The sequence below is a fragment of the Aphelocoma coerulescens genome (genome assembly GCF_041296385.1).
Source record: "Aphelocoma coerulescens isolate FSJ_1873_10779 chromosome W unlocalized genomic scaffold, UR_Acoe_1.0 ChrW_unloc_scaf_3, whole genome shotgun sequence".
Classification (NCBI taxonomy): domain Eukaryota; kingdom Metazoa; phylum Chordata; class Aves; order Passeriformes; family Corvidae; genus Aphelocoma; species Aphelocoma coerulescens.
Genome location: NW_027184082.1, coordinates 3,122,033 through 3,193,817, shown reverse-complemented (window position 1 = coordinate 3,193,817; position 71,785 = coordinate 3,122,033). Strand labels below are relative to the sequence as shown.

Sequence of the window (71,785 nt, the reverse complement as noted above, 5' to 3'; positions counted from 1 at the left end):
AAGCATGCGAGGGAATTTCGCTTCTTTTGGGTCACGTTAGGAGATTAAAACTGGATGCCACTAGCTTGTGCTTTGGGGGATGTGAAGAAAGTTGTCCGGAAAAATCAGCCAGGGCCATTTGAAACATTTCGGACTGCTGCAACAACCACTGCAAATAAACAGAAGTAATAGGTAAACAGATCAAACAAAAATCCATACTGGCAAGTGTGGTTAATCTTTGTTGGGCTTTTACAATAAGCAAAGCAATCATTTCATGTTGAGTGCTTATGGTTTTAGACACATGGTGTGACAAAAAAAATCCATGCTATAATCAGCAAAGGATCTGGTGCATTAGGATCCCACTGATAAATCAAAGCATGGGGTTGCTTAGCTGGGTTAAGAATTATTAAGCAAAAAGGTAACTCAGGGGCCCATCAAGACACTTGGCAGTTTGAAATAGCATCAGCTACTTGTTGCAGTGCTCGGAAAGCTTCGGATGTGTAGTGGTTTGGTCCAAAATACTCATTTACTGTTTACCTACTGTGAGATAAGAATTAGGAGAAATGCAAAGCAGGCACCAAACTTGAAAGAATATAAAGAAGTTTATTAACAGACCTAAAAGAAGAAAAAAAAAAAATCATACCACAGCTTCAGAACACTTCTCCTCCCCCCACCTTTCTCCCTTCTCCCAGTGACAATATAAAAAGACAACCTTTGAGAAGTTCAGTGTGTTTACCACTTCCATAATAACTTTGTTCAGTCCATTCAGGAAAAGGAGTCTCTCTTGTCCATGCTATGAAAGCATTAGCACAACGAGACAGCCACTCGGGTTGGTTCTCTGCTTGCATGGGAGTCCCTTCCCCCTACTTGCAGCTTTTCCCACAACTGCTTTCAAGGGTCAGCTCTTGAAATTACTGGGGTAGAATTTTAAGGTTGAGCCATTCAGAAACAAAAGCTCTCTTCACCCATCTCTGGGAGCATTTCATCTCTAAGAACAGTCGCCCTTCTCCAACCCTGGGAGCAAAGGGTCTTCCTCATCTTCATCTTTAGGACTATCTCTGGGAGCCTCTCTAGGAATTGAGGTTTTCTCCTTTCCCATTTGGAGCAAAAGTCCTCATCGCTTCCACCTCTCCCTGTTCAAACTTCTCATCAAATTACAGCTGCTTCAGCATCTGCTTATCTCAGCACAGGTGCTTTTGCTCACAAGTACAAGTTGAACACTCCACCCCCCCATGCCTTCATGACATTACAACGGGTACTCTGATATATCATAGCTTCACAACAGAATTTCAGCTTTAAGCATCTCATCTTTCTCTTCCCTCAGGTTTTCAGCTCTTCATAGCACTAAAAGTGTTAATCTCACCTAGGCCTTGCAGCTGGAATTTTGCTTATCGCTGTTGGTCACATGATCTTTGCCGGACAGCAGTGGGCAGCTTTCGGCTGAATCTTGGCCGTACTGGAGAGGGGGAGCTGCCCATCTGCACATAGCAGGGCTGGGGGGGGTGTTCCGTGGGTGGAACAGGGCCCATCGGCTCCAGGATGGCTGTGGCCCGGCCCAGCCTGGCCTGAGCAGGGCCTGGGCTGGGCCCGCTGGCCTCTGCACGGGGCCCACAGCCACCTGTACCAGCACCAGAAACAAGAGAGAGAGCTCTGCCCGGGGATTGTGTATTCTTAAGTGTGGATCACAGAGGCGGTCGCAACTTTAAGTGGCTAAAAGAATTGTCCATATTCAAACTGGTCAGCTGATAGGTTCTATCAGGTCATAGAGGAAGCTGTAAGCACCCCTTTGCAAGGACATCACTTCTGGGATTATGCTTTGCTAACCCATGACAGGATGTAAGCTGCCGAGGCTACAAAAGATTTGGTTCCCCTTTTAGCAAAGCAAACAAAGGGCCCAAATCCGCATTGAAAATTCCTAAAGGACGAACTGTGGATGGTATCTTTTCAGCTTTATACCGGCTAGCGCTTGTATTTCAATGCCTTAGAAAGCCTCGAGAAACCCAGAGAGGCAGCACAGGCAATCTAGCACTTTAATAGCTCTAAAATCGGTACCTGTATCAGCTGCAGAGTAAATACCATCAGCAGAAGCAAAGAGGGAGAAATATAGCTCCCTGCCCACTCAATTTCCTGCAGTTAGAAGCCGCAAAAAAGGAGAGACGACTACAGATGTTCACAGGAAAAGCTGAGCTGAGAGAGAGCAGCCTCCCCTCGACTATCCTTTATTCGGAGAAGGGGGAAGGGGAGGACTGGGGCGGACCCGGGGTGAGCGGCCAATCAGACACTGCTGAAGAGTTTGAGTTACATTGGTTTTGCCCGCGCTTCGAACAAAGGAGCTCGGAGCACGTGGCAGGAGCACATGTCTTTGGGAGGGGGAGGGGAAGCTCAGAACAGGCAGCAACAATTCCCTATTTTTTTTTTCTTTAAAGCTGGGTTGTAACTCTTAGTAACTTAAAGTGCATAGAACAGTAGCAGAACAACAGTGCAAAACATAATTGGAATCTATCGTCCCTACAACTCGATAGTACCTAGGATGCCTTTAAACTAGTTCCCCAGCAAAACTCAGGGGTTAGTCAGGACATCTATGGTATGGAGTATCAGGACGAAGATTTACAGAATACAGTGCAAAACCTGAGTGCAAAACAGTGCAACTTAACTCAAGGGATTAACATCAAAATCTGCAGTAGGGGGTTTACATGAGGGTGCAAAATTTGGATCCTTTTTAGGGCGTCTCTTCCAGGAGGCAGTTTTACCTCCTTAATTTTTGAGGAAGTGACATAAGGTTTTACCCATTTCCCTGGGATCCATCTCAGTCCTTGAGGGGTAGATACACTGGCATACCCACATCCCCAAGTTACAAGTTTGTATGGTCCTTGGATTTTTTGAGTCTCTGGGTCCCGGATCAGGACTTCTGGATTCTCCTTCAGTTTCTGTCTCCCGGTGTTCTGGAAATGACGATAGATGGGAGGGTTTGGATCCTCAAAGGTGCCATTCAGGAAGTCTATGGTAAATAGTGCTTTGCTGAGTCTGAGGACAGGTGAGTTGAGTTTGGTGGTCCCTGATTGTTGTAGCAGCATTCGCTTGAGGGTTTGATGGGCACGTTCAACAATGCCTTGTCCAGTTGGGGAGTGAGGAATACCTGTAACATGTCGAAATCCCCACTGCTGATGGAAGTTTTTAAACTCCTGAGAGGTGTAGGCAGGTCCATTATCAGTTTTTATCCCCTCAGGTATGCCGAGCACAGCAAAAGCTTGGACAAGATAATTTTCAACGTCCTTAGCTTTTTCACCTGCATGTGCAGAGGCATACATAGCACCAGAGAAGGTATCAATAGAAACATGAATGTATTTTAATCTCCCAAATTCAGGGAAATGTGTGACGTCCATCTGCCACACTTCACCTCTATTAATGCCTCTGGGATTGACTCCCATGCCCAGTGATGGAAGCTGTAGCTTCTGGCAGTTGGGACATGTTGCCACTATTGCTTTTGCCTGCGTCTGCGACAGATGGAACATGCGGATGAGAGCAGGAATATTTTGATGGTACATGGCATGGCTCAATTTTGCCTGTTCGAAAACTTGGGGGAGCTTTGCTAAGTCGGCTGATAGAACTATGTCAGCTGGCATAGCCAAAGCATCAGCTCTATGATTACCCTCTGCAATAAATCCTGGCAGGTTTGTATGTGACCTCACATGCATGACAAAATAAAGATGCTCTCTGTGGGAAACCAGATAAATTAATTTTGAGAGCAAATCATAAATTTTTTTGTTTGAGATTTCTTTTAGGAGAGCATGCTCAGCTCTAACAGTTACTCCAGCTACATATGCTGAGTCTGTGACCAAATTAAAGGGTTCTTTGAACCTCTCAAATGCTCTAACAACAGCTGCTAGTTCAGCTACTTGTGGTGATCCTTGGATTACCTTGATGTCAGATTCCCACTTTTGCGTCTTTGGATTTTTCCATGTGACCACGGACTTCTTACTTTTCCCTGACGCATCAGTAAAAACGGTAATCGCATCGAGGGGTTTTCTGCTTTGAATCTCTCGAGGGATGAAAGAGAATGCCAGATTAAACATGTCATGTTTTGGGTAATGATTGGAGATTTGGCCTGAGTAACTATCTAATGCAAATTGTAAATTTATATTATTTTGGAGTAGGTGATCTAATGCGTCTGTTGTTACCGGTAAGTAGATGCATGCAAAGTCACATCCTGCCAGGGTGCGGAGCCTTGCTCTACCCTTCATGATAATTTTTGCTATTAATTCTTGTGGCTGTGTGATGGTTTTAGGAGGTTGGAGTGGAAGGAAAACCCATTCAATTATGATGAGGGGTTCCTGCTGCTCTTTGTCCCACTGAAATATGAGGCCGTGAAAGCGTGGTGCCTTCCCTAGAATGACAAGCTTAAAGGGTAGGGAGGGCTGATACCTGTGTGCTTGTCTGGTGGAAATGAGCTCTTGTATCTTTCTGAGAGACTGCCTTGCCTCTTCTGTCAGGGATCTGGGGGATGCTGGACTGCCTTCCCCTCGCAACAGGTTTGCAATAGGAGCTACATCGTCTGTGGTGAGTCCTAACCAGGGTTTTAAATAGGTCAGTATCCCACAGATCTGTTTCACTTCCTCTAATGTTTTCGGGTTATTATTAATGGTGACGGGTGTTGGGGTGATAGAGGTTTCTGTGATTTTGAGTCCGAGGTATTTCCAAGGGCTTGTTCTCTGCATTTTTTCAGGTTGTAATTCAAAGCCCTTGGCCTCTAGGGCCTCAATCACCATGTTAAGTGTCTGCTCGAGATACTGATTATTGGGAGCACATACCAGCACATCATCCATGTAATGTAGGATGATGGCTTTCTCTGCTTTGGCACGGATGGGAGAGAGAATTTTAGCGATATACTCTTGGCAGAGAGTTGGGGAATTTTTCATACCTTGGGGGAGCACAAGCCAATGGTAACATTCCATGGGGGTTTCATGATTAAGAGAGGGTACAGAAAATGCAAATCGAGGGTCATCTGCAGGATGGAGTGGAATATGAAAGAAGCAATCTTTAATGTCAAGAACAGCTAAATGCCAATGTTGTGGGAGCATTGAAGGTAATGGCATACCTGGTTGAAGGGGTCCCATGTCTTCAATAACCTTATTAACTTCTCTAAGATCTTGGAGTAGCCTGTATTTGTTCTTTCCTGGATTTTTTATTACAAACACAGGTGTGTTCCATAGGCTGTTAGTTGGAACTATATTTCCTTTAGCCAATTGTTCAGCTACTAATGTTTTGAGTGCCTCTAAGTTTTCTTTTTTTAGAGACCATTGCTTAACCTGCACGGGTTCATCTGTTTTCCAAGTTAATTTTTGTGGATGGCACTCTGCTTCAGTGGCTTTCAAGAGAAAATTTTGATATCTAGGGGTGATATCAAATTTTGTTCCCCACTGAGACATGGCATCCCTTCCCCACAGGGTGAATTTGGTGTCCAGGACATACGGACGAAGAGTTGCTATTTGTCCTTCAGGACCTTCAATTTGGATGGTGTGTTTGGATTGCTTTGCAATTTGGGTACCTCCAATCCCATGTATGATGCCCTGAGATTGTAGCTCCCATTGCTCAGGCCACTTATCAAATGGAATGACAGTGACATCAGCACCTGTGTCTATCATTCCCATTATACTGATTTTATGTGATTTGTGACGGAGCTTACATTCTATTATAGGTTTGTCATTTCCCAAAACCTCAGTCCAACAGATGGCTGGGATATGACCATCTGTGGGCAGGTATTTGGGCAGTGGAATGGCCTGTGCAATGACTTGACCCTTTTGCATAAAGTACGGCGGATATATACATTGTACAATTAGGTCAGAACACCCGTTCTGATCCAGTTTCATGAGTGTGGGTGTAACCTCTATCCCAGCAGGTGTTACCCGAGTGTCCCCAATAACAAAAAGGTATGTAAAATCTTGCATGTGGTCCACATTTTGGAATGAGATGGGTATTACAGTCTGTTTGCTGTTGTTGAAATGGTGTGTTTCAGCACAGGTTACCTTAAACCTGAGTCCAGAAGTCCAAGTTGCTTTGTCTGCAGCCCTATTTTTGTCTGAACGCGGAGCTGTTAGGACGCCTTGAGTCGCTAGTTTCCCTGCTGTTGACCTGGGGAAACAGTCTTTGGAGAGTTTTTATCAGCAGTTATAATCGCTCTGCCATTGCGAGCTACATGTCCCTTTTTCTGACAACGATAGCATATAAGGTTACCACGCAATTGAGTTTCTCTTGTACCCGTAACATTCTCTACAACTTCCCCAACCATCCCCACTTTTTTCAAAAAGGGAGCAGCTGTGTTCAGCTGCACCTTCTTTGTACAGGCTTCGAGGATGGATTCAACCGTAGGAGGAGGATGAAGAGGGAGAGTGAGGATGACCTGTTTGCAAGCATCATTCGTATTCACTTGGAGAAGTTTGAGTAGGAGCGCTTGTCGAAGGTCAGGATTAGGGACCTGGGAAGAGACAGCTTTGCACAAACGGTTATAAAAGTGAATAATATTTTCATTTGGCAATTGCTTGATGGTGGTATAATGAGAGTTAGGAGTTTGAGATGGTAATAATGTTAAGGCCTTTTCAGCAGCACGTGTGATTTCACTAAGAACTGGACGAGGGATAAGCATTGCTTGTTTTTGAGGATTTGCCATATTATTGTCACCAGATAAAAGGTCTAATGTGATATAATTATTCTCAAAGTCCAGGTAATTATCTGGAGTTTGCCATAAAATTTTCAATAAATCAGAAAAAATTACTTTCCATTGCTTTTTCCACATCATAAAATCACCAGGTGTGAGAAGAGTTTGCATCAATGTCAATAAATCATGAGGTACAAGTAAGTGAGTTGCAAAAGTAGCACTTAAAAGGCTCTTAAAATAATTACTCTGCATTCCAAACTCCTTAATTGCCTTGCACAAATCCTTAATATTAGAATAAGGAAAGGGTTTCCAGTCAGGGCTTGCTACATTGCTAGTAGGAGAGAGTGTGGTAGAAGCAGTTGGAGTTACTTCCTGGTAGCCATGCGTTCCCGGATTTAGAAAGGTATTCACAGGATTGTGGGAACCGGGGGCGGGACAATGGGAAGCAGGGGCGGGGAGTGGAGGCGCAGGGGCGGGGAGTGGAGGGGCAGGGGCGGGGAGTGGAGGCGGGGACACGGCCGGAGGAGGGGAGGGGTTGGGGGCGGGGTTATGTGAGGCAGGGGCGGTACTTGAGCCATGGGCGGGAACAGAGGGAGGGGTGAAACACGACGCTATGGGGCGGGGTTAGGGGCGGGGTCAAGTTGTGACGCGAGAGTGGGAGGGGATGGGGACAAGAAGGGGTTTGTGGGGTGGGGGAGAAAGGGATTGTGGGAGGTGTAGTTTGGAGAGGAAGGAACATCGCGTCCGCCATTATTGGAGACAAACTCGGAGAAAAGGGGTTGCGGGGAGGGGTTTTTCCCCGTGCTGCGAGCACATGGCAATGGCTGTCCCTGGGAACAAAGAGATCAGGGGAGAAGGGGTTTTTACGTGCGCTTGAAACATGAGGGCTAGAAACTGGGGACAAGGGAGTGGAGAAAAGGGGTTGGGAAGGTCCTGGGGCGGGCTCCGGATTCCCGTCCGAGGCAGGGTGCTGAGGAAACACGGGTGAGCCAGGAGGACGATAGCTCTCCTGTGCTAAAAAGCAGTCTGCTCTAGCTGTGTTTTCCAGCATAGGGGAAGAGGGGTCCGGGACAAAGGGGTTGGAAGAGGGTATAAGGGAATTAACAGGGGTTTCTTGCAGAGGCTTTTCATGTACTGCCTTTTTCTCAGGCAAAGTATAACTTAGTAACAGGAGAGGAAAGAATTTTGAAACTGTTTCATCTCCTGCACGCCTAAGAGAGGAAAGTTTTCTCCCCACCTTATCCCAAAATTCAGCAGATCTTATGTATTCGGAGGTAAGATTAGGAAAGTACTGAAAAAGCCATTGTACAAAAGATTGAACTAGATTTTTAGGGTTTTTATGCCCAGTTAAGGAAAGGTAGCTTTGAACTTGGTGGTATATTTCCCTATGGTGTGCAGAAACTTCAGATCCCATTATGAATGCAATACCACAAACCTCAACCCAACTCGCCCAAAAGGAGGAAAAAAGAGAAAGTTTGAACCGGCACCAGCTTAAGACAGGAGCCCCTAAACCAGCAGGGATACTCACCAGAAATCTGGATTTTACCACAGGAAAGCAGGTCCGGAGAAATAAAACATGCGAGAAGGGTCTTCTGCTTTCCAGCCATTCCCTCGCCATGTGGTGTGGGGGAGGTACAGGCTGAGGCTCTGGGCTCACTGTTACGCAAAAAGTAACAGCTCGCTACACAGAGCTGGCACAGCAGGAAGTGCAGAGCTAACTCTAGCAGACATACAGCTGCCGGGACACCCTGAAAGTCTCTCAGAACCGGAGTTCAGAGATAGCACGTTGGGCGCCAAATGTGGATGGTATCTTTTCAGCTTTATACCGGCTAGCGCTTGTATTTCAATGCCTTAGAAAGCCTCGAGAAACCCAGAGAGGCAGCACAGGCAATCTAGCACTTTAATAGCTCTAAAATCGGTACCTGTATCAGCTGCAGAGTAAATACCATCAGCAGAAGCAAAGAGGGAGAAATATAGCTCCCTGCCCGCTCAATTCCCTGCAGTTAGAAGCCTCAAAAAAGGAGAGATGACTACAGATGTTCACAGGAAAAGCTGAGCTGAGAGAGAGCAGCCTCCCCTCGACTATCCTTTATTCGGAGAAGGGGGAAGGGGAGGACTGGGGCGGACCCGGGGTGAGCGGCCAATCAGACACTGCTGAAGAGTTTGAGTTACATTGGTTTTGCCCGCGCTTCGAACAAAGGAGCTCGGAGCACGTGGCAGGAGCACGTCTTTGGGAGGGGGAGGGGAAGCTCAGAACAGGCAGCAACAACGAACCCAATTAATGGTTTCCAAAATTTTTTGGGCATCATGTGAGGTGCGAATGTCTGATTGAATTTGTAAAGTTTGAGGGGAAATAGTCTGGGTCCTGATATGCCAGCCAAGGTATTTCCAAGGGGGTTGGCACTGGATTTTTTCCGGAGCAACACAAAGTCCCACTTGGGTTACAGCAGCAATAGCAAAGGCTAGGGCTTCCTCCATAACGTCTTGTTTCTCTGCTGCTATGAGAATGTCATCCATGTAATGATACAGGAGAGCATCAGGCATTTTCTGACGGATGGGACTGAGGACCCTTGCAACAAACCAGTGACAAATAGTAGAGCTATTCTTCATTCCCTGTCGTAGGACAACCCAATGATATCTTTACAAGGGTGCTTGCATGTTAATGCTTGGGACAGAAAAAGCAAATTTAGGAGCATCATCAGGATGCAAAGGAATGGTAAAAAAGCAATCCTTTAAATCAAAGACCATCAAATTCCAGTCTTGGAGGATCATGGTAGGAGATGGGAGACCAGGTTGAAGGGCTCCTATCCTCCATACCAACACTAATTTTGTGAAGGTCATGGAACAAGCACCACTTGCCTGTTTGTTTTTGAAAAACAAACACAGGCTAGTTCCAAGGACTGGTGGAGGGGACTAGGCACCCCTTTTGATGTTGTTCTTGGATAAGCTCAATGAGTGTGCATAATTTAATTAGCATCAGGGGGCATTGATCCACCCAAATAGAATTCTCAGTTTTCCAGGTTAATTTCAGGCTGTCACACACCACAATGGTCCCCATCAAAAATCAGACTGAATTTTAAGACTCCATTGGGAAAGTAAATTGCGCCCCCATAACACCATGGGTACGGGTAGAACAAATGGTTTAATAGAAGCTGTATGGCCCTCTGGTCCCATCACTTGAATTAGATGGCAACTTTGATAACTTTTGTCAGGGCCTAAGCAGGAGGCCACTTGGCTTAAGAAATGGCAGTCACATCAGCCCCGGTATCTAAAATACCGGTAAGCGTCACTTGGTGTCCTTGTAGAGACAGGGTACGTTTACAAGTAGGGGGTCTGTCCTAAATGGCCTGTACCCATAAAACTTGCAGGGTTCCCGTGGAACCAAATCCTCCCACTCTTTCTTTGTGTTCCTCTACAGGGGGTTGCGATTCGTGTGGGAAAAGAATCAGCTTCGCGATGCAGGTTCCTTTAGGAACTGTACAAGGTGGGAAAGGAGTACAAGCCATGATTTTGATTTCTCCTACAAAGTCTGAGTCAATAACCCTGGGGAGAACAAAAAAGTCGTGAAAGGGTGGTTGAGGATCTCCCTAATATCAAGGCACTTCTTTGGGGCCCTGGGGGCCCAAAAATTCTTGTAGGGAGTAAATGAACAGAAGAGTCTAACAACGTTACTGTGACTGAGGTAGCCAGGTCCAGTCCGGCACTGCCTGCAGTTGCTGGGCGAAGACTTGAGGCGGTCCTCCTTGGGGTGCCTGCGGCGGCTGAGGCATTTGTGTCTGCAGGCGGTGCCGTTCCGCACTCTGGGACCTGTTTCCCTGGATTGGCCGGCCTTCAAAATCATACTTAGAGTGACATTGATTAGCAAAGTGACGGCCTTTATGACAATGGGAACACACGGCAGGGATTTTAGGTTAAGTCTCACTCAGGGCGAAGCAATCTTTTTTCAAGTGACCAGGTGTGCCTCAGCCAAAGCAAACTTCCGGGGCCCTGGAGGGGCCTTTGAGGGCTGCAAACGTGGAGGGCTTGTAATCCTTTCTGCCACTCAGTTTCCCACATAGAGTATTGCGTGGGGGTTAGAAAAACTGAGCAAGCAATTTTAAATCATGTAGGGTCATAACATAAGCATTAAACACAGAAGACAGCAAACTCGTGAAATATGGAGAGCTTAAGCTGTGCTCTGTCACGGTCCGATGGAGCTCTTTAATTACTGAAAAAGACACAGGTTCCCATTGCAGATTCCGCTGGTTTTTGCCCTGATAAAGGACAGATGCCTCAATTTTCTCTGTAATGTCCAGTTCCCCCTCTTTCAATGCCTCCTGTTTCAAACGAGCCCAATTGTCATGGGGATCAGGGGGATAAAGGTCCAGTTCCCTTTCAGGGTCAATAGGTCCAGGGTCAAAGGGGTCTTCTTGCTCCTCCTTGCTATCCTCGAAGCATTACCCCACAGCAAATGCCCTTACAGATCGCAAGGGACCCCCCCCCCCCCTTTGGCTTTCCCACAAGAGGGGGGGTCGAGGGCTGTACAGGAGGAGGTGCAGCGCCCTCAGATTGTATGAAGCTTCTGGGATCCTCCACAGAGGGAGAGCCAGATGTATTCTCTTTAACCTCAGCATGGGATCCCTCTTTAGCCATCATAGTCTCATAAATCACTCTTCAGGAGGGGAGCATATTTGCAACCTCCTTATCCCCTTTTGTCACACAATTCCATAACTTGACTCCCACTTCGTCCCACAGTTCTTTAGTAAAAATTGTAGACAGGTAACCCTGGGCAGCTTGGCCACTGTCCATTTCAGCATGACTTTTAGGTCATGCGAAGACAAAAGTTTGCCATGCTTATCTAGTAATTTAGTAATGATTTCAAATACGTCTCTTTCTTGGGCAGACATTTCGTTACCCATGTTCCCCATATGCCATGATGATTTTTGCCTTTTCTTTTATACCCCTTTTATACCTTATAACTTCTGTATTCTTAGTGTTTTTTAGCCTACATTCTTAGACTTATTTGTCAAGCTAGGAGACTAAACATTTTAGAAGCTTCATAGTTAGGGATCAGAATTCCCCAGACACCAAGGTCCTCTCCAGAAGACATTTTGTAAACTAAGATAGAACCATCCAGGGGAAGGTTCCCTGGGGACGGGGGCTCACTCAAGCCTCTCACTGAGGAATCTTTGATAGATATGCTAATTAGTAAGACCTATAATGTTATACTCGATCTATTGTGGGGGGGCATTGCGGTGTGCGTTGGGGTGCATTTGACCTGGACGTAGTGCACCTACAGATCCTTAAAATAAATACAAAGGTAAAATCCCTTTTTCCCTTCTAACCGTGTTTGATTCTTGATTTTAAGACCAGGATAAGGCATCACCCACAGCTCACCTCCGTATCCTGGAGAGGTTCTTTGCCAGCCGGCTCCTGCTTCCTCATCAGAAGCACTTAAGTCCTGTGGGGCTCGCCACTCAGATTAGGCGGATCTTCGCTTCCTCACACAGGAGCACCATTTGTCGGCAATTGAGAGATGGGACACAGCTTAATGCAAGCAAAAGCAGTTTATTGCTTCTACAGCATGGCTTATATACTCTTTCTACTACCTTAGTGAAAACTGCAATATCCATGTTTCCTAGCAACATTGATTAACCACCGTGTTTCATGATTACCTTTAAACAAGATACAATAATACATAACGTTCCTTCTACTTTCTTCAAGTTCTTGTTTGCTGTTCCCTGGGCTTGTGGCCCACTAAGGTTAAAATGTCCACATCACTTACCAACTCTGCAGAACTTTCTGCTCAACTTCCCATCTGTCTCTCCATAAGTACCCTCAACCAAATGTCAGGAGCCTTCTAAAGAAGTTAAGTTCTTAGGCACTTGGTGGGTAGGAGGCCAAACTGTGATTCCAGATGAAACCAACACAAAATTGGATACTATACCTACCCCCACAACAAAAAGGGAACTACAGCAAATCATGGGTACTCTGAGATACTGAAGAAATCATGTCCCTGAGTTTTCTATAATAGCAAGACCCTTATACACACCAATGAGAAAACATCATAAGTGAGAATAGCTTGATAACCACAAACAGGCTTTGAAAACACTAATAGAGAAATTGAAAACATACCAATCACTCAGGCCAGTCTATCCCAGTGACCCTATAATAGCCAAGTGGGGTTTTGCTGAACACGAAACTTACACTAATTTGTTTCAAAAAAGAGCACACGGACCAAAACGCCCACTAGGATTCAGTTCCACAGCATTGAAAGACACTGAAAAGAAGTACACTGATTGGGAAAAGGGATTATTATTTCTGACCAAAACCCTCAAACAAGTAGAAAAAATCCATCAGCGATAGCCTGTAAAAATTCAAAGACCTTTCAACTTGCTAGTCAGCATTAAGAAAGGCAGTGCTCCCCCTGAGGGCATAACACAACGACACGCAGTTCACAAGTAGTATGCTTACCTTTCAGGGATCACAGACCAAATGGATGTTACTGAGGGGCCAACAAGGCCTACAAAATTGCAGATAATTGTTACTCCAGACATGTTAGCTCTGCAGCAACCATATAAACACAGCCCTATATAGGATGCCCCTGCTTTTACCTCAAATTCCGAAGTAAGTGTCTGGTTTACTGATGCCTCAGCCAAACGCATTGATGGTAGATGGAAATACAGAGCAGTGGCTCTGAATATTGAAACGGGAGTGGAAATAATAGAAGAAGGATTAGGAAGTTGTAGTGGTTTGGTCTAAAATACTCATTACTTTTTATCTTCTGTGAGATAAGAATTAGGAGAAATGCAAAGCAGGCACCAACTTGAATGAATATAAAGAAGTTTATTAACAGACCTAAAAGAAGAAAAGAAAAAAAAATTATACCACCTTCAGAACTCTCCTCCTCCCCCCACCTTCCTCCCTTCGCCCACTGACAATGTAAAGACAACCCTTAAGATGTTCAGTCTGTTTGCCACTTCCATAATAAACTTGTTCAGTCCATTTAGAAAGAGAAGTCTCTTCTTGCTCATGCTATGAAAACATTATCACACCGAGACAGCCACCCACTTCCAAATATTGTTCAGTGCATTTAGGAAGAGGAGTCTCTCTGCTTGCGATGTGAGTCCCTTCCCCCGACTTGCAGCTTTTCCCGCAACTGCTTTTGAGGGTCCACTCTTGAAGTTTTTTGGGGTACAATTTTAAGGTTGAGTTGTTCAGAAACAAAAAAACAGAGGCCCTTCTCCTTCCCTGGGAGCAAGGGTCATCTTCATCTTTAAGACTATCTCTGGAAGCATCTCTAGGAATTGAGGTTTTTCTCCCTTCCTCTTTGGAGCAAAAGTCCTCATCTGGTTCATCTGTTTCATCTCTCTCTGTCCAAACTTCTCATGAAATTACAGCTGCATCAGCATCTGCCTATTGCTTACGAGTTGAACACTCCACCCCCATATCTTCATGAAATTACAACAGGATACTCTGATATATCATAGCTTCACAACAGACTTTCAGCTTTAAGCATCTCCTCTCTCTCTTCCCTCAGGTTTTCAGCTCTTCACAGCAATAAAAGGGTTAATCTCACCTCGGCCTTGCAGCTGGAATGTAGCTTATCGCTGTTGGTCACCTGACCTCTGCCGGACAGAGGTGCCACTTTGCTGAATCTCGGCCGCAGTGGAGGGGGGGATTCCGAGCCGCTCCGGCTGCCCACGGCAAGGCAGTGGGGGGGGGGGGTGTTCCACGGCTGGAACAGGCCCATGGCTCCAGGCTGGCCATGGCCCGGCCCGGCCTGGCCCAAGCAGGGCCTGGCCGGGCCTGCTGGCCCCCGCATGGGGCCTGCAGCCACCTGTCCCAGCGCCGGAAACGAGAGAGAGCTTGGGTGGTGGGAGTTTGTCTATTCTTAAGTGTGTATCACAGAGGCGATCACAACTTTAAGTGGCTTAAAGAATTGTCCATATTCAAACTGGCCAGCTGATAGGTTCTATCAGGTCCCAGAGGAAGCTGTAAGCACCCCTTAGCAAGGATATCCCTTCCGGGACTATGCTTGCTAACCTATGACAGAAGTGCACAGGTAGGAGAATTGAAAGCTGTATTACTGGCAGTAAAGGAAAATGCAAAAACGGTATATGTTGATTCATATGCCGTATGGGCTGGTGCCACACAGTTGTTGTATCAGTGGGAAGCGTAGGATTGGCAGGTGAACAGGAAATCAGTTTGGCAGAAAGAAAATTAGAAATGGCTGTTATTACAGGCTCAGTCCCAAGAAATCCAGATAGGCTGGGTTAAAACCCACGCAAGTGACCAAGCCTTACAAACTTATTAGAACAACAAAGTAGATCAGCTAACAAAGATAAAAAAAAATAGAAATTGATGAATTAGAGGACCCACAACATCGGTACCAATTAAGTGAATAGTTACACTGCTGAAAGGAATGAGATAGATTTGTCTTTACAAACAAACTGTGGGTCTGCTGATAAGTAAAGATAGATACTGAGAGACGAAAGAAGCAAAAAAGGGGGGGTATACATTAGAAGGGGGTCTGTATTAAGTGATTCGGGAAGTCTGTACTTCTCAAGTACCTCAGCCAATGGGGAAAGAGAGAGGGAAATGCGGCCGGGAAATTAGGATAAAAAGGAGGCTGCATCCTCTAACAATTTGAGAGACCCCATGGGAATGCCCCATGGCCTCTCCCTTTATTTGAATAAAGTAACAGGACTCCTCTGTCTCCTTTTTGGACATAAACCTCTGGTGTTTGTGGATTAATTTTCCTGACACTTCAAATTAAGACGTCCTGGGCAGGAGGCTCTATTTTTTGCAGCACAAAGCAGAGGCTGGCCAAAAACCAGGAAGATGTGTAAAGACATTCTCACACAGTGTCCGCAGTGCCAGCTGAGGCTTGAACAAAATCACTGGGACCTGGCACTGCCTTTACACATCAAGAGTAATAAGACACTCTGGTCAACCTAGCAAATAGATTATATTAGACCTCTGAAAATATCTAATAGTTACAGATACATGCTAACAAGTTTAGAAGTTAAATCTGGGCTATTAAAGACCACTAAGAGCAGGCATGCCCATGCAGAAACTATCTCAGAACTTAGCGACTGGTTTTCCAGTCTCCCTATCCCAGACTCTATACAGAGTAACAATCGGTCACACTTCACCAGTGTGGTGGTACAGGATTGGACCAAAAAAGAAATTATCAAATGGATTTTCCATACACCTTATTATCCCCAGGCAAATGAAATTGTGGAGCGTGCCAATGGTATACTAAAACACTACCTTAAGCCACACAAGCCTGGGTGGGATAAAAGGTTACCTTCTGTGCTGTACCAGATAAACAACCAATATGGGCTGATGGGCAGCCTGGTTTCATGAACTTTACTGAGTCCTATGTCTTTTAAAACAACTCTAAATAAAACTGAAACTTTTCAGAATAACTTAACAGTGGGCCAACCAATCATGGTAAAGTTGCCCCAAATTAGAATTATACCTATGTCTCTGACAGACACTCGAGGGCCAATAACCTGGGTGGCTGTGAGGACTGACAGCTGGACTGGAAGTCTCACAGATATTGATTTGGACACAATCACTTTGTACCCGTGAGAATTCAGTTTCTACCCATGATAATTCTAGCATCAACAGAAGCAAGAAACCAAAACAACAGAAGAATGTACAGCTGTTCGCAGGAGGCTGTTTATGGGTTTAGAATGGGTGTTAGTTATAAGTGACCAATAATTTGTAATGAAGTAACCTTAGTAGCCAATGGACACACAGCACGAGTGCCAAGAAAGTGTATAAAAGAGGCTTTGTAGAACAAAAGATGCTTTTAGCCCATAGCAGTTGGTGTGTGTGTGTATATGTCGTGACCGCCTCAACAGCGACAGGTAGCTACTGATTCTAATGGCCACCAATACAGAATTAGCTCCTGATGGGTATGCCTCACATTTTAAACTGTCCTTGTTTCTGTACAAGCCTGGTTTTGCTCTGAACAAAACCAATTTCCCAATAAAGTCTCGCAAACTCTTCCTACACTGCTCCCATGTGGCAGCATTGGGCATAGCAACATGTTTACAACTAGAGGCCAGAAAGGGAACTGCTGCTATACCTCTCTGGAAAAAACATGTCTGTCATTACTTAAGTTCAGCTGTTTTAGTTTCTCTAATAACCTTGAATATTTAAGAATATCCTCACCAGATAGAAGACTAAGTGCGTACCCCGACGTGAAACAGAGAACCGCTCAAACATTGGGGGAAAAAACTGTTTGCTTCATACATGGCTGTGAAAACTACAGAGACTCCTGGACTCCTAAAGGCAAATAACAACTCCAAACACAGAGGAACCTATGGAACTGCACACCGACCAGTAAATTTATTGTAATCAAAAATGTAATTATCATATTGCTTACATTCTTATTCTTACAGGTCATTGCTTTTAATAATGCTGACTGGTTAATTAGCCCCCCCGATAAAACCTTGCAATTAGCCATTATAAAGGAAAAACCGGAGGGCAATATCACTGTTCCTAAGAGACACTCCAACCTAATACAGATAAAACAAATGCTATCAGACCCCTGTGTCACGATCCGCTAATGCAAGTGGGGGTCGTCATGGTTCGTTTATTGATCTCAGAGTGTAAAAGGACACAAGAGATTTCAGTTTTAATCAAAACAGTGCACCTTTATTAAGTGCCCACAACACAGTAATGCAATAGAAGAGAGAGAGAGAGAGAGAAAGAAACACAAAGTAGAGAGGAAGAAAAAGAGGGGGGGCAATAGCTACCAACGGATGAGACAAAGTCCTGGTGGTCTTCTGCCAATAGATTCGTCTTCTTTCCGTGGGGAGATCTCCAACTTGGTTATTTCAGAAAGTCCCTTTATAGTCCTTTTCAGAAGCGAGGGGCAACTGGCCAAGAGGTTGGGAAATCTACAGCCATCTTTATGGGGTCCTTTGCTTTGGGAAACAGGTACAGGACAGACGCACAAGACCGGTGTGCAGGACAGGTGTGCAGGACAGGTCGTTCCTTTCCGCTTCAGCGCAGTCCTTCCCGCCTGGGCAGCAAGAACGGTGCAGTCCATTGTTACCTGCGCTAATTTTCCTCAGGAATGCGTACCAGTTCCCAGCGGGCACACCCATAGGCAACACTTGGCAGACATCCCACCTCAGCCAGGCCAGGAGTCCTGTGTTCAGTCTCTGTCCTCGGTGATGATCGTGAGGCAGATGAGGGATCTTCGGACCGTCTCTTACACCACCCCGTGACTCACGATTGTCATCAGGAGAGCTCTATTAGCACGATTTTGTAGTGTTGTTGCGAAGTCTTCAGGACTCGTCAATGTTGGTAGCATATCCCAGAAAAGGGGTAGAGAACATAAGAAAGGAAGGGAAAGAAAAGAAAAGAAAAAGAAGGAAACAAAAAAGAAGGAAATAAATAATTTTAAATCAGAATACGCATATAATTTTTTTTTTAATCAAAATACCTCTAATTTCTTATCACATTTTAATACTCGTGTAGTTCGTCTCATGTCAATAACCTTGGGTATGTTTACAGTGGATGGGGTGTTGGCCAAATTGTGGACATCTATTATAGATGTCAGCTGTGTTAACCGTTTCATCATTCTCCAATTCATGATGTATAAGACTGCTGATAAAGCAAAACCAATCAAAACCAAAATCAAGAGAACAATGATGGGATGACACAATTTGTTCAGGACACCTGTAGCAGTAGGTGACCACCCAAAAAGAGTATCCCACCACCTGTGTTCAGCATCTTTCTTTACCCTTTCTAGAACACGATGTATTTCTTTCACATTGTGATGAACAGTTACCAAGGTTTTCTGTCCATTTTTCTTGATCTTTTCCAAAATTTCAATTAAATCTTGGTGAAGCAACAATTGCTTTACCAAAGTAAGGTTCATCCCAATGGGGGTAGGCAATAATTGGTGGATCAGTGTGTAATTGGACTGTAAAAGGTGATAAGAAGTAACTGGGGCTAAATATGAAAAATCACATCCTATGGTTTTAGTAAAGTTACAAACACAAAAATTTGAATGATTTTTTGTATCTACTACTAAATTTTCTACAAATACTTTATCACAAGCAGTTCTTAAGCATGCACATCCATTACCTATATAGACAAGCACTGTTTCAGGAATCTCGTTAGGATGAATTTCAAAATGACAGATATTTTGTTCTGTATCTAAACAAATGTCTTGAGCTCTAATTGCATTACTTTCACAGATGAACCCTTGTTGTTCTCGGACAATACAAGTTTCTAAATTAACAGTTTGCCACTTCTCACCAATTTGACGGGCCCATTCTCTATGCTCGAAAGGATAGAGAACAGCTCCATCATGATTCAGCCCTAATGCAATGACAGGGAATATCAAATGCACTGAAGCATTACATATGGTCAGTACAAAGGCTGTGGCTGTGTTTGTGATGGGATCGTAGGCAAAATTTACTAAATTCCACCAGGATTGGAATTCTCTTTCAAAATCAGTGGCACTGTCCCAGATTATTTTCCGAATTTCAGTAGGAAAAGTGCCTTCTTCGCCTTCTCTTATAATTGAGGCAGCAACTGACTGCATCCACAATTGAGCCTGGATGCAGCTGAGAGCTAAAGAAATGTTGCTTTGTGTAGCATCAAGTGCATCAATTATCAATTTGTGGTCATTCACATTTACCTTTTCCCAATTTGGTAATATGTTTGATAACAACCACTGATGGCTTCCCAAGGCTAATAGGGATGACTGCAGTGGTTGTTGTATTTTAGTCAAATCTGTAGTTGTGGCGGCCAATTTATTCATTAGTACTTCTGAGTCAATTCTATTTAAGATTCCCAATCCTGTTCCCATAACACCGGTTATGTCTCTTTGCGTTCGTTTCTTAGAAGGGTTTCGCTTTCGCAGCCAGGTTGTCCACCCCTCGAAGGAAGTTTGCAGAAAAGGTGAACAAGCTGGCTGAACTTCTGAGACATTGCTTTGCATGAGCAATTTGACTTGTTTAAGGGACCATGCCGGATTGAACAATATTCGTTGCTGGCCTGTTTTCCTGATTGTATATGGTCCAATTTCAAAAATTCTTGGGCTTAGCATAACCGGTGGTTGGGTGGTAGGTATTACAACATCGACATCGAGTTCTCCCCAGTGTTTTGTATCATTTTTACCACACATGACTTTATGGGAAAATTGTACAGCAGTTAAGTTAAGCCAACAATTTTGGTTTTGAATTTCACAAAACAAAACACGGCCGTGAGGTCCAATGCTATAACTGTGTATAGGTTTAGTAGAAGATCTATCAATTAATCTACATCGTATTGAAACATCATCACCTTGGGTTACCATAAAGGGAGGAAAAATGTTATTCTTGTCATCTAGTATGAGGGAGGTACTTATACTATGGTACGTAATTACTGCACTTAGTATGGGCTTTGCTACAGCATTTATTTTGAATTTATAAGTTAAACCTTTCAAACCTGGCTGATCTGTCTGGTTATTTTGCCAATTGCATGTTACATAGGCTGATTTAGTTAAAGTTATACCAGCAGTCAGTTGGTTCATTTTTGCAAAGCTTCGTGATTTGCACATTGTTGGTGCTGGGGTCTAAGGTGTAGTTACCGACATTCTTCTGGCGACAACACAGGATGAAGAGAGTTTGTGTATCACACACCCACTCCGTTGTAGGGCAGAGTTCGGCCGTAATGTTGGGGTGCAAATCACTTTTCCCATCTGGTTTTAGAAAATTCCCGGTAATTGTAATGGTGGAAGCTTTCCCGGAGAAAGATCCTTCTACTTTTCTGCATCTTACCTCAATTTTCTCACCAATTGTTCCATTTAGGGTTGTAGTCCAATCCCTCAAGTCCCATCCCCATTCATTTGAACGGTATACCTCAGAGTCGTGCAGTACTACAGTGTCTGGGTTTGGGCGACCATCTCTGGGAGGGGATCCTAGAGCACTGGTGTACCTAATGGTAGCACCAGACCATGGCCACTCAGCTGGTTTTTGGCCATGGTGTTGTGGTAGGATGCAGAAAAGTATCACTAGTTTTATCCTGGTTTATGTGGTCTTCATGTCCCTCGGAGTTCTTCTGTGAAAAGCAAACACAAACAGAGTCTGCCACCAAAGGCAGAAAAATTAGAATGATGGAATTATCCAGCGTGTATGTATCCGATGCTCTCTCCCTAGGGCATCAGAGGCTACCCATGCATATTTATTCAGAGGGCTTTTTAGCACTAGTGGTACTTCTCCTACAGTAGGGAGGTCTACCAAAACAGGTTGTCCAGGGTAGTGTGCAGGATTCTTAGGATCATTAGGTCCCTGTAGTGAAGGAATTATGCTTGGAGCTGTTGAGCAAAAGGCAGTGATTTTAGGACACCCGTTTACCCCCCATCTATCATTCACACCTTTCACAGCTTCCCATAGCTGAACATCCCAATTTCCCTCCTGTGGTTTCAGAAGTCGTTTCAAGAGACCATTGGTCCTTTCTACAATGCTGTTATCTTGAGGGTAGTAAGGGGTGTGGAAAGTCCATTTAATCCCTTCACTTTTTGCCCAGTCCTGTACAACTTTGGCAGTTAAGTGAGACCCATTATCAGATTGAATTTCTTGGGGTTTTGGGAAAGTTCCAAACCATCCCTGCAATGCTTTGACAGTGTTATCTCCTGTAGCTCTTTTAAAGGCATCGGCCTGGACTAACCCAGATATAATCTCTACTCCTACCAGCGCAAAGTGTTTACCTCCTTACTTTTTAAAGGGGCCAATATAATCTACCTGCCACGCATCCCATAAGCCTTTACCCTTTCTTAAATGCAGAGGGTCATCTTCCAAAGGGTGTCTTTCTAGCCGTCTGCGGCATTGTTCACAGGCTGATATGCATGTTTTACACATTTCTCTGGTAACAGGCCAACCACGAGCAAGGGCTTCTTTGTACAAATCTTTTGCACCTGTGTGTTGTCTTTTTACATGCAACCATTCTAATAAGTGCTCCCAGTCTTCTGTAATCTGATCCTTTTTCAAAGGACTTAGTCTTGCTAATTCATCAGCTCTATTGTTCCACTCTCCTGCTGCATTTCCATCTGTCTGGTGAGAGGCTACCCACCCCACGGCAAAATTCCCTTGACTTGCAATATTTAGAATTTCTTGCCACTTTTCCTTTTGCCATACTGGGATTCTGTTAACTTCCCAGTCATTTTGTTGCCAAAAAGGAAGCCACTCAGTACATCCCTTAAACACAGCATAGGAATCGGTGTAGATACAGACAAGAGAAGTATTCTGTGCCTCATGTTGGAAAACACTCCAAACAGCTATCAGCTCGCCAACTTGGGCTCTGCCTTCCCCCTCTGTGATAATCCGTTCACCTGAGGAAGTGTGGAGGGCTACAGCCTTGTACTTCCACACCTTTCCTTCTCGCTTGGCAGAAGCATCTGTAAACCAAGAATTTTCTGACTGTTCGGGGGAAAAAGGAGGGGCTACTTTGATGGCTGAGGCAGGTTTGTCCTGACTGCTACTCAAGTTTTCAGTCTCTTGGATTGCCAGATTTTTTACAGCTCCTTCAGTTACTGAGAAGATGCTACAATAATGTTCAATCTGAGCATACCACTTCCTTACTGAGGCCCTCTGGGCCACCCCGTCAGGTGGGGGGGTCCCAGTAGAGACTGCCTTAATAACTTTGAAAGGGCCTCTCAAAACAATTGGTTGTTGTTGTGCAATCTTCTCCACTTCTATGAGAGCTAAGCTAACCACAAACAATCCTTTCTCCCAGGTAGTGTACCTTTTTTCAGCATCTTTAAAGCCACGAGAGTAAAAACCTACAGGCCTCGTCGGACCCTCAGGACCCCGCTGCCATATGTGTACTGACAGCCCTGAGGAGGCAAATCCCCATTCCACCTGGAAAGGATCTGTAGGGTGAATAGGGCCCAGGGCTTGGTGAGCTGTTGCTTCAAAAATCAACAATTGCAATGCTTCTTCTTGAGAAGCACTGCATTCCCATTTTATCCCTTTTCTTAACAAGTTATAAAGAGGTCTGGCAATTATGGAAAAATCTGGGATGTGTTTTCTCCAGAACACTAATAATCCTAAAGCATGTTGGAGATCTTTTTTGGATTCAGGCATTTTAATCTGATCTAAAGAGGTTAGGGTATCAGGTGGGATACATGTCATACCTCCTTTCCACCAAATTCCCAAAAATTTCACTTCATGTGAAGGATTTTGGATTTTTTCTGAGGGAATTTGCAAATCAAGGCTTTCTAAGTGGGAGATTATTCTCTGTTGGGTATCTCTCACTTCTTCTATTTCATCTCCTCCCACAAGGATATCATCAATGTATTGATAAACAGTCACATTGTCAGCTTTGGGTATTTTTTCTAACTCCTGGGCTAAAGCGTGATGAGCCAGGGTGGGGGAATGTTTGTACCCTTGGGGAAGCCTAGTGAAAGTGTATTGCTGACCTTCCCATGTGAAAGCAAAATGGTCCATGTCTTCTGGCTGTAAAGGTATCATAAAAAACATGTCTTTGACATCTATAGTTGCCATAATTGAATGAGCTTTTTCTTGAATTAGTGTTATCAATTCTGCTAGATTTGGGACAGCTGCTGTGAGAGGGTCTGTGTTGGCATTTAGCCTGCGAAAATCTATTGTCAGCCTCCACTTCCCATTAGGCTTTCGCACTGGCCACACTGGAGAATTGAAAGGAGAATGAGTATTAGCTATTCCTCCTTGTTCTCGCAGTTCCTGTATCACTGGCTTGATGCCCTCTTTGGCACCCAGGGGGAGGGGGTATTGTTTCACATTAGTTACTTTGCTGAATGGTAGGGAGGGTGTGGCTTTGAGCAGTCTGATGTTAAAACGTGGTGTGCCAAAAGACCACAGAAGACCCTCTGAGTCCTCCCACTGCCTCCCAACGAGGGCATTCATCCCTAATAAATTGGTTGGGATATTTCCAATCACCATATTAATAGAGAGTTGATTTTCTTCCCCAGGTAAAATGAGCTTAACTAGGGCTACATTCATAGATTCTGTTGTTCCTAAGGCATTTAAAACACAATATCGGTTCTTTGTTGGGACAATTCCACATCTCTGGGCATCTTTCTTTGTCAGCGCAGAAATTTGTGCCCCAGTGTCAATCAGAAAAGTTACAGGTGCCCGTTTAGGGCCTGTAATAGCTGTGATCATTATATCTCCTTTTTTATTTTTAGTGAGCCTTCTCAGGTATACCCATGCTCCGTCTCTTCGCTCACTGACAAGAGACGGAGGGTCTAGTTTCCCTGGTTTTGAGGGAGAGGTTGTTTTGGCTCACTGCACAGACTTTGAGGGAGTGGTTGGTCTGACTCACTGCCCAGATTCTGAGGGAGGAGGGGTGCACTGGGTTGAACTGATGGATTTGGTAGAACGGGTTTTCGGCAGTGCCAGTTAGACACTACTCAATTTATCAAGGGGTAAGCCATCCATCACATCTCTGGGGACCCCCTTTTTGATGCCTAATAACCACCAATGCTGACGGTTAGAGATCTGTTTTACATTCTCTGGCTTTTCGCTATGAGGAGCCCGAATGTACCTGACACCTTTTGTTTTGTCTAATTTTTCTTCTGGAATTTTTATAGGTCCATATTTTCTACTGTAATTAATCAGATCTTTTGCAACTTCACTCCATGTCCAAACTTTGCGATCACGGGCAGGTGAATTCGATTGTGAACCTGGCGGCTGAGAGGGGGTCGAATAGGGAGTAAACCCAGGATCGGTAGATCCAGTTTGGTCGCTTGGGTTTCCAAGGAATCTATCCAGCCTTTCTACGGGACCTACAGCTGCTATGGTTTTTTGAAGGGCAATTGCTGTAGGTTTGAGTGATTCTGGAAGGCCTCGAATTAAAGGGGTCATCAGTGCAGGCTTAACAGGTAATTGCATGGGGGATTCATATCCAGGAGTTAATTTTCTTTCATGGATCATTTGCAAACAGGCAGCTTTGTGGACACTTTCTAGGAGTTGATCGGGGGTACCAATTATAGCTAAAGGGTCTCCCCTTTCTAAAGGATTGAGTCCCCCAGTCCAGAAGGCTGTGCGCTGAGTCAGGGACCACGTGCCACGTTTGTCTCCTGTTGTCAAGAAAACTCCATGTCCCCAGTATCCACTGGCTTCCTGTTCAGTTAATTGAATTTGGTCTCCTCTGGTGAGAGACACTCGGAAGACATATTCTGTCTCAGATTCGTGGGGAAGCCGCCCATACTCCTTTTTTAATCTAGCCAATTCAACAGCAGTGTATGGTATTTGTTTAGTGGTGATATGCGGTTCAAAATCTTCATCATTGATATAATTATATTCAGTTTTAATCAGAGGTCTCACACGAGGGCAGCAGTTTTCTCCACAATTTTTTACTAGTATTAGTTCTTTTTGGGGGTATATTTGGTCAATGTGAGGAGTTTCCTTTTCCTCTGTCTCTTTTGGTGAGTCGGCATTTTTCGAATTTCTAAAATATTCCTCTTTTAAAGCAGCCTCTAGCAAATGATTTTTATTCTTTTCTTCATCTAATTGTTTCTGTAAAATTTCCACTAGGCTTTGAAGGGAATCTATGATCGCTTTCTCTTCAGTACATTGCTTTAAGCGATGATCTATAGCTGCCGCAAGGCATGCCCCTAAAACAGAGCAGATTATGGTTTTATTTCGGCCAAATTTAAATCTAGTCTCATGTTGTAAAGAACATACTCTATCAGTCACATAATCCAAATTAAACCAGCTATTTTGAGCCCATTCTTCCCCTCCCGGAGAGGGCCGGGCATTATGTTTTGCTAGCAGAGCATAAAACGCAGCTTTAACTTTTGCACTGGGGTTTTCAGTCATTTTATGACAGGATCAAAACCACCACAAGGAGGTAAAGTTAATTACACACTGCGACACACACACAGCTTCGCTGTGTCTCCCTTCACTTCCCTGGGTGGGTGAAGAGACCAAATCTGCTTGGGAGGTACTCCTTAAGTTACTTATGGTTGTCTCTTCACTACACCAAGCAGTCCAAATTCATGCACACACCAAAAAACACAGTTCCCCCTTTTACACTAAGAGATCCTTTGCGAAAAATCTGAAGACAGAGCCCTCAACTGAGTATGGGGTGCTTTTTACCTAGGCGTGTGCAGTTTGCGGGAAATTCGAGTCACCCCCCTTGCTTTCTAGACACCGCTCACCCCTTTTGGGGTGTCGGGCTAGGTGCGACTGGAGCGAAACGTCCTTCCCCTATTACAGACTACACACAACCTTGCAACCCCTTCTGTCTGTCAGATCCTGTCCATGACGCCAGTTTAATGTCACGATCCGCTAATGCAAGCGGGGGTCGTGATGGTTCGTTTATCGATCTCAGAGTGTAAAAAGGACACAAGAAATTTCAGTTTAAATCAAAACAGTGCACCTTTATTAAGTGCCCACAACACAGTAATGCAATAGAAGAGAGAGAGAGAGAGAGAGAGAGAGAAACATAAAGTAGGGAGGAAGAAAAAGAGGGGGGGGGGGGGGGCAATAGCTACGAAAGGATGAGACGAAGTCCTCGTGGTCTTCTGCCAATAGATTTGTCTTCTTTCCGTGGGGGAGATCTCTCTGACTAGGTTATTTCAGAAAGTCCCTTTATAGTCCTTTTCAGAAGTGAGGGGCAACTGGCCAAGAGGTTGGGAAATTTACAGCCATTGTTGTGGAGTCCGTTGCTTTGGGAAACAGGTACAGGACAGACGCAAAAGACGGGTGTGCAGGACAGGTGTGCAGGACAGGTCATTCCTTTCCGCTTCAGCGCAGTCCTTCCCGCCTGGGCAGCAAGAACGGCGCAGTCCATTGTTACCTGCACTAATTTTCCTCAGGAATGCATACCAGTTCCCAGCGGGCACACCCGTAGGCAACACTCGGCAGACATCCCACCTCAGCTAGGCCAGGACTCCTGTGCTCAGTCTCTGTTCTCGGCGATGATCGTGAGGCAGATGAGGGATCTTTGGACTGTCTCTTACATATGGTCTCCACACAAAACCCCCCTGTAACTATTCCTGAAAAGACCTGCCTTGCTAAATTAGTGCCTTTTAAGTCTTGTGTCCCCAGGATAGAACAACAAACTCACAAAGATAGCGGCAGTGGATCTATGGGACTTCCGCACGCCTTCTGGACTGCAGACATCTCTGACCAAAGGCCACAGATGACATGTACCCTGATCCTGCCGAACGCCCATCCGCCCTGGACTCAGCTTCGAGGTTTGATTGATACGGCTGCTGATGTAACTATCATCTCCTTCTCTGCGTGGCCTCCCTCATGACCTTTAGCCCCAGTGGGATCGGTTATGGCAGGATTTGGAGGAACCACACAGAGCTATTTAAGCGAACGGCCTGTGGTGGTGAAGGATTCAGAGGGGCACAGAGCTGCAATTAGGCCTTATGTTACTACCATTTCCCTTAACCTTTGGGGACGGGATGTGTTGGCAGCTTGGGCCGTACAGATTGGAACAAATTTTTAGCAGGGGTCCCTGTGCGCAAGGGCGCACAGTATCCTACACTGCCTTTGCAGTGGCTGACTAGCACACCAATCCGAGTCAGGCTCTGCTTAGTTGAATTAAGGGCTGTCATCATGGCTATTCAATGATTCTCACAGGAACCTTTGAATTTGGTTACTGAAGCCGTCTAGCAAAAGCATTGTATACAATCAATCACCTTACAGTACCACAAAATTCAAATAATCCTGTTATTCTGAATCATTTTCTCTCATTGCAGTCTTCAGGCAAGAAGCAAATGCCCCGGGCAAAAGCCTGGGTATGGAATTTACTCACTAACCAGTGGGAAGGCCCGAATGAGCTTATCATTTGGGGTTGTGGGTATGCCTGTGTTTCCACAGATACTGGGGTACGGTGCCTACCTTCAAAATGCGTTCACCCTGCCCTACGGCACCAGAGGAAGAACAGGCAACCTCCAAATGATGACCAGAACGCCAACCATCCAAATGGCCACCAGAATGTAGATCATCAGCCTAATGACTCTTCTGATGATGACCAGGATGTCAACCATCAGGCAGATGGTCCTTCTACAAGCAGAGACTGGGATGGTCCTTCTACAAGCAGAGACTGAACTTTACATTTCTTGTTATGGAGTCAGATAGTTAAAGCCTTAAGGACATATTTAGAATTAATAACTGATGTAGATTTCTATTTAGGATTAATAGTAGAGTTGTTCTCTTATCAAACAAAAAGGGGGAATTGTAGATTAAAAAATGCTGCAAGCAAGGATTTTCTTGCTATTTTCCAAGTCCATGCGAGACTGTTCTCTCTCACAGAAGAGGTAGCAGAGTATGTAAACAACCAAACCACCTGCAACCTTGAAAAGTCTTGTTTATGGTATAGTAGAAAAATATTTTGACAATGGATGTTTTAGGATTTTAGCCAATCACCCCCAAGGGGTGGCTGATCCTTTGTCCAATTAGACTATGAAGAAAAAAGTCTATAAAAGAGTTTGTAAAATAATTAAATAAATCAATCTTGCTGCACAACTCCTGCCTGCTGGATCTTCTCTCCTCCTCCTCCCTATGGCTTTGGGACATGGTGATATACCCTAGGGCCTAGGCCTGAGGTAATAATTGATCAACCCAGATTGGTGTTTCTGTTAACCATTTTAATTTTAGGCTTGGCTGCGCTTCAATGGCCACTGCTAAAAACCCTCAGTAGTGAGACAGAAACCCGTCTGTCTCAGTGCATCCCGTCCCAACAGCCAGATTGTTGTATTCATCATGTAGGGTTTCACCAGAGCACAAACATGTGCTTCTTCCTCAATCCACACTGTTAAGAGGGTTTTACTAACTCCAGTCATTCGCACACCCCCTACCCCCATAACCGGTGTTTCCAGAATATTCAGAGGCCATGTTGCAGGCCATGCAAATGAGAGAACAATGGTTACATCTGACCCCATGTCCAACAATGCGGCTGTTGTTGACAGGGTTCCTCCATCGGGGTACTGAAAAGTATTGGGTTTAATCGGTTTCTCTCTCGATAATGGCAACATAAACATTACCTCAGGGGTTCCCATCCACCCAAAACCTCCATCCCCCCTTTGCATGACATCTTGTCTAGGGACCTGGGCTTTGAAAGGAACTAAATGAGCCAATCATGTACTTTTTGGAATGTGGATAGGTGGCCTCAATGTTTGTACCATTATCCCAATATTGCCCAAGTAATCTGCATCAATTAGTCCAGGCAAGACAAAAAATGCCTTGCTTTGATGTGGATGATCTCCCTATCAGCAGGGCACTAAGCCCATACCCCAAAGGCCCGTTCACCGTTGATGGAAGGACCTGTACATCAGTGTTTTGCAGGGTTATTTCTATTGCTGTTGCCAAGTCCACTCCGGCGCTTCCTGCTGTTGCTGAGTTGAGGATATCCAGGCAGTCGCCTGGTTGTGGGGGAACATTTGTTGTTGAGCGTCCCCCTTTTGCGCTCAGTCCCACTTTTCCCAACGGCATTCCGTCTCTTTTGTACCTCAATCTGTTTTCACTGGCCCGGTGCCCAAATTTATCACATCTATTGTAGTTTCCTGAGAAACCAGTAGATGTTGCTGTTACCTTACTTTCCTTTGCAGCTTTGTCTCGGCAACACGCCTTGTAATGGCCAGGTTTGCAGCAGTTAAAACATCTCTGGTTAGAATCACCTTTTCCTTGTTGGATCGGGGCTTAAGGGCAACTGCCATTGCTTCTGCTAGGTAAATGGCTTTTTCCTCTGAAGTTCCAACCCTGGAACAAGCTTCAACCATGTCCACCAAAGTGGCAGATCGAGGCAAGGTTTGCAAGATCCTCTTACAGGTAGGGTTAGCATTTTCCACAGCCAATTGCATTTCCAAGGCAGTTTTTACATCTGGGCACATTCCCGGAACTCGATCAAGTGCACTTTTAAAGCAATCTCTGAAACTCATGAATATTGGGGTCCGGGGGGAGGGGACCCTGGGGTAGAGGCATGGCCTACTGGGTTTCCCTACTCCCTGGTCAATCTTGTTCCCCATTGGTGTTTTTGTGTTCCTCTGCCTGGGAAAGACCCTGGTGGTCCCCTGATTGCTCAGTTCTTGGGCAGTCCCCTGGCCATGTGGCTGGAAAATAAAGATCTCTGAAACATCTATCAATAATCTATCAAGAATAATTCTTTCCACGGGCCTCGCTGTCTATACATGTTGCAGAAATCCCTGCTGCAACACATGAAAGTGCCTTTTGCCTCCTGCTTAATGGTTGTATAGGATGGTGACGGAAGTCCCATGTCTGGGACAGCACGGAATGCCTCCCATGCGAGCTGCTGAGACTGTTGCAAAATTGCTGTATGTAAACGTGCTTGAGTTTGTGGATCAGTAAAAGCCCCTTTCCCCAACATCATGTCTAGGGTGACAAACTGCCGAGGGTCCCCTTGAGGAAGCTCAAGATTTTCAACCACGGCAGCATCTATATGCCTTTCCCAGTCCGCTTGCCATAGCAGTCTCTGTGTGGGTTTTAAAAAGATTTCTGCCAGCTTTCTACAGTCAAACGGAGTCATTAAACCACTAGTAAAAATATGGTCCAGCAAGGTTTGCACGTACGGGTTAGTTAATCCATACTGCATCACAGCTTTTTGCCCTTCTCGGACGAGCTTCCAATCCAGTCCCACCCACCGGTGTTGTTTTGGATTACCGGTGGCAGCTATTACCGGGAACGCCTGTGGAATAAACTCACCCTCGATCAAAGTTTCCCGTATAATTCCCTGCCACAGCTGAGCAGGACTGTTGGAAACAGGGCGGCTCAGGGAACCGCGGTCAGGACTTTTTTCTGCTCTGGGCTTTGAGCCGGGGGATCAGTCATTCTTCGCATTCCTTGGCTCCGGTCTAACTTTTGTCCTGGCTGGAATTTCCCTTCTTCCCCTTCTTCCCCTTCTCGCTCCCGCGGTTCTCCCCCCTTCTCTGTTCGCCAAAGTGTTTCCTCGGCAGGAGTCACAGGGTCGACGGACCCCCCATCAGGGCCACCCCCGCCGGGGACCCGGGCCTCCCAATCCCCGTTGCCAACACGGTCCGAAAACTCGGCACCGCGATACACTGATTTAGCAGTTGATTCAGTATTCTTTCTCCCTTCCACCAACAGTAGCGGTTTTTGTTTTTCTCTTTGTCCTGCCACCTATACTCTTCAAAGCATCGAAAACGCTCTGCCTTTGAATACCCTCCATTTGCATTTGAATCCCCGCTCTGACTAAGCCGCGGCGAATCAGACGGCGATGGGGATAGTGGGGGATACACACGCTCCCCCAATGCTACTCTTAACTCTTCAGGAGACACCACGGGACACCTGGTAGGCAGTTCTGGTGGTTGCGGAGAGGATAGCTCATCCACTTCCATTTTCTCTGGTTCTGGCGCGGGCTGTAGAGCCTGTAACTCTGTCTCGGCGGGCACAGAAGGTAGGGAAGGTATAACTGGGTCTACTCCCCCAAAGAATTCTCGTGCGTACGTCTGAAAGGCAGCCGCGGGACCGCCTGGCTCTAGACGGGCTGCTGCCCCTCCCACAGCTGTTTTTTCTGCCTCTATTTGCCTTAGGGCCATTATTATTAATTTCCATAGCGTACTAAGCCCCTTAGTCTCTTTTAATCCATCGCTCACGGCATCCCAGAGAGCGATTCCCAGCCTTTCCCACTCAAGAGTGCGGAGAACACTCCCATGGGTGGCAAAAAATCCTCTCTCCCGAACCCATCTGTTGGGGTTTTAAGTGCTCTCCTGGTATTTTTTTTCTGTTAAAGGAATTTTGCCCATACATGTTGCCAGGGGGACAAATGGCTAGGTACTTAAGAAAAACAAAAGAGCTGGCTGCTCTTTTTGTTTCACCTGGGTGTGTGGGCAGTTCGGTCTCTGGCATTCGGACAGTTCGGACAGAGAGGGAGTCTGCTTTCTTCGGCTGCTTTTACTTTCTGCTGGAGAAGATCCGGGATCCCAAGCCCACCTTCCCTGCCGCGCTCGGAGACGGGCCGTGGCCACCCTGCCCCACCGTTGCTTTGAGCCTTCGCTACGTTGTAGCCGTGCTCGCCCTGCCTGTCTAGACCTCCAGGGGAGTTCCCCGTTTGGATACATCACGTCTGCCACCCGGGATTTGTGTTCGTCCCTGCCGTTCCAGCCTGCTGTTCCAACCTGCTGTTCCTGAGGGTCCGGCCGGACACCGGGATCGGCCGCCCAGGGGTTTGAAAAGCTTCTTTGTTCCATCCCTCCCCAGGATCCCAGGCCACCAGAGCCACGTGCTCTCCGAGCTCCCTCCGGAGCTCCCCCTGCAGCCACGGGGGACCCATCGCACCTGCCCTGCTCACCGGAAGCCGCACGGGCCTCTGCCGGCTGCAAGCAGAACTGCACCCAAGGGGAAAGGGGCTGACAGCTGAGAAGGCTGGAACTGGGTTTGTGATTGTTTGCTGTTACTGCCATAGTTATTGTTGTTTGTTTGACTGGTTATACACATATAAATATATAATAGTAAAGAACTGTTATTCCTATTTCCCACATCTTTGCCTAAAAGCCCTTGATTTTAAAATTATAGTAACTCAGAGGGAAGGGGGTTGCATCTGCCATTCCAAGGGAGGCTTCTGCCTTCCTTAGCAGACACCTGTCTTTCAAACCAAGACAGATCTTGGTTCCCAACCGTGAGGCCTGAGGGCATTAAGAGAGGTGAAAAAGGAATAACAGTTCCTGGATAACTTAATTTTGTGTGCTGGATATAGGAAACTTGTTAGGCAGCACTATGTGGTCTAGTTTACCCTGGTTCGGGTGGCACGTGGTCGTGGCTATATTCTTCCCCTTTGCAGCTCCTTACCTAAACAGGGGTCCTCTGACTAAGGCTACCATGGCTGTTATCCAGTTTGCACTATGGGTCGAGAAGATGAGGAATTCATGGGTTTTTAACTTCCTCCGGAATGTGGGCACGTGGATGAACGGCTATCACACACTAAGTGCATGTTTTTGGGGTTATGTTAAAAATGGTACCTTCTGTGAGGAAATGACACTAGGAGAAGTTTTCTCCCAACCCCTCAACCAGTTCTTTGGGCCCACCCCATCAATTTTCGAAGGGTTTAGATTCCCTCTGAGTACTAACCAACTGGTGCTGGTAGGCCTACTCTATTTAGCACTCAGGGATAAGTTGAGATTGGTTTGTATAATTACCCAGACACTGGCCCCAGAGACTAGAGATCCTACTCCAGAGCCTGATCCAGCCCCAGAACCTGACACGGCCCCAGACACTAGAGATCCTACCCCAGAGCCTGACCCTGCCCCACAGCCTGATACCGCCCAACAGCCCACCTCAGAAATGGACTACCCGAACTGGGTGGGGGTACTGGTGAAGGGGATGCAGGAGATATGCCAGGAGATGGGCCAGGTGCGCCAGGGGATATGCAAAGTGCTAAGGGAATACACCTCCTCAGCTAGTGAAAAACCCTCTCCCTGCCCCAAAGAGGGTGAGTCCGATGGTGCAGCAGTGGAACCCACGGATGTTACGACCATCCAGGTTTCAGCTGAACCACAAGGGCAACCACAGCCAGCAGCAGTCGCCCCTGTGCAAAGGAGGAAGTATAAGACCAAATCAGCACGACCAGTTAATGATGATGGGGAACCAGGGCCCTCACAACCAGCAGAAGAGCCAGAAATCATCACTGAGTCCCTGTCATATGACAGTCTCCGTGGTATGCGAAAAGACATTGTGTGAAGGGGGCGTGAGCCTTATACAACCTGGCTGCTTCGGGTTTGGTACCTTATGGGCACAGGTGTGCAACTGGATAGTGGTGAGGCAAGGTATCTGGGATCGTTGACCCAGGACCCAGGTGTGGACCAGATATTTGTAAAGGGAGCCAGGGCCCCTTTCTCTCTGGGAGTGGCACTTAACGAGTGTGAGAGTGATGCCATGAAGATTTTTGCCTTTTCTTTTATACCCCTGTTATACCTTTTTACAACTTCTGTATTCCTAGTGCTCTTTCCCTACATTCTTGGACTTGTTTGTTATGCTAAGAGACTAAACATTTTGGAAGCTTTGTAGCTAGAGATCAGTGTGCCCCAGACCCCAAGGTTCTCTCCAGAACACATTCTGTAAACTAATATAGAACCATCCAGGGGAAGGTTCCTTGGGGAGGGGGGCTCACTTGAGCCTCTCATTGGGGAATCTTTGATAGATATGCTAATTAGTAAAACCTATAATGATACACCCAACGTTGGGGAGGGGACACATAGAGGGACTAAGCGGAGTGCATCTCGATGTATATGACCTGGACGTGTACACCTAAGGATCCTTAAAATAAACACAAAGGTAAAATCTCTTTTCCCCTTTTAACCGTGCATGACTCTTGATTTTAAGACGAGGAAAAGGCATCAAGAAAAAGGTTCGTTCACAAAGACAGAATGCAAGAGTACCATCATAGAATGCAGTGGAAGACATTTGAGGAAGGGATCCAACAGCTAAGAGAGGTGGCAGTATTAGAGATACTCTTTGGGAGGGATGGACAGCATGATAATGACCCCAATAAGGTCAGGTGCACAGGACAGATGTTGTGGAACCTGGCAAAGCTAGGGCCATCGCAATACACCACCTTCGTTGCAACGATTGATGCTGACAATAACCAAGAAAAAGTGGGCTCTGTTTCCAACAAGCTCAGGAATTATGACAGTATGGTCAATGGTCCGCTGAAAGCTCATGTCTCTGCTGTGGTCCAGGACCTTAAAGAGTAGATGAAGGAGAGGAGGGAGGAGATGAGGAAGATCAGTGTGGCACCAGTGCAAGTCACAGGCCCCCAAGTCAGAGCCCGTCATCCCCCTGTTAGAGAGACAGGGTACACCCCATGAGCTGAGCTGTGGTTTTTCCTGTGTGAGCATGGGGAAGACATGAGAAGGTGGGATGGGAAACCCACCTCTGTCCTGGCAGCACGGGTGCGTGAACTCAAGGAGGGAGGCACTAACCGAGGGGGTTCTGCTAAGGTGAAAGTAGCCTCAGCCTCCCGTGACCGAGCTGCCAGGTATTACAGAAGGGAGGATGATATGTCGGATCCCCTTGAAGGGACCACGAGCATGTACCCCCAGGGAAAGAATGATAGCCAGGGCTAGAGGGGTCCTGCCTCTAGCCAGGAAGAGGCACGGGAGAACAGCGTTTTCTGGACGGTGTGCATCTGATGGCCTGGCACATCAGAGCCACAAAAATATGATGCATTGGTTGATACTGGGGCACAGTGTACTTTAATGCCATCAGGACATGTGGGGGCAGAACCTGTCTCCATCGCTGGGGTGACCGGGGGATCACAGCAGTTGACCCTTTTGGAAGCTGAGGTGAGCCAGACTGGGAAGGAGTGGCAAAAGCATCCGATCCTGACCTGCCCCGAGGCCCCGTGTATTCTGGGCATAGACTTCCTCCAGAACGGCTATTACAAAGACCCAAAGGGACTCAGGTGGGCTTTTGGGACCACTGCTGTGGAGGCAGAGGGCATTAGGCAATTGAACACCCTGCCTGGACTATGAGACAATCCTTCTGCAGTTGGGCTCCTGAAAGTGGAAGAGCAACGAGTGCCAATTGGCACCTCGACAGTGCACCGCCAGAGGTATCAGACAAATCAAGATGCTGTGATCCCCATCCACAAGATGATCCATTAGCTGGAGAGCCAAGGGGTGGTCAGCAAGACCCACTCACCCTTCAATAGTCCCATTTGGCCTGTGTGCAAATCGGAAGGAGAATGGAGATTGACTGTGGACTATCGTGGCTTGAATGAAGTGACTCCACCATTGAGCGCTGCTGTGCCGGACATGTTGGAGCTCCAGTAGGAGCTGGAGTCCAAAGCAGCGAAGTGGTGCACCACTATTGACATTGCCAATGCATTTTTCTCCATTCCTCTGGCAGCAGAGTGCAGGCCTCAGTTTGCCTTCACCTGGAGGGGTGTGCAGTACACTTGGAACCGGCTGCCCCAGGGGTGGAAGCACAGTCCCACCATCTGCCATGGACTGATCCAGACTGCACTGGAAAAGGGTGAGGCCCCAGAACATCTGCAGTACATTGATGACATCATTGTGTGGGGGAACACCGCGACAGAAGTGTTTGAGAAAGGAGAGACAATCATCCAAATTCTCCTGGAAGCTGGATTTGCCATCAAGAAGAGCAAAGTCAAGGGACCTGCCCGACAGATCCAGTTCCTGGGAGTGAAATGGCAAGATGGACAATGTCAGATTCCGACCATGGTCATCAATAAGATCACAGCAGTGTCTCCACCGACCAACAAGAAGGAAACACAAGCTTTCCTAGGTGCCATAGGTTTCTGGAGAATGCACATTCCAGAGAATAGCCTGATCGTGAGCCCTCTCTACCTGTTTACCCAAAAGAAGTACGTGCTCTACTCTCAGCCGGGAACCATGGCCTGTCCTGGAGCCTCTGGCAGAAGGTGACTGCTGAGACTCAGGGCCGACCACTGGGATTCTGGAGCCGAAGCTACAGAGGGTCCAAAGCCAACTACACCCCAACAGAGAAGGAAATCTTGGCAGCCTATGAAGGAGTCCAAGCCGCCTCAGAGGTAATCGGCACAGAGGCACAACTCCTCCTGGCACCCCGACTACTGGTTCTGAAGGTGATGTTCAAGGGAAAGGTTCCTTCCACGCATCACGCCACCGACGCTACTTGGAGCAAATGGATCGTCCTCATCACGCAGTGTGCCTGAATTGGAAACCCAAGTCGCCCTGGGATCTTGGAAATAATTACGAACTGGCCGGAAGGTGAGACTTTTGGGTTATCTTCTGAAGAAGAAAAGGAGCAGGTGACACGTACCGAAGAAGCCCCACCATATAACAAGCTACCTGAGATTGAAAGACAACACCCCCTCTTCACTGATGGTTCCGGCTAGCCAGAAATGGAAAGCCGCTGTATGGAGCCCCACATGACAAGTTGCACAGGCTACTGAAGGAGAAGGTGGATCAAGCCAATTTGCTGATCTCAAAGCCATCCAATTAGAACTAGACATAGCTGAAAGAGAGAAGTGGCCAAAGCTCTACCTCTACACTGATTCATGGATGGCAGCCAATGCTCTATGGGGTCGGCTGGAAAGGTGGAAGAAGGCAAACTGGCAGCGCAGAGGAAAACCAATCTGGGCTGCTGAGGAGTGGAAAGGCATTGCCACTCGGGTAGAGAAGCTATCCATGAAGGCCCGTCATGTAGATGCTCATGTCCCCAAGGGCCGGGCTAACGAAGAACATCATAACAACAAACAGGTTGATCAGGCTGCAAAGATAGAGGTGTCCCAGATAGACTTGGATTGGCAACATAAAGGAGAGTTGTTCCTAGCTCAATGGGCCCATGATGCCTCAGGCCATCAGGGCAGAGATGCCCCCTATAAACGGGCACGAGATCAAGGGGTGGATCTGACCATGGACAGTATCTCCCAGGTGATCCATGATTGTGAGACATGTGCTGCGATCAAGCAGGCCAAGCGGGTGAAGCCCCTGTGGTATGGTGGGCGGTGGTCCAAATACAAGTATGGGGAGGCCTGGCAGATTGATTACATCACACTGCCTCAAATATGCCAAGGCAAGTGCTATGTGCTCACAATGGTTGGAGCCAAAACTGGATGGCTGAAGACCTACCCTGTGCCTCACGCTACAGGCCGAAACACCATCCTGGGCCTTGAAAAGCAAGTCCTTTGGAGGCATGTTACCCCTGAGAGAATCTAGCCTGATAATGGGACTCATTTCAAGAACGGCCTTATAAACACCTGGGCTAGAGAACATGAGATTGAGTGGGTGTACCACATCCCTTACTATTACCGCAGGCCTGTGCCCTAAGGTATATCACCGTGTCCCGCAGCCATAGGGAGGAGGAGGAGAGAAGATCCAGCAGGCAGGAATTGTGCAGCAAGATTGATTCCTTTAATTATTTTACAAACTCTTTTATAGACTTTTTTCTTCATAGTCTAATTGGACAAAGGATCAGCCACCCCTTGGGGTGATTGGCTAAAATCCTAAAACATCCATTGTCAAAATATTTTTCTACTATACCATAAACAAGACTTTTCAAGGTTGCAGGTGGCTTGGGTGTTTACATACTCTGCTACCTCTTCTGTGAGAGAGAACAGTCTCTCACGGACTTGGAAAATAGCAAGAAAATCCTTGCTTGCAGCATTTTTTAATCTACAATTTCCCCTTTTTGTTTGATAAGAGAACAACTCTACTATTAATCCTAAATAGAAATCTACATCAGTTATTAATTCTAAATATGTCCTTAAGGCTTTAACTATCTGACTCCATAACAAGAAATGTAAAGTTCAGTCTCTGCTTGTAGAAGGACCATCCCAGTCTCTGCTTGTAGAAGGACCATCTGCCTGATGGTTGACATCCTGGTCATCATCAGAAGAGTCATTAGGCTGATGATCTACATTCTGGTGGCCATTTGGATGGTTGGCATTCTGGTCATCATTTGGAGGTTGCCTGTTCTTCCTCTGGTGCTGTAGGTCAGGGCGAACACATTTTGAAGGTAGCCACCGTATCCCAGTATCTGTGGAAACGCAAGCATACCCATGACCCCAAACGATAAGCTCATTTGGGCCTTCCCACTGGTTAGTGAGTAAATTCCTTACTCAGACTTTTGCCCGGGGCAGTTGTGTCTTGCCTGCAGACTGCAATGAGAGAAAATGATTCAGAATAACAGGATTATTTGAATTTTGTGGTACTGTAAGGTGATTGATTGTATACAAAGCTTTTGCTAGTCGGCTCTGTGGGGTTTCTCCATGCATTCCCCTTTTCTGTTTGTCCAAAACACGCTTCAAGGTACCATGACAATGGCTTGGCCAGTAGGAGAATGTGGGATACCAAAGGCATGGTCTCCTTTCCATAGGTGTAAAAACTGCCACGTCTTCTCCAAGGCGTAGGCAGGACCATTATCGGTTTTCACAGAAGCTGGCACGCCCAGGACTGAGAATGCCAATTTCCAATGGGCAATGACATCACGGCCCTTCTCTCCAGTGTGAGCAGTAGCCCACATAGCCGAGGAGGAAGTGTCAATAGACACGTGCACATATTTCAGCCAACCAAATTCTGGGATGTGAGTTACATCCGTTTGCCAAATCTGCAAGGCTTTTAGCCCTCTGGGGTTTTCCCCCGCTGGCAAAGGCACAGCGACTCCGTGACAGTCAGCACAAGCGCTGACAATGTCGTGCGCTTCGGTTGGCATTAAATGAAACTGCTTCTGCAGGGTATGTGCACTTTGATGGAAGAAACCGTGCGATGCCTTTGCTTGTGCAGTTTTGTCAGGCTGAGGCCCTACCCATGCAGGGTTTGCCAGCATGTCAGCCCTGGCATTGCCTTCTGTTAGAAAACCTGGTAAATCGGTGTGGCTTTGAATGTGCAGAATGTAATACGGATGCACTCGAACCTGAATTGCAGACCACAAGGTTTGCATGAGTGAAAACAGAGCCGCATTGTTCACCTCCTTCAGAAGTGAACAATCTAAGCGTTGGGTTATATCTGCTACATAATCAGTCAGTAACCATATTTGAAGGTTCCTGTGAGAATCGCTGAAAAGCCATGGTAACAGCCCTTAATTCGACTAACTGAGCAGAGCCTGACTTGTGGCCTTCCAGCACCTGCCATTCCGATCCCTCCTTTCAGGTAACGATGGCTTTCCCTGTTTTCCCAGAACCATCCATAAAGACGGTGGGTCCTTGCACTGGCACTCAGCCATTTCTTGACCGCAAGGAAAGCACGGTCGATTTTGCCAACTACAGTAATTTATGACTGGGCAAATGGTAAGTGATCTTCCATACAGTAATGAGTATTTTAGACCAAACCACTACAGCCCTGAAAAGTTTTGCAGCGCGCTTTGCAAAGGAGCACTATGGATAAGGCTCCACTCAAAGTATTCCTTTGAGATCGGAATGACAATTAATGCAGGATCCGCAGCCATCAGTTGCAAACACCATTGACGGCATTTGATTATCAGAGAAGCGACCAATTCAAACACTGTGGTCACAGTCCTTTTTGGCTGGTGAGGCAAAAAGACCCATTCTAGAATATGCAAAGGATCAGGCCATTGAGCATTCCACTGGCCAATGATACCTGTAGGATGGAGGTCTGGAATAGTAATGAAAACAGTGATAGCAATGCAGGGATCCACTCGATAAACCTGATGAGCGGAAACAGCCCGTTGGACCTCTTGCAGCGCTTGTCGCGCTTCCGGAGTCAACTTGCAAGGTGAATTCGGATCGGGATCCCCTTTTAATGTATTAAAAAGTGGTGAAAGTTACTTTGGGGTTAGACCTAGATAAGGTCGTAACCAATTGATGACACCCAACAGCTTCTGAGCATCACTCAAGGTTTTAATTGAATCTGGGAATTGCACCTCTTGGCGTTGGATAGTTTGGTCCAAGATTTTCACTCCTAAATATTTCCAAGGAGGATGCTGTTGAACTTTCTCCGGAGCTACCTCTAATCCATAGGCATGCAGAGCAGCGAGCAGCTGAGGCTGTATTCTCAGCATCTTGTCCAGAGTGGATGCTGTCACCAGGATATCATCCATGTAGTGGTAGCAGCGTGCATCAGGAAACTGCTTGCGAACTCCGGCTAAAGCTTGGGCAACATACCACTGACAGATAATTGGGCTGTTCCTCATCCCTTGAGGGAGGACCTTCTATTGGTATCTCTTAGCAAGTTCAGCATTGTTAATGGCAGGCACAGTAAAGGCAAATTTTGGTTTGTCATCAGGATGCAAAGGAATTGTGAAAAAGCAATCCTTTAAATCAATGATCAGGATGTCCCACCCCGTAGGAATCATGGTGGGAGAGGGCATGCCAGGCTGCAAAGCCCCCATACCTTCCATTACTGCAATAATTTTCCACAGGTCCTGCAAAAATCTCCATTTCCCTGATTTCTTCTTAATTACGAAAACAGGAGTGTTCCAGGGGCTAGTAGAAGGTTCAAGGTGCCCCTGTTGTAACTGTTCCTGAACCAGCTGATGAAGGGCGTCTAACTTCTCTTTTGGTAGGGGCCACTGCGGCTCAAAGATTGGTGTGTTAGTCAACCACCGCAAAGGCAGTGTAGAATACTGTGCGCCCTTACGCACAGTGACCCCTGCTAAAAATTTGTCCCAATCCGTACGCCCCAAGCTGCCAACACGTCCCGTGCCCAAAGGTAAAGAGAAGTAGTAGTAACATAAGGCCTAATCATAGCTGTGTGCCCCTCTGAGTCCTTCACCACCACAGGCCGTTCGCTTAAATAGCTCCGTGAAGTTCCTCCTACTCCTGCGATGGCCGATCCCGCCGGGGCTAAAGGCCATGAGGGAGGCCACGCAGAGAAGGAGATGATAGTTACATCAGCACCCGTATCAATCAAACCTCAAAGCTGAGTCCAGGGCGGACGGGCGTTCGGCAGGATCAGGGTACATGTCATCTGTGGCCTTTGGTCAGAGATGTCTGCAGTCCAGAAGGCGTGCGGAAGTCCCGTAGATCCACTGCCGCTATCTTTGTGAGTTTGTTGTTCTATCCTGGGGACACAAGACTTAAAAGGCACTAATTTAGCAAGGCAGGTCTTTTCAGGAATAGTTACAGGGGGTTTTTGTGTGGAGACCATAGCGCAAATCTGACCTTTAAAGTCCGAATCAATGACTCCTGAGTGCACTAAGATTCCTTGATGGGCAACATCAGGTTTTCCCACTAGCATCGCACTGGATCCCTGGGCTAAGGGTCCATATGCATCCAAGGGAACCTTATAAATACCGCTAGAGTCTAAGACGACTGCAGCTGCGGTGTGGACATCAAAACAGTCTGACCCCTGGGTGCCGTCTCTAGGGTGGCGGGGTAGGCCTGTGCCTGTACCTGTGCCACTATCTGGGGGAGCGACTGCATCGGAGAGCAATTCCCCCTCCTTGCACCCCGGCAGAAGTTTCTCGACAAAGGCCGAGCATTGGCATGAGTCTGGGATCTACAGTAGTACAAACAATGCCCTGGCATGCCACACCTCTTGCACTGGGGGATCGGTGTGTTCTCTTTTTGTCTCGGCTTAGGTTGCTTCCGTTTTTTCACCTGTTTTGGTTCATGACCAGAAGATGTGTGACCAGGCTGCAGGAACGCACGCAAAGCAGACCTTTTCTGGTTCCCAGATCCCACCTTAGCACAGGCTTTGACCATGTCTGTTACCTCAGGATCCCCTGGTAAGGCATCTATGATCTTTCTGCACTCCTTGTTTGCGTTATCTCTCACTAACTGCCTTAACAACAACTGTCTTAACCCGTCATCCTCAACCTGCTTCTCGAGAGAAGCAGCAACTTTCTCTACAAAAGAGAAGAATGACTCTGATTTCCCTTGAACTATTTCAGTATATCGATTTCTAGGCGCAGACAACTCTATAGTTTTCAACAGGGCAGCCATGCCAACCTGCTGTGCTTGCTGTAGTACACGAGAAGACAAAGTGCCCTGTAGACTGGGATCAGAGAAGGGACCAGTCCCCATCAAAGCATCCATTCCTGCTGTCTGTCTAGGATCAGCAGCCGGGAGCTGCATATTCCCTAATGCAGCCTTGTTGACCAGCTTTCTCCAGGTTTTCTCAAAAACTATAAATTGTACAGGTTGAAATAGAATTTGACCTGTGTCTGATATCAAATGGAGCAAGTAAATCTGTATTTATCACCCTTATTATCTGCATGACCTCAGCAGAACCTAGCCCATATTGTGCCACCTTGGATGGCAGATCCTGGGCGACTTTCCAAGCAATCACCTCATGCTTATCACGCTCGCCTGAATTTGGGACAGCCTTATGCACTGGGAAAGCTTGGATCTCCCCTTTTGGGGAAGCACTACCATCCTGAACTTCTGGCACAGCCTGTGGATGAAGTGTAACAGCTTCTTGGTTACCCCCAGAATCCTCAAATCTATTTGGCATTCCAAGTGTTTCCAATAACCTCCAGTCACCCTCCTCCAATGCTCGCATTTTAACTGACTCTGAGAAGCGATTATAATGGTTCGGATGCACTGTTACCGTGCAGTCCTGAAAGGTCCAGGGGCGAGACTGGCGCAGCCTTTTCCTTCGCCGTGCAGCAACAGCCGCCTGACGACCTTGGGCCAGAACCTCATCTGCCTCACTTCCCGATGATGAGTCATCAGGCAAAGGCAACTCTGAGACGCTGGGAGTGAACAGAGGTGGACGGAGAGGGGCACTTTGGCTAGGTTGGCATGGGGCAGAACAGACAGCACAGACTGCAGTTGCTTCCTCCGTCTCTGGGGCTACAGCCGCGTCTGGCGCCAGGCTCATCTCTTGCTCCACGACAGCGTTTGGGTTTTCCCGTGGCAGCGCTACTTCTGGGTTCACCGCCGGCTGCGCTGCTTCTTGGTTTGGAGACACGGCTCCCACAGGAGGCCCGGGAGGCTCGGGCCCAGTCCACTTCGCACGGCAGGTTGCCTCTGTTATCTGAAACAGCTGTTTTTGCAGGTGAGCAATTCTCCCAGCTGCCGGGATAGGTTCGGTAACTCTGTCAGCAAAGGCAGATGCTGTATTAAAAGGTCGATGGCTGGGTTCTGCAGCGGTGCAGAACAGTCCAGTGCCAAGGAGGTTAGTGGACCACACCCAGGCAGTCTCGGTGCAGTCACACCTGGTGCTACGCCGGCTAAGAAGTTAGATCCAGGTGATTTTGGCTCTCTTGGTGCATATGCAAAAGGGCTAGGAGCCGCTCTGGGGGCTCTGGAGCTCCCCCTGCAGCCGCGGGGGACCCATCGCACCTGTCCTGCTCACCGGGAGCTGCATGGGCCTCTGCCGGCTGCAAGCAGAACTGCACCCAAGGGGAAAGGGGCTGACAGCTGAGAAGGCTGGAACTGGGTTTGTGATTGTTTGCTGTTACTGCCATAGTTATTGTTGTTTGACTGGTTATGCACATATAAATATATAATAGTAAAGAACTGTTATTCCAATTTCCCACATCTTTGCCTAAAAGCCCCTTGATTTCAAAATTATAATAACTCAGAGGGAAGGGGATTTCATCTGCCATTCCAAGGGAGGTTTCTGCCTTCCTTAGCAGACACCTGTCTTTCAAACCAAGGCACCATCTTAACAATCTTTTCAAGACCTCCGGGTCATACTTAATATCTCTCTTGAAGAGAATATGCTGGAGGACCCTGAACTCGGCCTATTCCTCTTTTGACAGACTCTTCTGCATCCTCCAATCCCCAGCCACTCACCTCTTTGGGTGCACCCACTGCAGCGTACGTTTTCCGGAGTTCTTTTCCCAGGAGCTTTCTTCGGCTCCCCGAACTCCAACGGAGCCGTCCTCCCACTCCCCCCGCCGTGGTCCAGCCATGGAAGGCTCCAACAGGGGCCTCCCGCTTTTTCACTCCACAGAACCCCCTTCAGAATCCAAAAGGTCCAGTCTGCTTCATTATCACAGTGTTTATCACGTCGCGAGGTCACCAGCATGCGGGAGCTCAGGACTTCTGAACAATGACTGATTTCGCAGGAGCCATTTATTGTTTATATTACACTCTGCTTATGCATTTTGCAATTACTGTACATGCAATCACGCATTACTTGATTGGTCCCTCTATCTTATCCACACACTCTGCACACACTTTTCAGAAAATATGATTGGTTCTAGTCCAGTGGGCACAGTCCTTCTTTATCTATTTCTTGCTGTCTTGGTGTCCTGCTTCTCAGCTTCTTCTTTCCCAATTTAGTGCAGTTTACATTTCATTAACCTTGATGAATTCCTGAGGGCTCTGATAAGAATAACTGAAGATGGTTTGACTGGGGCACACTAACAGGGTTCAAATACATTACAACACATCCACAAGATGATCCGTGAGCTAGAGAGTCAAGGGGTGGTCAGCAAGACCCACTCACCCTTCAGTAGTCCCATCTGGCCTGTGCACAAGTCTGACAGAGAATGGAGATTGACTGTGGACTATCGTGGCTTGAATGAAGTGACTCCACCATTTAGCGCTGCTGTGCCGGACATGTTGGAGCTCCAGTAGGAGCTGGAGTGCAAAGCAGCGAAGTGGTATGCCACTATTGACATTGCCAATGCATTTTTCTCCATTCCTCTGGCAGCAGAGTGCAGGCCTCAGTTTGCCTTCACCTGCAGGGGCGTGCAGTACACTTGGAATCGGCTGCCCCAGGGGTGGAAGCACAGTCCCACCATCTGCCATGGACTGATCCAGACTGCACTGGAAAAGGGTGAGGCTCCAGAACATCTGCAATACATCGATGACATCATTGAGTGGGGAAACACAGCAAAGGAAGTATTTGAGAAAGGAGAGACAATCATCCAGATTCTCCTGGAAGCTGGCTTTGCCATCAAAAGGAGCAAAGTCAAGGGACCTGCCCGAGAGATCCAGTTCCTGGGAGTAAAGTGGCAAGATGGACGACGTCAGATTCCCACTGAGGTCATAAATAAGATCACAGCAGTGTCTCCACCGACCAACAAGAAGGAAACACAAGCTTTCCAAGGTGCCATAGGTTTTTGGAGGATGCATATTCCTGAGTACAGCCCTATTGTGAGTCCTCTCTACCTGGTTACCTGCAAAAAGAACAATTTGCACTGGAGCTCTGAACAGCAGCAAGCCTTCATCCAGATCAAGCAGGAGATTGCTCATGCTGTAGCCCTGGGCCCAGTCAGGACAGGACCAGAAGTGAAGAACATGCTCGACTCTGCAGCCGGGAACAATGGTCTGTCCGGGAGCCTTAGGGAGAAGGTGCCTGGTGAGACTCGGGGCCGACCACTGGGATTCTGGAGCCGAAGCTACAGAGGGTCTGAAGCCAACTACACCCCAACAGAGAAGGAAATCTTGGCAGCCTATGAAGGAGTCCAAGCCGCCTCAGAGGTAATCGGCACAGAGGCACAACTCCTCCTGGCACCCCGACTACTGGTTCTGAAGGTGATGTTCAAGGGAAAGGTTCCTTCCACGCATCACGCCACCGACACTACTTGGAACAAATGGATTTCCCTCATCTCGCAGCACACCCGAATTGGAAACCCAAGTCGCCCTGGGATCTTGGAAATAATTATGAACTGGCCGGAAGGTGAGACTTTTGGGTTATCTTCTGAAAAAGGAGCAAGTGACACGTACCGAGGAAGCCCCACCAAACAACAATCTACCAGAGACTGAAAGACAACACGCCCTCTTCACTGATGGTTCCTGCCTAATTGTAGGTGCTAGGTGGAAATTGAAAGCTGCTGTATGGAGCCCCACATGACAAGTTGGACAAGCTACCAAGGGAGAGGGTGGATCGAGCCAACTCGCTATACTCAAAGCCATCCAATTAGCCCTGTACATTGCTGAAAGAGAGAAGTGCCCAAAGCTCTACCTCTACACTGACTCATGGATGGTAGACAATGTCAAAAATAGGTTAGAAACTGTTTGTAGGGCCTAAGTATGGTTTTATACTTTTTCCTGGGAACCACTTCAGGCCAGATGGTAGCTGGACACAGGCGTAGCCTCTCCCCCAGGTAATTAATTGGAAAGGCCCAGAGACCTGGTGTGATTCTGGGTCCTTCACCAGCACTGGTGGCTTCTCTGTGAGTTTAGCTTGGGTTGAATTTGAGAAGTGGCAGAGTACTGGGGGGGTCAGGCGCTGATGATGTACCATTTAGGAAGTTAATGGCATAGAGAGCCTTACACAGTCTTTCAACAGGAGACAAGATTTCTGTTTCCGTTGCTGATTGAGGACTCTTTTGAGGGTTTGGTGGGTCCTTTCTACAATGGATTGTCCTGTGGGATTGCTAGGTATGCCTGTCTTGTGTTTTATCCCCCATTGGTTGAAGAAATCTTTTAACTTACGAGAGGTGTAGGCAGGCCCATTATCTGTTTTGATTTCTTCAGGGACTCCCAGGGTGGCAAAGGCAAGGAGAAAATGCTTGATGACGTGGACAGCATTTTCTCCTGCATGGGCTGACGCAGACACTGCCCCAGAAAATGTGTCAACTGACACGTGCACATATTTGGATCTCCCAAAGGATGGGAAGTGGGTTACATCAGTTTGCCACAATTGGCAGCTGTTCAGACCACGGGGGTTGACTCCAGTGCCCATAGAGGGTATTTGGTAGTTCTGGCAGTTCGGGCACGTTGCAATGATCGCTTTTGCTTGATCTTTTGAAAGCTTGAACATTCTGACGAGGGCAGGAATATTTTGGTGAAAAAATGCATGTGACAACTTCGCCTGGGCAAAGATGTCAGGGATGTTTGCAGTCTCTGCTGGCATGGCCAGTGCATCTGCTCTCCTGTTCCCTTCGGCAATGGGACCAGGGAGGTCAGTGTGTGACCTCACATGCATAATGTAGTAAGGCTGTTTTCTGTGCGAGATTAAATGAATCAATGTAGAAACCAATTGGTATAATTTTTGGTTGGAGACCTCCTTTAGAAAAGCATGTTCAGCCCTCATAGCTATGCCAGCGACATAAGCCGAATCTGTGACCAAATTAAAAGGTTTGTCTTTAAACTTCTCAAAGGCTCTGACAACAGCTGCTAATTCAGCAATCTGTGGAGATCCCTCTACTATTTGGATATCAGATTCCCATTTTTGGGTATTGGGTTGCCTCAATGTCATGACAGACCGATGGGATGAGCCACACCCATCGGTAAAGACGGTCAGAGCTTTGAGAGGTTTTCTACTTTGGATTAATTTTGGAATCAATTTAAAAGCTGCATCACGGTAGAAAAATCTATGTTTTGGCATGTGAATGGAAATTTGGCCTGTGTAGCTATCTAGGGTGAACTGGAGGCTCTCATTGGTCTGGAGCAACTGCTTTAGATCTTCAGTGGTCAATGGCAAGTATATGCATGTGAACTCACCCCCTGCAAGAGAGCGGAGACGAGTTCTGGCCTTTTTTATTAAATGTGCCATTACTTCTTGGAAGGTGGTTAATGTCTTTGTAGGTTGATTGCTTATGAAGACCCATTCAAGTATCAGCAGAGGGTCTCTGAGTTTAGGGTCCCATTGGAAGATCAGTCCGTGTAAAAGGGGAGCCTTACCCAAAACTGCAAACTGGAGAGGCAGGCTGGGTTCAATGTGATGGGCTTGGCATGAAGACAGGGCTTCCTGGACTTTGGTGATGGTATCTTGGGCTTCAGGTGTGAGGGCACGTGGAGAGTCCAAGTCTCCGCTGCCCGGAGGAGGTTGAAGAGGGGAGTGAGGTCATGTGTTGTGACTCCCAGTAGGGGGTGTATCCAATTTATGGATCCACACAAGCTGTGTAGGTCCCTTAGGGTTTTGGGATCCTCTTTGATGGCGAGTTGCTAGGGTATGATGGTTCTCTCACGGATCTGGAGGCCAAGGTAAGTCCATGGGCTGGAGTGCTGCACTTTGTCCTCACAAAACTTGAACCCTGCTTCTTCTATGGCTTCAATTGTCTTTTTAAGAGTTCTGTCCAAGTAAGTTTTTTCTGATGCACAGATTAGGATGTCATCCATATAGTGGTAAATGATTGCTTCCGGGAACAGGCTCCTGATGGGGGAAAGAATGTGGGCGACGTACCACTGGCAGATGGTCGGGCTGTTCTTCATGCCTTGTGGGAGGACGAGCCAGTGGTGTCTTCTGAGTGGGGTTTGTTCATTAAGAGAGGGGATGGAGAAGGCGAACCGTGGTGCATCCTGAGGATGGAGCAGGATGTTAAAGAAGCAGTCTTTTATGTCGATGATGGCAAGCATCCAGTCTCGGTGCAGCATCGATGGTGATGGCAGGCCGGGTTGGAGGGGGCCCATGTCTTCAATGACCTCATTGATCTTTCATAGGTCCTGGAGTAGTCTCCATTTGACCTTGCCAGGCTTTTTCAGCACAAAGACGGGAATTCCAAGGGCTTGTGGTTTCGGTGATGTGACCTTTGGCGAGTTGCTCTTCCACCAGGGCTTCCAGAGCGCTGAGTTTTTCTTTTTCAAGGGGCCACTGCCTTGTCCACTTTGGGTTGTCAGTCTTCCAGGTGAGCAGGGGGGTAGATGGCAGAGCACGTTTCTCTGTGGCCCCAGTCAGAAATCCTGGCTGGGAATGGTAAGGGTGGGACCCCACTGGGATAGAATGTCTCTGCCCCATAAGGTGACGGGGGCTCTTGCCACGAATGGTCGGGTGGTCGCTATCTTGCCTTCTGGTCCTTCAATGACGACATTTCATTTGCTTCTCATGGATACTGCGACTCCACCAATCCCGGAGATCATACCTGCCACTGGCTCCAGTTCCCAATTCCCTGGCCACTCGGAGCGGGCAATGATGGTCACGTCTGCTCCGGTGTCCAGCATCCCTGGGCGGTAGATCCTCTCTCCTTTACAGAACAAGCTGCACTCGATGGTCAGTTTGTTTGAGCCCACAATCTCTATCCACATTGCTGTAGGATTGAGAGGAAGCTGTTCTGGGTGGTTCTGTGGAAGTAAAAAAGCTTGTGCAATCGGTGTTCCCTGTGGGAGAAAGAAAGGTGTGTCTGTGCAGCAAAGCTGGACAAGAATCTCTTGTCCAGGGTGCACTGTTTGTATCTCAGGTAATACAAAGAGTCGTTCTGGACCATGGTGGGTATCGCTTAGGATAAGAATGTCCCATGGGCCGTTCTGCGGTCCATACTTTCCTGTGGGGATACGATAGAAACGCTTGTCAACAAAGTTAAATGGCAGTGATGTTACCAGTTGGTGTCTGGTTCCCATCGCTAGCGCTCCGTGTGTTGGATCCTTCTCACGTGTTCTGGGATCGCCTGGGATGATGGTGCCAGGTGAGGTCCAGTTGTCTGCTGTCAGTGGTCCGATGTGCAGTTCGCAGCCGGGGCGGGGTAGTATAGCCTTTGATTTGTTGTCTGAGCGCGGGGCCTTGACACTGCGCTCCGATAGAAGTTTTTTGGACGCTGCTGGTGCTGTTGCTGTCTCTGGTGCCTTTGGTAGGCGGCACGACAGTCCTGGGTGGGTGACCTTTGTGGGCAGTCCTTTATAAAGTGTCCAAGTTTGCCACAATAGAAACAGCGGGCATTCTCCTTAGAGACTGCTGCAGCAAATGCACCGGAAACTCCCTCTGTGATGCCCTTTGCAACTGCTCGGGTCATTGTGTTCTCTGTGGATGTGTGTCTAGTACAGCTCTCTATCATTTGTTCTATTGTTGGTTCTGTGTCCATGGGTAGGGCCCTCAAGATATTCTTACATTGTTCGTTAGCATTTACCATGGCAAGTTTACCCAAAAGTTCCTTTCGTCCATCCGGACTCTCTATCTAAGCTAGCTTTTAAACAATCAACAAACTGAATGAAGCTTTCATTTGCTGACTGTTTGATGTTAGAGAAATATTGTGTAGGAACAGAATCATCAGGAGTAAGGAGCAGCGATGTCTTAGCTGCAATAACTATGTCTTGTAAGGCTACTTCAGGTAAGGTTGTAGCTTGATCTGAGGGTTTTTGGAGGTCACCTTCTCCAGCCAGTTGTTCTATTGTCCAATCTGTCTGATTTGCATCTTTAGCATGTGTCAGACAATGTTTTTAAATGTCTTTTCCAATGCCTTTCCCATAACATATATTCGGCAGGGGAAAGGCTGCAATTAATAATGTTTTTAATATCATGTGGTACTAATGTATAGGCAGAGAAAGTGGCTTCCAATAAGTTTCTAAAGAAATGTGACCCTCTCCCATGTTCTTTTGCTGCCTTGCAAAGCTCTTTGACTTCTTTGTATGGGATAGGTTCCCATGTTTTTGTAGTTGATGTCTCACCCCTCCTCCCTTTCCCTATAATGACTGGAAAGGCTGAGATTTTCTGGGCTAACTCCCGATCTCCCTCCCGGTTTGCCTCCCTGCGTGTCTGTGCCCATTGGTCCTCAGATTGAGAGCCAGAGCTGCTGCTACTGTCATCTGAAAAGGAGGGATAATCTGTGGCAGGGTGGGGCTGGGGTACAGGGGGCGTAGCGCAGAATCTTTGAAATGCCGACTTTCCTTTAGCCAGGGCAGGGATAGCGGGGGGTCGGGGGTGGTTTGAGGGATGGGGAGGGGGTCTGTTGTGGCAGCATGGGGGTGGAGAGGTTTTACAGCAGCAGGTCATTTGGGGGGAGGTCGGGTTGCAGGTAGTGCCGGTTTCGCAATTCCGTGTGGAGTCAACACGGGCTGTAGGAGGGTGTGGGGGGGGGGGGGTGGTGGGCTTTAGGGCAGGAGTGGAGGAGATGGGGATTGCTCAAGAACCCGTGGCAGGGGGAGGGGGGGGTGCAGGGAGAGGGGGAGTATCAGCAGGGATTGTGCAAGATGCAGCTGGGGGGGGAGACAGTGGGTGTGCTGGCGCCTGCCAGGTTGTCAGGGCCATTTGCGGTGGAGGAAGGGAGGAGGGAGATCCCACTCCTGGGGCAATAGCCAAGGGCAGTGCCACGGATAGCTGCTTCCTGACAGCGGCGAGAGGGGCAGACGCTTGTTCTGTGCCCCACAGTGCGTGCGCGGGGCTCTGCGGAACTGGTCCCGTGTTGTACCATGCTTGCTCCGTGGGTGCAGGGAGGGGCAGCAGAGGCGGGGCGGCTTGCTGGGACTGGGCTGCCATGCCGGGGTGGGGGGGGTCAGAAGCACAGCGAGCCAGTGCGAGAGGGGGAAGGCTGGTGTCGTGCTCGAAGGGTTGCAAAATACCAGGGGCACAGGGAGATGGGGCTGGGGGCGGCTCAGAGGCATCCATCCCGGGGATGGGGGATGAGTCTGGGGTGGGTGCCGCTTGCGCTGCCTGGGGGGTGGCAGCGGAACCGAGGGGGCGAGCGGGGGGATGTTGGGTATGGGAGAACTGCTGGAAATAGGGGACCGGGGTAGGGAAGTGGGGTGGCCGGCGCCCCAGCCGGGCCAGGGCTGGGGCGGCAGGCGGGGTCCGCGCTCTGGCTGGCCATTGCCGGAGGCGGAGGGGGGAGTGGGAGGGGGGAAGGGCAGAGAAGCGGTTTGGCTGAGGGGGGGTTGTCGCTGTAATGGTTTGGTCTAAAATACTCATTACTGTTTATCTTCTGTGAGATAAGAATTAGGAGAAATGCAAAGCAGGCACCAATCTTGAAAGAATATAAAGAAGTTTATTAACAGACCTAAAAGAAGAACAGAAAAAAAATTATACCACCTTCAGAACTCTCCTCCTCCCCCCACCTTCCTCCCTTCTCCTGCTGACAATGTAAAAAGACAACCCTTAAGATGTTCAGTCTGTTTACCACTTCCATAATAACCTTGTTCAGTCCATTTAGAAAGAGAAGTCTCTTTTTGCTCGTGCTATGAAAACAGTATCACACCAAGACAGCCACCCACTTCCAAATATTGTTCAGTCCATTTAGGAAGAGGAGTCTCTCTGCTTGCGATGTGAGTCCCTTCCCCCGACTTGCAGCTTTTCCCGCAAATGCTTTTGAGGGTCCACTCTTGAAGTTTTTTGGGGTACAATTTTAAGGTTGAGCCGTTCAGAAACAAAAAAAAACAGAGGCCCTTCTCCTTCCCTGGGAGCAAAGGGTCTTCCTCATCTTCATCTTTAAGACTATCTCTGGGAGCATCTCTAGGAATTGAGGTTTTTCTCCTTTCCCATTTGGAGCAAAAGTCCTCATCTGGTTCATCTGGTTCATCTCTCTGTCCAAACTTCTCGTGAAATTACAGCTGCGTCAGCATCTGCCTATTGCTTACGAGTTGAACACTCCACCCCCCATATCTTAATGAAATTACAACGGGATACTCTGATATATCATAGCTTCACAACAGACTTTCAGCTTTAAGCATCTCCTCTCTCTCTCTCCCCTCAGGTCTTCAGCTCTTCACAGCAATAAAAGGGTTAATCTCACCTCAGCCTTGCAGCTGTGTGGCTTATCACTGTTGGTCACCTGACCTCTGCCGGACAGCGGTGCCACTTTTCTGAAATCTCGGCCGCAGTGGAGAGGGGGGGTTCCGAGCCGCTCTGGCCTCCCACGGCAAGGCAGTGGGGGGGGTTCCATGGCTGGTACAGGCCCATGGCTCCAGGCTGGCTGTGGCCCAGCCCGGCCCGGCCTGGCCCAAGCAGGGCCTGGCCGGGCCCGCTGGCCCCCACACGGGGCCTGCAGCCACCTGTCCCAGTGCAGGAAACGAGAGAGAGCTTGGGGGGGGGAGTTTGTCTATTCTTAAGTGTGGATCACAGAGGCAGTCACAACTTTAAGTGGCTTAAAGAATTGTCCATATTCAAACTGGCCAGCTGATAGGTTCTATCAGGTCCCAGAGGAAGCTGTAAGCACCCCTTGGCAAGGACATCCCTTCCGGGACTATGCTTGCTAACCTATGACACTCTGTTTAAGACCTTTTGTCTGTTAATCTGTCTCTTCAATAAATAACTCATTTTATAATAGCCCTGATCTGCCATTCTTTAAAACTTGTGAGCCAGAGTGATTTAGGTGTAGGTCCCATGAGCAAAGCTGCTGCCAAAAATCTGAACCTAAGGCAGGGCTTGTCTAACGCTCTCACTCAATCCATAACATTACTGGCACAGTCATGGCAGGATTCTGTTCTCTGGCCAGAAGTGCCTTGTTGCTATGACCCAGCCCACTGCAGGGCTGGGGCAGCAAGATGCCAATCAACCCCGGACCCTCCCCTGGATCGAGTTTCCCCAAGACACAGACTCGGAGCATGGGTCGAAGGGCGGATCAGAAGCTTAAGCCGCATCCCCTTGGGGCTGCGCCAGGGTCCAAGCTGCCTCCCCCTGTTGGGGAAAATTCTCAGTTACTCGGTTGTTTACTGGTTCTTTGTTATAACTCCCGCCTCTCGGTTTCCCCCATTGGTTCTTGTTGAATTGTATCCTCCCCCTGGCTTGTAACTCATTGGTTGTTTTCCCCTTTCCCCGCAGTTCTCAAACCCCTAATAAACTGAGGGAAAAGCCTCTCGACAGGATCCCAGATTAAGATCATTGCCATGTTCTGGTTGCTAAACTTCTGACAATAAACCTGTTGGAAGCCAGACCAGAACCACCTCTCTCTTCCTTTATCTCCGAACTAACATGAGCCCAGATACTCGGTGTCCTGGGTTGAGCTGTATTCTATTACCATCCTCCTGAGCCGTTGAAATCAGGTGGGGCAGTGTTTCCTTGCCTCCTCCCCCCAGACTATCTTGCTGTTAATGGCCCATCATTGTCCTGCCCCATGAGTCAGAGATAACTCCCTCCGGACTATCTTCTGTTAATGAGCCTAATCAACACTTGGCCTCATGACTCATTACCCTATTGTGAGATGCTCCACCCAGAGGGAGGAACCAAGCATCCCATGGTGGATATAATCCGGGACTCTAAACCCCAGAGACACGCTTTCCACTGGATTTCCAGAGGACAGGAGCTACACAGCCACCACTGGACTTTCTAAGGAAGAGCAGACCCCTTCTACTACAGGATCACCACTTCAGAGGACTGCTACCACCACCCTGCCCAACAGGGACTCAGGTTGTATCTTGACTCTGTCAGTGTTTTCTTTTACTTTCTTTTCCTTTTCTTTAATTTCCATTAAATTGTTATTCTGACTTGGTGCCTCCCACTGGTTTGTTTTCAAACTAGCACACTCGGCTCCTGCCGTTTCTCCTCTGCAAAGAAGCCAGCAAGCTCAGACAGCAGCGCCTATCCTGATGGCAAGGTCGCTTCTGTGACGCACAGAAGTAACACAGCTGGACTCTCTCTGACTGAGGGCACGCCAGAGCTCGTGCAATGAGCACAGAACTGCGCTAGGTTGGCGTCCAAGCGTGGGGCTCACGCAAGTGGATCCCTGCGACGTCATAGCTGTCTGTGGACAGCAAGAAGAAGCGACTTTGGAGCAGCCAAAGCCTCTCGGTGCAGCTCGCTCTGTTTTAGGAGTGGTGCCCTGAGAGAAGGCTGCTAACTCCAACTGATTCTGCACTGAACTGACCTTGGAGAGCAGCGGATCTTTGGAGGACTCCACCCGTGTTTTTAGTTTCAGGACCGGACACCTGTAACTGTGAATTTGTGTTGATTTCTGCTGAACTGAAACGTGTGTGAGTATCCCTGGTCCCTGAGATTTTTTGTTGTTTTTCCTTTTGTGAGTGGTAGGTGGAAGTGAGGCTGAGAGTGTTATAAACATATATTGTAATATTGGCTTCTCGCAAGTATTAAGGTAGATATTATATAATGTTAGAAATGCTTTTTGCTGTGTGGATGAAGTTTTCTTTCTTTTTAGCAAGGATATTAGCAAGTGTGAGCAAGTAAGATAACCTCCAAGCGAACAGAGGATGAGGCCCAAGAAGCTGCTAATCAACACTTTGTCCAGAGAACAAAAGGGCCCAAAGGCTACTCTGCCCGGAAAACGGGGGGGCCAGGAGGGCCCAGAGCTGCTATCACCGTTCTGCCCGGGGGGCCAAAGAGGCCCAAAGCTGCAATCAGCCCTGACTGTCTGGAGAATTGAGAGATCCACCCTACTATCAACTCTCACCTAGGGAGCCCAACCCCAAGAATCAAGAGAAATAAAACCACAAGGCAGAAGAATATGCATGCTCTAAAAAGGCGGAACCAAGGAGTGGCCCTGCAGAACAGCTCTGGGAAAAGTTTGAATATGCATTAAGAACAAACAGTAAAAATAGTATAAAAAGGACTCACCTCCAGCATCAGGTGTGCTCTTGGCAGAGCATCAAGGCACCCGGCCGTTACATCTTTGCTTTCTTTGATGTGTCTCTTATTGTCTTTATATTAAACCCTTTAAATTCTCACGGGAGAGTGAACCTCGTTTTTCACAAGAGAGAAATTGGATCAAAACTCTCTCAGCCCCAAAGAGGTTTTTCTCCAAGTTGCAAAATCCCTTGAAGTTAATGGGTTTAAATTTTCAAAGGGTCTGTTAAAAAAGTTCGTTCGCTGGCTTTTCTTTTACCTTCCTCAAGTGTCTCCCACAAATTTAAAATCTCCTGCCTTCTGGCAAGCTGTGGGTGATAAAATTACTGATTTAAAGAGAAAAGAAGACACCACTGGAGAAAAATATCTCCCCTTAGTTTTGGTATTGCGAGACTTACATAAAATGGAGCGGGAAGTAAAAGAAAAGCATGACCCTCCCCCCCAGTTCTTCCTGTATCCCTCCTTCCTCTCCTCGTATCCCTCACCCCACGTCCCCTACGTTGGAAAAATCGAAAGGAGTAAAAAGCCCAAAGGCACAGGGTTGCTACCTCCTCCCTGACCCTTGGTCTTTTCAGCCACCCTGTCAAGATAGCCCTGACCAGGCTGCCTCGACCTCTACCCAAACCCCGTATCCCTCGCCCTCTTCCCCAGTTGTAAGCCCAGAAAACTGTTCTAAATGCCGTTCGCAATTATCCCCCCCCCCCCCCCACTCCACATGTCTGAACAATGGCGCTGACCACATGGCACAGTCCACCCCTCCCCCCTCTTCTTCCTACAATCCCTTTCTCCCTCCTACCGCCAACCCTTTCCTATCCCTGCCCCCAGACATGACGTCTTCGGGCTCCTCCCACACGTCGGGTACTGCCCCCTGTGTCGGGAATCCCCACCCATCCTGTGACCACTCCTCCTTGTCCTCCAACCCCACCCCCTGTGGAGGACTTCCTGGTTCCCACACCCCCCCTTCTGGTTCCCCCAGGGTAGAAACCGGAACTGACGCCATCTTGAAATCAGGTTTGGGAGTCCACTCAGCCCCCTCCTATCCCTTCGCCGCTCCTGTTACCTATGACAGAGCTGGCAATAACCCCACATGGAAACCGTTTGATCTCTCTGGGCTGAAAGAGCTTTGCAAAGCCCAGAAAGAATTTGGGAGGGAGGGTCAGTATTTTAAGAACCTCCTGTGGATAACCCTCACCACTACAGTGATGGTGCTGCATGACCTCAAAAGCATTTTCTCCTGCTTGCTTTCCCCATCCGAGTTTCAAAAGTGGGAAGAAGGTTGGAGAAAGCAACTGAGAGAGGTCCTCCCGATTTTACTGCAGGATCCAAACAATGCCGGCGTTTCTATGGATCACCTTACCGGTGAGGGGTTATTAGCCAAGCCCCATAACCAGGCTCAAAATACACCAGAGCCGGTCCTGAATGATGTAAAGCAAGCGTCAGAGCAAGCGTCCCTAATGATGCCCCCTAAATTAGCACCTCAATTGAATTATACTGAGATTCGGCAACTGCAAAATGAGCCATTTATTGATTTTGTGGATAAACTGAGGCTCGTGGTGGAGACACAAGTAGAAGATCCAAAAACAAAGGAACATATTATAACACAAATTGCAAAAACTAATGCCAATGAATCTTGTAAAAGAGTGATTTTGGGTCTTCCATTTGATCCTCCACCAATCCTAAACCAAATGATTCGTGCTTGCACAACATTAGTGCCAATTAACCAGCTGAATTTAGAAACAGGGTGGAATTTAATAGGAACTGCAGCCGCCGCTGAAACTACAGCCTCTTAGGACAAAAGAAATGGAAATTGGGTCTGTCACAGGTGTGGCAAAAAGGGCACTTAGCCCAAAATTGCCGATCCCAGGCTCCAATTAATCAGGGTTCCCGAGCTGTCTCCCCAGGGTAAATGACATCGCCTGCCACCGATGGGATACAGCCAAAAAACTGACAGGACCGCGCGGATTGGCAGGGCCACGCACGGGAACAAATCAAAAAACTGCCACCAGAAAAATGGTTACCACGACCACTGCAACTCAAATGGACTCGGTAGCACCCCAGAGAATCGTCGTGAGTTGCAAAAATCTGAGAGACTGTATATTGTTTGTGTTAAAAGATGTTGTACACACACCAGCTGACATTTGTGTTACACCAGAAATTGTTCAAGTGGGGCCACAAGGGTTGTTCACTGTCAACATCCAGCGTGTTAAACCTCCCTTTTTTTCTTGCTGCTAACCAGGTTGTGGTCCAAGCTATTCTCATGCCCAGTAGTCTGCCACAGGACTACAACCCCTCTGTCTTCTGGGCTGAGGTAGTTGGGAACGACAAACCCATGCTTAATTGCAAACTGTCTTGCCAAGGCTCAGACATCTGGCAGGAATGATGGACACGGGAGCAGATGTGACAGTCATTTCCTTCCAAGATTGGCCATCACACTGGGAGCTGCAGCTGGCAGAAGGTATTGTGACGGGTGGGGGGGGGATCTATATCTGCCCAGAGAAGCAAGGCAGTTGTCCAAATCGAGGGTCCAGAGGGACAGATAGCATCAGTCCATCATTTTGCAATTAACTCTGGGTTCACCCTGTGGGGCAGGGATCTTATGTCCCAGTGGGGAACTCGAATTGAAATTCCATCTCAACCCCAGAATTTTTAATAAAGGCCACTGTGGAGCGCCCCTTCCAGAAATGAAATTGGATCTCTGACAAATATATCTGGACAGATCAGTGGCCTTTGGAAAAACACAAATTAAAGGCGCTCACTGCATTCGTGGAGGAGCAATTGAGAAAGGGTAACATTGAACCCTCTAATAGCTCTTGGAACTCCCCGGTATTTGTAATCAAAAAGCCAGGGAAAGAAAAGTGGCGCCTCCTCCATGGCTTGTGGAAAATAAATGCAGTCATTGAGGACATGGGACCCCTGCAGCCTGGAATGCCTTCACCATCCATGCTCCCTAGTCAGTGGAAGGTAGCAGTCATTGATATTAAAGACTGCTTCTTCCAGATCCCACTACACCCAGACGATGCACCCTTGTTTGCTGTCCGTTTCTCGCGCTTTCACGTGTTGGAGGAAAATAACTTTAAGGGATGGGACTATGCAACTACACAAATTTATTGTTTAAAATAACAAACGCATCAGTCGAGGCGTGAGATTTTACAACACATACGAGTAATGGCGACTAGTCACAAGATTTAGGGTTACATCGTAATTTATAACTTTCTAATCCAATGGGTACTTTAAGCGACACTTTGTTTTAGATTAATGACCTATCACCTGTGGCACTTCTCACTGCAATGCAGCTATGTCTTGACCAATAACTTCTCATGTCAAGTACACACAGATGTCCCTCTTATACCATCTAAATTCTTAACTTAAACTATATAAAATCACACTATTATATTTTAAAACCCTTCACCAAAACACCCAGTGTACACTTTTACTTATAATGATAGGAACACAAGTTTATAATGCTTTTGCTTAAAGTCCACAAATCTCTGTCAATTAAGCCAGACCTAGTCTCTTCCAGGGTTGTAAATCAAAGCCTCCTTTAATTGCGGGAGTTTCTACTCCTCTGTCTCCCACATCTCCCCCTCCTTTCTGCAACAAAAAAACTCCTTTGATGGATTTATCAATCATTCGCTGTACACATTGAAACAGACACGGCACCATTATGAGAACTGTAACTATGACTGCCAAAATATATAGGCCTGTTGTAAGACACTTTTTTACCCACAATACCTAAACCCCATCCACTAAACAAATTATCCAGCCAAGTTCCATCATCGATTCTTATTTTCGACACACCCTCTTTAAGTTGTTGTATGCTCTTGTAAACAGACTCTGAGTGGTCAGACAGATTCATACAGCACATCCCCTCAAAGTCTTTGCATCCATGTCCATGGGCTAGTAAAAGAAAATCAATGGCTGCTCTATTTTGCATAGTTGCATGCCTCACATTTTTGACATCTGCTAAAAGGCCACTTAATGCAAGGGATGTAGCGTTAGATTGTTTACTCAGCCAACATCCCAACCGATCCAACTGCTTTAATGCAACTACTGAGGCAACTGGTGGCATAAGAAGAGATGTTACAAGCCTTTTTCCATAGCCCCATGGGGTAAAATCATCTTTGCACTCTGGTCCATATTGATGCAGAGCGGATCTTTTTTGTCTGTGTCTCACATTGGCAATTGTCTTCATATTAGGAGTAAATAATGTAAGCTCTCCCAAAGTACACGGACCACCCTTAATGTTTGAAGGGATAGCTGGCCATGCTCTGTCTCCACATACAAAAACATTCCTCTTGGTAATTGCAGAGGAATAGAGCTAGGTGCAGATGAAACTACAAAAGTATTATTACACCAAAAGGAGTGGTTCTTGTACACAGGGTGATATGGAGAAACATCTCTCATCAGTGATTGATTAATGTTTGTAGAATGGAACTCAACACAGAATTTCACTTTTACAGAACCAAGGATTTCCAATTCTTCAGGTTCATCAGAGGTTTTAGGAAGATAGGGAGTCCACCATTCCCATGTATTTACTGGAGTATAGTGTTCCCAAACTTCTGATCTTGCAAAGGTACCTCGTAAGGCCCTGTCAATTTTCTCTGGGATTGGCCAATTCTCTATTGGAACATTGACTAGACAAGTTGAAAATGGATTTTCTGGGGTTGTGGTAGACAGACATAGAGTATCCAACCCTGAAGCATTAGCTAAAGTCACCCAAACATTGGTCTTAGGTTGATTGACCGGCAAAGCTACTCCACCGAAAGTAAACAAGACAAACAAAGCAAAAAATAAACTTAACATTTGATTAGATTTCATGTTTCTTGAAAGTTCTCTTGGCAAAAGACTCCTTCTCAAATCCCAATCTCTAAACTAATTTGTAAGAATATTTTTGTATTTCCCAATTTTACTTTCACTTTATCTAATGATGAGGATTATTTGCCAAAAGATCTTTACAACACATTTGCTTACACAATCTTACATTGACTTAAAACCTAAAATTTACAGCTTTAACAATAAAACAAAAGATTGCAGGTATGGGCTGTAGTCTCTGCGAAGTTCACGTCTGCGTACTCTCTTCTCTACTTGTAGAGCTGTCAGCTTCTTTCTGCGCGTGATATGGTTTCACATTCTTCGCAGGAAGCCACCTAGGTCCCGTACCTGTAGAAACACAAGCAAACCCTTTGCCCCAGGTTATTAATGGGAATGGACCTTCTATTTGTCCTGTTTCTGGATTTCTAATCAGAACCAAAGGATTTTCTTTTAACTTTGCATGTGTGCTATTAGAGAAATGCCTAAATATTGGAGGATCAGGCTCTGCAGAAGAACTATTCAAAAAGTTATAAACATACAAAGCTTTACTTAATCGCATCTGTGGTGTTGCTTGTGCTAGATCTCCCTTTTGCTGATCTAAAATACGTTTCAAAGAATGATGTGTCCTTTCTACAATTGCCTGACTCGTGGGTGAATAAGGAATGCCAAAAGTATGGCGAACACCCCAATTCATCAAAAATGTGGCTACTTTCTGGGCTGTATAAGCAGGACCATTATCTGTTTTTATTTCTTGAGGCACCCCCAAGGAAGCGAAAGCTTGCAAAAAATGCTGACACACATGATTTGCTGTCTCTCCTGTGTGTACAGAAGCAAAAACTGCATTGGAAAATGTATCCACTGATAGATGGATATTTTTATATTTTACAAAGGATGGCTATTTAGTGATATCCGTTTGCCACAATTGCAAACTCTGTAGCCCTCGAGGATTTACTGCTCCCATGGAGACAGGAGGCTGCACCAGTTGGCAATCTGGGCAGGTATTGACAATTGCTCTAGCCCGATCTCTGGAAAGACGAAACATTCTCATAAGAGCTTGTGCATTCTAATGAAAAAAGGCATGACTCAACTTTGCTTGTTCAAAAGTATTTGGCAAGGTGTTCACTATGGCAACTGTTAACTTATCAGCCCTGGAGTTGCCCTCCGCCAGGAATCCTGGGAGTGAAGAATGAGCTCTAATATGGGAGATAAAATATTGATTAGTTCTATTTTGCACAAGGGTATAAAGACATTTAAGATGACGATACAGAGCATTATTGCTAACATCCTTCAAAACTGATCCTTCTATTCTCTTAACTATATTAGCAACATAAGCAGAATCTGTAATCAAATTAAAAGGCTCCGGGAAAAGCTGAAATGTTCTAACTACTGCGGCAAGTTCTACTACCTGGGTTGAACCCTCTACTATTTGAATATTCTGTTTCCATATTTTAGTTTCTGGGTCTTGCCACATTGCCACCGAGCCATGTGTCTTCCCTGACCCATCACTAAAAATTGTCACAGCATCCAAAGGCACTTCACTTAACAGTGGTCTTTCTCTAAAGCTTAATTTTGCCTGAAATAGTTTATGACTAGGGAAATGAACAGAACAAGTACCTGGATAATTCAATAATGCAATCTGAAGTTCTTCTGAGTTTAGTAATGCCCAGTCAAAATATTGCTTCTTCAGAGGCAAATAAATTATCTCAAACTCCTTGCCTGCCATAGTTAACAGCCTTGACCTGCCTCTGATTACAATCTGAGCTAACATTTCCATCGTTGTGAAGATTGTTTTTGGAGATCTGTAAGGCAAAAAAACCCATTCTATTATCAATAAGGGATTTTTGGCAGAAGCATCCCATTGAAATATAAGACCATACAATTGCTTTTCCCCCAGTACAGCAAGGAAGAATGGTTGTGAATCTACACAACGATGTGCTTGTCTTTTCTGTAAAGCCTCTGTTACTCTGTCAAGTGCCTTTAGAGCTTCAGGTGTGAGGGTTCTTGGGGAAGTAATGTCACAATCTCCCTTTAACAAATCAAAAACTGGAACAAGTTCATCATTAGTAATCCCTAAAGTAACTCTAATCCAATTTATCTCTCCCAAAAGCTGCTGCAAATCTTGTAAAGTATGAACTTTAATTCGAAGCTGTATTTTCTGTGGCCTTATTGACTGTTCTGTCATTTTCCATCCCAAATATTTCCACGGTGGAGTTTCTTGTATTTTTGACGTAGAAATCTCAAGTCCAGCCCTTTTAATCTCTGTTACAACACTGTCACGAGCTTCCTCCATCTCGGGTTTGCTCCTCTTCTCTCATATCTCACCGGCAATGCTAACAACGATTTACGAGCTGGGACAAGATCATCCTCTTTAGATACCTCCCGATGTATAACATCCCAATTTGTTAAAACAGGCTTTTCCCTTACATTTATTTCTCTCTGCTTATCAGCAGAGGAAAGCCTATTCATATCTTGAAGGCTTAAATTAGATTCATTCACTGATGGTAAACACTCATCCTGAGTTTGCACCTCTGCTGTGCTACCGGCAACCCTCCGAGCTGTCATGGGGGCATCCATCTTTGCTTTCATCACTTCCGAAGATGTAATTTCCTGAGATGCAATTTCCGGGGCCTCCCGTCCTCCGGCACCATACATCATTTCCAAGGGCTCCCCCCTCTTTTCTTCACCACCCTCCCCTTCGAGTGCAATATCACAAGCGGCCGGAGGGGGCGACTGCGAGGGAGCCCGTGGCGCAGTTAAAATTTCGGAGCCGCCATTAACCACTGAGCCGTTCAACAATTCTATCACCACCCAGCAAGCAGGGATTAACATAGCCTTATCGCGTTTTGAAGCAAGATCGTAAAGTCTAGTTGCAATATCATCCCAAACTGATTTAGTAAGAAGAAGTTCAAAGTCAACATCAGGGCAATTACGGAAAACCCAAAGCAATAAATCTTTCACTTCTTTGCTGGGAAGAGGCTCAGAATGTAACTTCAGCAAGGCATCTAACTTATTATAAACATCCCTCCGTTCTTTTGAAATATTCTCACCCATCTCTCTACCTACCCGGCCCCTGCCTTCACTCAACATTGAAGACAGTTGTCCTACCGGCGTGCTTGGGAGAAATTGACCCGCGACCCTCCGTTAAGCTTCCTTTCAGCTTAAGCTCTCGCCGGATCACCCTTCCTTTCAGGGTACGGTTACCTCAGGTCGACCGGGGGAATCCTCTTCATCCTACTCCGACCTCTGCGCCGTAAATCCGCCGCACACCGGGCACCACTTGCCCGTTTCTTGCGCTTTCACGTGTTGGAGGAAAATAACTTTAAGGGATGGGACTATGCAACTACACAAATTTATTGTTTAAAATAACAAACACATCAGTCGAGGCGTGAGATTTTACAACACCTCCGAGTAATGGAGACTAGTCACAAGATTTAGGGTTACATCGTAATTTATAACTTTCTAATCCAATGGGTACTTTAAGCGACACTTTGTTTTAGATTAATGACCTATCACCTGTGGCACTTCTCACTGCAATGCAGCTATGTCTTGACCAATAACTTCTCATGTCACGTACACACAGATGTCCCTCTTATACCATCTAAATTCTTAACTTAAACTATATAAAATCACACTATTATATTTTAAAACCCTTCACCAAAACACCCAGTGTACACTTTTACTTATAATGATAGGAACACAAGTTTATAATGCTTTTGCTTAAAGTCCACAAATCTCTGTCAATTAAGCCAGACCTAGTCTCTTCCAGGGTTGTAAATCAAAGCCTCCTTTAATTGCGGGAGTTTCTACTCCTCTGCCTCCCACAGTTTGCCTTCTCGGTACCTTCCATCAACCGAAAGGCTCCCATGCAGCGCTACCAGTGGCGAGTTCTGCCCCAAGGCATGAAAAACTCACCCACCATCTGCCAGTGGTATGTTGCCTACATTCTGTCCCTTATCAGAAAGTTAGAAGCAAAGGCAATAATGTTCCAGTGTATGGACGATGTTTTGGTGTGCGCTCCTAACCAACAGTATTTAGACTGGACATTAGGGAAGGTAATTGAGGCCTTAGAGGCAAATGGATTTGGGATCCAGGCCTAAAAGATCCAGAAAACCTCTCCATTTAAATTCCGTGGACTGAAAATCCATGAACAGACTGTGGTTCCCCATCAAGTCAAAATTAATGATAATCCTAAGACCTTGCAGGAACTCCACCCGCTCTGCGGGACCATAAATTGGGTGAGGCCACTCCTAGGGCTGACGACAGAAGATCTCGCTCCTCTGTTCAACCTCCTGCGAGGGAAAGATGACCTCACATCACCTAGGCATCTAACAGAGGAGGCGAGACAGTCCATCTGTAAGGTACGGGAAGCGCTGCCATCCCGGCAGGCACACGGCTGTTCCCCAGGTCTGTCTTTTCAATTTATTGTATTAGGGGAAATGCCATACCTTCACGTGTGGAGATGTTCTCAGCCTGCTCAGTCATTCAGCTCACCGTTCTGTGCCTTGGAAAGCCCCGAGCTGCCTAGAGAGACTGCACGGGCGATCCAGAGACTCGGTGGCTCTGAAATGCAGCAAGTGATAGCTGTAAAGCTAATGTCAATAGCAGAAGCAAAGTGGTAGAAATCTAGCTCAAACTCTGTGCCTCAATCCTGTTTATTTATTCCTCCCATCCCGAGAGAGACACAGGAGCAGCTCTTCACAGAAGGGTGGCCAGAGCAAGAGGGGGCGGAGCCTGCTCGGCTCGCCTTTTATTCGGGGAAAGGGAAAGGGGAGGACTAGGGGTGGACCCGGGATAACCAGTCAATTGGACTGTTTCCGGGGAGTCTGTGTTACTTTAAGTTTTACCCATACTTAGAACAAAGGGGAGCCAGAGCACATGGTTGAAACAAGTCCGGACTTGTCTGGCCAGTCCCAGGGTGGTGCTGCACCTCGGGGGCAGGCAGCAACAATTCCCCATTTTTTTTTCTTTAAAGCTGGGCTGTAATCCCGAGTAACTTAAAGCGCAAAAAACAGTAATAAAACAACAGTGCAAAACATAGTTGAAATCCACTGTCCCTACAACCTGACACTATATAAGATGTCTTTAAAATAGTCCTCTGTAGATACAAAAATGCTGCTAGCAAGGATTTTCTTGCTATTTTCTAAGTCCGTGAGAGACTGTTCTCTCTCACAGAAGAGGTAGCAGAGTATGTAAACAACCCAGACACCTGCAACCTTGAAAAGTCTTGTTTATGGTATAGTAGAAAAATATTTTGACAATGGATGTTTTAGGATTTTAGCCAATCACCCCAAGAGGTGGCTGGCCCTTTGTCCAATTAGGCTATGAAGAAAAAAGTCTATAAAAGAGTTTGTAAAATAATTAAATAGATCAATCTTGCTGCACAACTCCTGCCTGCTGGATCTTCTCTCCTCCTCCTCCCTATGGCTGCGGGACACAGTGATATACCGTAGAAACCAGGCCTGCGGTAATATTTGGTGCTGCCCGAAGTGATCTGCCCTCTCTGACGTGTCCTGCACGTTGCAAGCCAAGCCGAATTTCTCTAGAGCTACGCTGTTCCCCTTCCCCCCCGGGACCAGGAGGTCCAACGGGACTGAGAAATGGCGAACAGCGGCTCACAAACCAACGCTGTGGTACTGGTCTGGAAAGGTGTGTTTAGCATATTGCACACCTCCATTCCTGAAAACTCAGTTCGGGAATTATTAGACTGGGCTACTTTAAAAGGGATTTCCATGGACAGAGATACTGCCCTGGACTTTGCTGTATGGCAGGAACTTGGCTGTGCTGTCCGACTCGAGCTCCCTACTGGGGACCCAGCAGCGTTAGAATTATACAAAACCTGGTGTTCATTATTTATTCTGCTGACAGACCTTGACTGTGATAGCAGGGCTGGATCGCCTATTTCGGTGATGAGTGACGGAGGAATGTCCGAGGGGGACCCCGCTGACTGGGCTTCCGGGGCAAATGATGGTCGATTCGGAAAAACCCCCCCCCGGCTCCACAGGCAGAGCCTGCGCCGCCTCACCCGGCACAGTCGCAGGATTCCGCGGCCCCCAGGGACCCCACACTGGCAGAGGCGGGGGGGTCAGGGCAGCAGGAGGGTGCACAGCCTACCTTGCTATTCAGCTCGGCGGCCGCCACGGCTTATCCAGGGCCGCAAATCAGCGGTTTGGCCACTTGGATGCCCAGAGCGGCTCCTAGCTCGGTTGTGTATGCACCTGGATCTAACTTTTTAGCCTGCGCAGGCAGGCTGGGTGTGCCTGCACCTAGACTCCCTGGGTGTGATCTGCTGCCCTACTTGGCGCTGGACTGTTCTGCGCAGTCGCAGAACCAAGCAATCGACCTTTTAACACAGCATCTGCCTTTGCTGACAGAGTTACCGAACCTATCCCGAAGGATGGAGGACCGGTTCAGCTTGCTACTGCAGTGGATGCCCGAGGCACCCTGCCGTGCGGGGTGCGCCAAGCCCGCGCCGCCCGTGCCGCCCGTGCCACCAGCACCGCCCACGCCGCCAGCGGGAGACGCGGCTCCAAACCAGGAAACGGCATGGCCGGTGGCGAACCTGGAAGCAGCGCTGCCGCGAGAAAACCCGGAAGCGGCGGCGGCTGCAGAGTGGCGGGCAGGGGCGACGGCACCGGGCGTGGCCGCGGAGCACAGGCCACCAGCAACGGCGCTGAACGCGGCCAGGGAGAGCGAAACAGCAGCGGAAGCGGCAACGGCGCTGAACGCAGCCACGGTGCAAGAGGCCAGCGCGGCGCCGAGCGCAGCTGCAGCCCCAGGGACGGCGGAAGCAGCTTCAGTACCGGTTCGGTTGGGACCGGCCGGGACAGCCTCCTGTAAAGAGGCTGCTGTCCAAACTGCAGCGCAGGCAACTGCAGTCTGTACTGTCTGTTCTGCCTCTAGCAAACTTAGGCAAAGTGCCCCTCTCCAACCATTTCTGGTAACTCCCAGGACCTCAGAGTTGCCTTTGCCTGATGATTCCTCATCAGGCAGTGAGGCAGATGAGGTTCTGGCCCCAGGTCGTCAGGCGGCTGTAGCTGTTGCAGTGAGGATACTGTAACACGCCTATATCAAACCAGGAGTCCCATGGAAAAGAAATATATATGGACGGATTCTTGATAGATGTTTCAGAGACGTTTATTTCCCCAGCCGCATGGCCGGGGCTCTGCCGAGGAACTGTTACAGTCAGGACCCGAGGGTCCTTGCCCGCGCAGGGGAACACAAACCAACCAATGGGGAACGAGTCTGACCAGGGCCAGGGAAACCCCTTGTTTCTGTGCCCTCAGGGCCCCTCTTCCCAGGGCTACATGGCAGGGGGGCGGAGACCCCGACATTTCACCCATTTTATTTTAATAAAAGGAGAATGAAGACAACTGGATAAACATAACAAGAACAGTTTCAAAACAAAACAAGCCACCCTCCTGAGTCTTTAAATGTCCAAACAGATTCTCTGGAACATCTTAGGGCTGACAGAAGGGAGACAGAACTCTCTGGACATGCCTGTGGGGAAACTGAGGCAGGAGAGGGGTCAATCTCTTCCCTCTCCCTTTTCATTCCCCCATCGGCATTGGAGAGGAATTGTAGGGAAATGGAATTGTATAAGGAAGCCATGGGGTGAAAAACGGATTAGGAATAAACTGGGGATAGGGTAAACTTAGGAAAGGGTTCATATTGGGTATAGGGTAAAAGGGGAAATTACGCTGCGGGTAGGGAAATTGCTGGAATGGATATTGTTTATAATTTGGTGCATAATGGCTGCCTTTGACGGGAATACCTCCAGGCCCAGTAACATTCGCTGCTTGTAAACCCTTCTTTCCTTGCACTATATCAAATTGAACAACTTCCCCATCTCCTACACTTTGCAGGTAATTTTTAGGGTTATTCCTTTTAATGGCAGTTCTATGGATGAATAAATCTTCCCCTGTATCATCTCGTGTTATAAATCCATAGTTGTTTTTTACATTGTACCATTTCACAGTTCCTGTGACTTTCGTTGCTAGAACTTCTCCTATCAAGTGCTTGCGTGTTTGTCATGGGTGCCGGTCCCGCGTGGCCGCCGCCTCGCCGACTCGGACGTCTCGGTCAGTCTGATGCCATGAAGATTTTTGCCCTTTCCTTTATACCCCTGTTATACCTTTTTACAACTTCTGTATTCCTAGTGCTTTTTTGCCTACATTCTTGGACTTGTTTGTTAAGCTAAGAGACAAAACATTTTAGAAGCTTCGTAGCCAGAGATCAGTGTGCCCCAGACCCCAAGGTCCTCTCCAGAACACATTCTGTAAACCAAGATAGAACCATCCAGGGGAGAGTTCCTTGGGGAAGGGGGCTCACTTGAGCCTCTTATTGGGGAATCTTTGATAGATATGCTATTTAGTAAAACCTATAATGCTATACCCAACGTTGGGGGGGGAGAGAGAGGTGTGGAGACAGAAGACGAAGACAGAGATAGACTCGGTGGGGTACATCTCGATGTATATGACCTGGACGTGTACACCTAAGGATCCTTAAAATAAATACCAAGGTAAAATCCCTTTTCCCCTTCTAACCGTGTGTGACTCCTGATTTTAAGACCAGGAAAAGGCATCAAGTCTGCCATGTTGCGGCTGCTCTGTGCTCTCTGAATGACGCTATTCCGGCCCGTGTCTGGGCTCTGCGTGGCCCCGCGCTGCCATCGCTGCTGGCTCGTGGCCTGTGAGTGGTTCCGCTCCGCAAACTCCACGCTGCTTTGAGAGCGGCCCCGTTTCGGCTTGGCACTGCGCTGCGCAGCTTCTTGTGTCGCTGTGGAAACCGCCGCTTCTCCCTCCACAGGGCTCTCCGAGCCGGTCGCTCAGAGCGGGCTTCCACGCCAAGCCCCGGTTCCTGGCTGCTCGTGGCCCACGGCACCCGCGGCGCCTGCGGCATCGCTCCCTCACTCGCGGTCGCGTGGCCGGCGAACCCGAGACAGGGATGGAGTCCACGATAAGGCGCGCGCTCCTGAGGGGGCCGGGCTCATCCAGCACAGGCACCTCCGCCGGCACGGCTGCAGCCATGTGCTCCCGGGATGGCGGCCGCGCGGTCTCGGCCACGGGATAAGTATGATCTTCTGCTTTAGGGGTAATGGGACCATACAAATGCTCCTGAAGAGCTTCACTGATTATAAGGGATGCACAGAGAGCTTCTATCGCTAATCCATCCCTTAGCTTATCGCAGATCTCGTTCCAAAAACACCCCTGACAAGATCCAGGAGGTTTGATATCAAAAAGTAAGTCTCGAGAAATATAGGAGAACCTTTTGAAAAGCCAGATAAAAAAGTGTTCAAGATCTCCCGGTTGCATTACTTTTTTGTTTTGTTGTACAAGGATTCCTTTTACTTCTAGATACATTTTTTTCTGTGGCTCAGAGAGCCCCATTTCCCACGATTCTTCCATAGTTTAGATATGGAATAGCAAAACAAAACCAAGAAGAGGAATCCAAAGTTTCCAGGGTTTACTCACACAAATCAGTCGCTTAGGGATCGGGGATCGTTCTGCTCACAATTCTCCACCATTTTGTTGCAGTGAGGATACTGTAACACGCCTATATCAAACCAGGAGTCCTGTGGAAAAGAAATATATATGGACGGATTCTTGCTAGATGTTTCAGAGATGTTTATTTCCCCAGCCGCATGGCCGGGGCTCTGCCGAGGAACTGTTACAGTCAGGACCCGAGGGTCCTTGCCCGGGCAGGGGAACACAAACCAACCAATGGGGAACGAGTCTGACCAGGGGCAGGGAAACCCCTTGTGTCTTTGCCCTCAGGGCCCCTCTTCCCAGGGCTACATGGCAGGGGGGAGGGACCCCAACATGTAGCTGCGCGGTGAAGGAAAAGGCTGCGCCAGTCTCGCCCCTGGACCTTTCAGGACTGCACAGTAATAGCGCGTTCGACCCATTATAATCGCTTCTTAGAGTCAGTTAAGATGCGAGCATTGAAAGAGGGTGACTGGAGGTTATTAAAAACCCTTGGAATGCCAAATAGATCTGAGGATTCTGGAGGTAACCGAGAAGCTGTTACACTTCATCCACAGGCTGTGCCAGAAGTTCAGGATGGTAGTAACTCCCCAAAAGGGGAGATCCAAGCTTTCCCAATGTATAAGGCTCTCCCAGATTCTGGGGAGCATGACAAGCATGAGGTGATTGCTTGGAAAGTCGCCCAGGATCTGCAATCCAAAGTGGCACAATATGGGCTAGGTTCTGCTGAGGTCATGCAGATAATAAGGGTGATAAATACAGATTTTCTTTCTCCATTTGATATCAGACACTTAGGTCAAATTCTATTTCAACCTGTACAATTTATAGTTTTTGAGAAAACCTGGAGAAAGCTGGTCAACAAGGCTGCATTAGGGAATATGCAGCTCCCTGCTGCTGATCCTAGACAGACAGCAGGAATGGATGCTTTGATGGGGACTGGTCCCTTCTCTGATCCCAGACTACAGGGCACTTTGTCTTCTAGTGTACTCTAGCAAGCTCAGCAGGTCGACATGGCTGCCCTGCTGAAAACCATAGAGTTGTCTGCGCCCAGAAAGCGATATACTGAAATAGTTCAAGGGAAATCAGTGTCATTCTTCTCTTTTGTAGAGAAAGTTGCTGCTTCTCTCGAGAAGCAGGTTGAGGATGACGGGTTAAGACAGTTGTTGTTAAGGCAGTTAGTGAGAGATAACGCAAACAAGGAGTGCAGAAAGATCATAGATGCCTTACCAGGGGATCCTGAGGTGACAGACATGGTCGAAGCCTGTGCTAAGGTGGGATCTGGGAACCAGAAAAGGTCTGCCTTGGCTGCGTTCCTGCAGCCTGTTCACGCATCTTCTGGTCGTGAACCAAAGACACCAATACAGGCAAAAAAACGGAAGCGGCCTAAGCCGAGCCAAAAAGAGAACACACCAATCCCCCAGTGCAAGAGGTGTGGCAGGCCAGGGCATTGCTCGGACTACTGTAGATCCCAGACTCATGCCAATGCTCGGCCTTTGTCGAGAAACTTCTGCCGGGGTGCAAGGAGGGGGAATTGCTCTCCGATGCAGTCGCTCCCCCAGAGAGTGGCACAGGTACAGGCACAGGCCTACCCAGCCCCCCTAGAGACGGCACCCAGGGATCAGATGACGCCCACAGATCAGACGGGTTTGATGTCCACACCACAGCCACAGTCATCTTAGACTCTAGCGGTATTTATAAGGTTCCCTTGGACGCATATGGACCCTTAGCCCAGGGATCCAGTGCAATGCTGGTGGGTAAACCTGACGTTGCCCATCAAGGAATCTTAGTGCACTCAGGATTGCTGACACTGACTTTAAAGGTCAGATTTGCGCTATTGTCTCCACACAAAAACCCCCTGTAACTATTCCTGAAAAGACCTGCCTTGCTAAATTAGTGCCTTTTAAGTCTTGTGTCCCCAGGGTAGAAGAAACTCAGGAAGATAACGGCAGTGGATCTACGGGACTTCCGCACGCCTTCTGGACTGCAGACATCTCTGACCAAAGGCCACAGATGACATGTACCCTGATCCTGCCGAACACCCAACCACCACGGATTCAGCTTTGAGGTTTGATTGATATGGGCGCTGATGTAACTATTATCTCCTTCTCTGCATGGACTCCCTCATGGCCTTTAGCCCCGGCGGGATCGGTCATTGCAGGAGTAGGAGGAACCACACAGATCTATTTAAGCGAACGGCCTGTGGTGGTGAAGGATTCAGAGGGGCACACAGCTATGATTAGGCCTTATGTTGCTACCACTTCCTGTAACCTTTGGGGACGGGATGTGTTGGCAGCTTGGGGCGTACGGATTGGGACAAATTTTTAGCAGGGGTCACTGTGCGTAAGGGCGCACAGTATTCTACACTGCCTTTGCGGTGGTTGACTAACACACCAATCTTTGAGCCGCAGTGGCCCCTACCAAAAG

General features: G+C 47.4%; 1 protein-coding gene across 1 annotated transcript; it reads right to left on the bottom strand.

The window, feature by feature from the left end:
* Positions 1-23,833: 23,833 nt before the first annotated feature.
* Positions 23,834-48,262, bottom strand: LOC138102856 (uncharacterized). Its single transcript, XM_069000608.1, has 4 exons — positions 48,036-48,262; positions 47,534-47,664; positions 24,155-25,226; positions 23,834-23,942 (listed from the first exon to the last, which is right to left on the bottom strand). Exons 1-4 carry the CDS (start codon positions 48,260-48,262, stop codon positions 23,834-23,836), a joined length of 1,539 nt encoding a protein of 512 aa, XP_068856709.1.
* Between the last annotated feature and the right edge of the window lie 23,523 nt (positions 48,263-71,785).

Bases quoted from the DNA above. Each gene is read 5' to 3' on its own strand.
- LOC138102856 (XM_069000608.1), bottom strand. From the start codon at position 48,262: ATGGGCCCCCTCCAACCCGGCCTGCCATCACCATCGATGCTGCACCGA. The intron at 47,665-48,035 runs GTACGTCGCCCA...TCCTCCGGGCAG, and splicing joins AGCCCGACCATCTGCCAGTG to CGGAGACTTGGACTCTCCAC. The intron at 25,227-47,533 runs GTAAGGCTCCCC...GCTCTGTTTTAG, and splicing joins TCTCCAGTTTGCAGTTTTGG to GGGCATGCCTTGCGGCAGCT.